General features: G+C 39.7%; 1 protein-coding gene across 2 annotated transcripts; it reads left to right on the forward strand.

The window, feature by feature from the left end:
• Window positions 1-5,218: 5,218 nt before the first annotated feature.
• CSTF2 (cleavage stimulation factor subunit 2) lies at window positions 5,219-35,384 on the forward strand. Of its 2 annotated transcripts, none has more exons than XM_003420020.4 (14): window positions 5,219-5,351; window positions 6,806-6,884; window positions 7,269-7,438; window positions 8,141-8,277; window positions 8,758-8,877; window positions 8,981-9,118; window positions 11,923-12,046; window positions 20,094-20,156; window positions 23,642-23,783; window positions 24,564-24,739; window positions 25,016-25,293; window positions 29,197-29,337; window positions 30,004-30,129; window positions 32,666-35,384. In XM_003420020.4, exons 1-13 carry the CDS (start codon window positions 5,294-5,296, stop codon window positions 30,124-30,126), a joined length of 1,749 nt encoding a protein of 582 aa, XP_003420068.1. In that variant the 5' UTR covers window positions 5,219-5,293; the 3' UTR covers window positions 30,127-30,129; window positions 32,666-35,384. The 2 variants fall into 2 exon arrangements, with proteins under 2 accessions (XP_003420068.1, XP_064134690.1); XM_064278620.1 differs by lacking the exon at window positions 5,219-5,351 and adding an exon at window positions 5,358-5,912.
• The last annotated feature ends 36,705 nt before the right edge of the window (window positions 35,385-72,089 follow it).

Here is a 72,089-nt window from a genome sequence, read left to right on the forward strand (position 1 = left end):
TCACTGGAGAATTCTACCAAACATTCAGAGAGGACCTCACACCAGTACTATTCAAACTATTTCAGAGCATAGAAAAGGAAGGAATACTCCTGAATTCATTCTATTAAGCCACCATACCCCTGACACCAAAGCCAGGCAAAGACACCACAAAAAAAGAAAGAAAATTACAGAACAATATCTCTCATGAATATAAATAAAAAAATTCTACCAATAGAATTCAGCATCATATCAAAAAAATAATACACCACTAAGAAGTGGGATTCATACCAGGTATGCGAGGATGGTTCAACATTAGAAAATGTAATCCATCACATAAATAAAACAAAAGAAACACATGATCATCTCAATCAATGCAGAAAAAGTATTTGATAAAGTACAACACCCGTTCCTGATTAAAAAACTCTCAATAAAATAGGAGTAGAAGGGAAATTCCTCAACATAAGTAAAGACATCTATACAAAACCAACAGTCAACATCATTCTCAATGGGGAGAGGCTGAAATTATTCCCCCTGAGAACAGGAACAAGACAAGGATCCCCTTTATCACCATCCTATTTAACATTGTGCTGGAAGTCCTAGCTAGAACAATAAGGCAAGAAAAACAAATAAAGGGCACCCAAATTGGAAAGAAAGAAATAAAACTCTCCCTATTCGCAGATGATATGATCCTATACATAGAGAACCCCAAAGATTTGACAAGAAAACGTCTGGAACTAATAGAAAGACTCAAAAGACTAGCAGGATACAAGATCAACATACAAAAATCAGTTGGATTCCTATACACCAACAAAGAGAACTTCAAAAAGGAAATCAGGAAAGCAATACCATTTATAATAGCCCCTAAAAAGATAAAATACTTGGGAATAAATCTAACCAGGGATGTAAAAGGCCTATACAAAGAAAACTACAAAACACCATTGCAAGAAACCAAAAGAGACCTACATAAATGGAAAAACATACCATGTTCATGAATAGGAAGACTCAAATGTCAATCTTACCCAAAGCGATCTACAGATATAATGCAATTCTGATCCAAATATCAATAGCATTCTTTAAGGAGATGAAAAAACTAATCGCCAAGTTTATATGGAAAGGAAAGAGGCCCCAGAAGATAATGCATTATTGAAGAAAAGGAACAACGTAGGAGGCGTCGCACTACCTGATTTCAGAACCTACTATACAGCCACGGTAGTCGTAACAGCCTGAGACTCGTCCAACAACAGAAATATACATGAATGGAACAGAATTCACAAGCCAGTTGTAAATCCATCCACCTATGGTCAGCTGATCTTTGATAAAAGGACCAAAGTCTACTAAATGGGGAAAAGACAGTCTATAACAAACGGCGCTGCCAAAACTGGATGCTCATCTGTTAAAAAAAGGAAAACAGGGCCATACCTCACGCCATACACAAAAACTAACCCAAAATGGGCCAAAGACCTAAATATAGAACCTAAAGCAATAAAGATCATGGAAGAAAAAATAGAGACAACACTAAGGGCCCGAATAAACACTAAGGGCCCGAATACATAGCATAAATTCAGTATAAACCATAACTAACAATGCACAAGCAGCACAAGATAATCTAGAAAACTGGGAGCTCTTAAAAATTAAACACTTATGCTCATCAAGAGTAAAAAGAGAACCTTCAAACTAGAAAAAATTTTTTGGCTACGACATATCCAACAAGGGTCTAATCACTAAAATTTATAGAATACTTCGATGCCTCAATAACAAAAAAACAAATAACCCAATTTAAAAAATGGGCAAAGGAGATGAACAGACACTTCACCAAAGAAGACATTCAGCTGGCTAACAGACACATGAGGAAATGCTCATGATCATTAGCCATTACAGAAATGCAAATCAAAACTACAATGAGATACCATCTCACCCCGACATTACTGGCACAAAAAAAAAAAAAACAGAAAATAACAAATGTTGGAGAAGTTGCAGGGAGATTGGAACTCTTACGCACTGCTGGTGGGAATGTAAAATGGTACAACCACTATGGAAAAAGATATGGCGCCACCTTAAAAAGCTAGAAATAGAAATAGTGCAGTCCCACTCCTAGGAATATATCCTACAGCAAGGACCTACACACACACATTCTTCATATAGTCCAGCTTCTCAGAGTATTCGCTCAGCGTACGGATGGAATAAGTATGGTGAAAGGGTACAAGCCTGATACACGCCTTTCCTGATTTTAAACCAATCAGCATCCCCCTGTTCTGTTTGAATGAATACCTCTTGGTCTGTGTACATGTTCCTGCAGTATGATGGATTGCTTTTGTGTGGCCTTTCTTGCCATGGTCTTATAACTCCCACCCAGGTGATTGGGTGGGACTGTGTGATAGGGTAATTGTGGCCCTCCAAAGCAATTGGTCAGTTTTGCCATCCTGCTGGGCTTGAAATGAGCCACTCCAAAGGCAGGAAAGAGGATCCCAGCGCCACCAAGGAAGAACAGCCAGGAGCCAGCTCTGGACCCATGATCCCTGTGCTGAGAAGCTCCCGAAAGCAGGAGCCGAGAGAGAGAGAGAGAGAGAGAGAGAGAGAGAGAGCTATAACCCTGAAGATGGTGAGAAGCGGTGGCAGAAGAGAAGCAGTGGAAGGAGAGATCTCACAGCAGATGTCACCACGGTCTTCCTGACCCACAGAGAGAGAAAGCTGAGTGCCTTTGGGCAGGGGCCTAGCACAGGGAGAGGTGTGCATGTGAACATGGCTGGGAAGAGGCTTTCCTGATGGAAGAACTGTATCCTTGAGTTTTCCTGAGTCTGAATTATAATCTGTTACTTCCTAAATAAACCCCATAATCATGAGTATGGTCTGTGAGTTCTTTGTAGCCATTGCATTGAATTATCAAACCCAGCAGAAAAGTAGAGAGTTTTGTGGGAGGGATGGTTGGTGTCAGAATTGGTAAAGATGGCAGAGAGAGGAGGCATGCCTGACCCCCACCTCATAGGAATCAGCCTTGGACTGTTGATCTTGGTTCTCCTTCCTCCTGGTGAAATTTGAGGAGGTTAGACACTGTCCTCACACTATTTTTACAGTTCCTCATGAGCACAATTAAGTGTTCCGGAACTTCCACTCTCCAAAATGTTATTCATAATTTGTTATGATCCATACAGTCTTTGCATAGTCAATAAAACACAGGTAAAATCTTTGTGGCATTCTCTGCTTTCAGCCAAGATTTATCTGACAGCAGCAATGATATCCCTCATTCTACATCCTCTTCTGAATCCAGCTTGAATTTCTGGCAGTTCCTTGTTGATGTACTGCTGCAACCGTTTTTGAATTACCTTCAGCAAAATTTTACTTGTGTGCAATATTAATGTTATTGTTTGATAATTTCTGCATTTGGTTGGATCACCTTTCTTTGGAATAGCCATAAATATGGATGTCTTCTAGTCAGTTGGCCAGGTATCTGTCTTCCAAATTTCTTGGCATAGACAATGAGCACTCCCAGCATAGCATCTGCTTGCTGAAACATCTCAATTGGTATTAGCTTTTATTATTATTAATTCATTGGTATCACCTGCACAGTTATAAGAAGGCTGAAGTATAAGTTATCTATGCAATGCGAGCAATGCAACAGGATCTTCAGATCCAGGATCCATTTTGGTCTAGTATTGCTGATACTAACAAGGGTATTAAATTTTCAGTGTTTCTCAAGGGGAGAGAGTTGGCATCAGGTAGGGGGAGGGATTCATTGTATAGGGCTGTGCTGGACTTAGAAATACATCTATTATCTCTGGTTCCCTCCCCCCACAAGTAATAGCACTCCCTCAGCCATTACAATAACCAGTCTGATACACTTCCAAGCACCTTCCTCCACAAAAGGGTAGTTCTAGGTTGAAAACTAATGTAAGGGCAATTTTATAAGAAAGCATCATTAAATGTTGCCATAAAGCTACCTCAATAGGTACAATGCGGTCCAAATTACTTGACCCTAACAATCAAGGGCAGTTGATTAAAAATAATTATTCTCAGATTCCTCCCCTAGAATCCCATTCCGTAGGCCTGGGGTGGAGATCCAGGAATTTCCACTCTTCAGCACCCAAGGTGAGCCTTTTGTTCATTCAAGTTTGGGAAACACTAGGTGAGAAAGATACTGAGCCACACACGCATTTATCCAAAGTTCACCACACTGGGACAATGGCTCGCCAAAGCTCTTTGAAATCTTGTTTGGAACTATTTTATAACACAAGGTGTTTTCTTGATCACACAGTAATTGCAAGTGGGAATCTGGAATCATGGGAGAACTCTTCCAAAACTTTTTATTTTGGCTCATATTATTACTTTAAATGACATGCTCCACGGTGTAAAGTAGCTTCATTTATTTTTATCAAATATTCCTCATACTTCAAGCAAGGATCTACACACACACACACACTTCTAATCTATCTGGGATTAATAAAACGTCCTTGTCTCAAATTCTGTAGATATTTTAGCATCTCTGCCTTCTTTTTTCGGACAAAAAGTCCGTCAAAGAGAGTGCTCTTGATTCCTTCCTCCAACCCTGGCAGGCTGTCTTCCTGTGAGGTGGCAACTAGTCCTGCATGCCATATTCCAGGAGCGCAAGCACCAGAATTTGGTACCAATGGTCAATGATGCTGTATGTTGTTTACAATCCCCTGCCTGTCAGTGTTCTCTCCCCTCGCCCCCTACCACCACCAAGCATATAGAGCCCAGGGACTACACGAGAGCAGACACGGGACTGTTCTCCTTTTAACTCTCCAACTCCTCAGCTATCTTGGCAACTTGGCGTTAAGCGCCCCTCCTTCTCTTCGCTGGCAAAAGTCTCTTCCCTAAGCTCACTCTGTACACTCGCAACTTTAGCAAAATGACAGCAGACACGCTTCTGAGGCGGGGCAAGCATTTCCCTCCCTTAATAAGGCGGAACTAAAATGAAAGTGTGCCGGTTGTTGGTAAATGAGCTCCCTGTTACCATGGTAAAAACCGCTGCTGCCATCTTTATTGTGGTCGATGATACCTCGACTTAAGAGATAATGAGTAACAACAAGAATTCTACAGACTAAAACCTTCAAAGTCGCCTGGATCCGCCATCTAGACCAGAACGATATTATCTGGCGGTAGCTAGACGACGAAGGCGTTGTGCCACTCACGGCCCTAACGAGAGCTTGCGGATGACGGAACGACGCCTGGGGACGGGCTCTGCGTCCGCCGGCCCAGGAGCTTCCGGCTCACGCGCCGTACGGAAGCGAGTTCCGCGCTGGGCTCACGCGCCGTACGGAAGTGTGTTTAGCGCACCGGAAGCCGCCTGAAGAGAGCGATGGCGGGTTTGACTGTGAGGGACCCTGCGGTGGATCGTTCACTACGTTCTGTGTTCGGTGAGAGGAATTCGGTGGAGCCCAGCGTCTGGGAAGGGCAGGAAGAGGCAGGGAACGGCGAGGAACGCCCCCTGCAACTCTCCCACCTCATGAACCGGAGCCGGTGATAGGTCGGGCGTCGAGCTCTACCTGCTTATCCTGTGGGCGGTCAATCTGGTAGATTTGTAAGCAAACAGATGCTTCCCGTACCGCGATGTCCCGCAGCCTTTCTGCGATATTGTTGAGGGAGTTAGGCGAGCGTTCAGCTTCTATGCGTTTCTCCTTTCACGAGCTTCAGTTATTATCTGGAAGCGAGAGCGCATGGCGACAGTCCCTCACTGTCCCGTACTACCTGCTCACCCCCTATTCCAGAATGCAAATTAAATGCTGAGGGGGTAGATCCCTATGTCCACTTTCCGCCCTCTGATAAGGATTTTCTTTCTCTGCTTTTTACCGGTAACATTGCAGTTCATCATAGTGGTAGCGGCCACCTGGTGTCCTGAGGTGGATTATAAATAAATGAATGAATGAATGAATAAGACCTCGTCGAAGGAATTCTGAAGAGGATTGAATCTATTCTGAGTAAATTTTTCGGCCGAAATAAGTTGTTTTTCAAAGCATGTGTGGTGATTTTAAAGCACTTTTTGAAAAGGAACTTGACAAAACAATTTAGAATAATTTTTAAATATACTCCACTGCATTCTTGGACTTTCCTAAGTGTGTGTGTGTGTGGAAATGCAGACATTTGAGCTTGTTATAAAAATTATATTTTCAGTAGTTACCAACACCCAAACCCATTGCTGTCAAGTAAATATGGGCTCACAGCGACCCTATAGGACAGAGTAGAACTGCCTCACAGGGTTTCCAAGGAGCAGCTGGTGGATTCAAACTGCTGATCTTTCGGTTAGCAGCTGAGCTCTTAACCACTGCACCACCAGGGCTCCATTTTTCATAGTGAGAAATAACACTTGCAGACTTTCAGGAAAATACCCATGCCTTAGTATTTATTTTCACTGAAGTTAAGGAAAATCTAACACTTGTCATATGAGTCTGAAAACTAACATTTAGGAGTGCCTACACCTTTTTTGGAAACCCCGGTGGCGTAGTGGTTAAGAGCTACGGCTGCTAACCACAGGTCAGCAGTCCAAATCCACAGGCTCTCCTTGGAAGCTCTATGGGGCAGTTCTACTCTGTCCTATAGGGTTGCTGTGAGTTGGAATCGACTCGACAGCAATGGATTTGGTTTGGTACACCTTTTATTGAGTTTCCTCGGTGGTTTACTTCATTTTTGTCAGCAGATAAGATTGGAATCTCGTCTGAAGGAGTTCCGTGGAGCAAGGATTTGAAGAACACTGTATTTTGAGCCAATTGTTACATACCCAGTGATATAAGTAGATAATGTACTGTTTATATTTTCACTAAAGACCTAGGTTACAAACTCAGGATTTTAATATGTCACCTATTTTTTTCCTTAGTGGGGAACATTCCTTATGAAGCTACTGAAGAACAGTTAAAGGACATCTTTTCTGAGGTTGGACCTGTTGTTAGTTTCAGGTGAGGTCCCCTTCTTTTGCCTCTTAGTAGGGGGTTTCTTCTTAAAAATTGCCACAAATTTGGCCATTAGGAATAATGAGAAGTTTTTTTTTTTTTTACTGGTGATGTTTTACATGCATTCTTTTTTTTTTTAGGGCAGCTTTATCGAGGTATAATTCACATACCATACAATTCACATGCATTCTTATCTAAGAGATATATATTTTTTTTTTCATTTAAAAAAATGCTTAAAAAGATTTTAGTGAGGCAAAGTCAGAATTGTAAAGTTTTATCCTATGGTTGGCCAAATTAGAGAGTGGAAATGCTAGCAAGAACCCTGTATTTGTAACATTTGTGTCCGATTATTTGTAACATTTGTGTCCGATACTTGGTTCTGTTCACCAGGTTGGTATATGACAGAGAGACAGGAAAACCAAAAGGTTATGGCTTCTGTGAGTACCAAGACCAGGAGACGGCCCTGAGTGCCATGCGGAACCTGAATGGGCGTGAATTCAGTGGTAGAGCACTTAGAGTAGATAATGCTGCTAGTGAGAAGAACAAAGAAGAGCTGAAGAGTAAGTATAAATTCAGGTTTTATGAAATACAGGTTAGTAAAAATGTAACAGTGAAAAATTTCCATTTAGAGTGTATTCTAGAATATGCTGGAGTAGTTAGCGACACAATTTCTTTATTTGATTGACTTGAGGAGCCTGAGTTATGGAAGTAAATATCTTTGAGAAAGAAGGTAGAGTTGACATTGAGAGTCCTTCAGTTGCCAAGAGGGGAATTGATTTCCAGCTAGAGGTGAAGTTATTCAGGCTCACCAAGCCATCAGTAGGTGCGAATCATGTTGTTAGCATTTGCCACTCATATGACTATATTGTCAGATCTATAACTGGTGGGGTAATAAGGCATTCTTATGTTTTTTACTGTGAAGTAATAGATCCAGAAATCCCATTTTTAAATTAACATCTTTTTTCTGTTTAAACCTTTTGCTAGTGCAGCGTTTTGTCAAAAGTTCATATGCCTAGTTTCCTACCTTAGTTTAACTTTGTCCATCTATGTGATCATGGTCCCCTTTTTCCTCTGAGAACAGAAAATACACTCTGTTACTTGCCTCCACAGAAAGAAAAGATTAGCAAATCACTTATTTCACAGTTCCGGAGAATTTTTAAGTTATCAACTGGTCCTTACGGTAGCCCTGGAAAATAGATACTTGAAGTGATTTAGCCCTTTATCTTATCTCCTTAACTTTCTTGTACTTTATTCCTGACCAGGCCTTGGCACCGGTGCCCCTGTCATTGAGTCACCTTATGGAGAGACCATCAGTCCTGAGGATGCCCCTGAGTCCATTAGCAAAGCAGTTGCCAGCCTTCCACCAGAACAGATGTTTGAGCTGATGAAACAAATGAAGGTAGGATGAGGCATTAGGTTATGACCAAATCATATCACCTCAGATTTTTAAGGAGTGATTGATTGACAGTGGATATGGTTCCCTGAGTTCAAATACGTGTGCCTGTAGACCATCATTTCCTGCACCTTCAATATTCTGTATACACATAGTGTATTTTACATTTTATGCAAAGAGGTTCCCATTTCTGTACACAAGGAAAAACACCTATACAAACAATCTGACTGGGTTTTGTGGCCCATAGAAATCAGATGTAGATGTTAAAATGTGGGGTTTTGTCCCGTAAATGACAGTATTATGGTATTTGAAATGCCTCTTTTCTTGCCTGCCGTGACCGAGATTTTGTGTGCTATGCAACAACCAATGATACCTTAAAGAGCCTTTTGAATATTACATTTCTTGGATGGGAATGGCACTAAATCACTTACCGACCTCTAAGTAGTCAGTATTGGACCTGATGATGAAATCTGCATATCTCCTCAGCTTTGTGTCCAGAATAGTCCCCAGGAAGCACGGAACATGTTGCTTCAGAACCCTCAACTGGCTTATGCCTTACTGCAAGCACAGGTGGTGATGAGAATTGTGGATCCAGAGATTGCTTTGGTGAGTGCTTTTGGAAATGGTAGGGTAAACCTTGGGTGGGGTGGGAACTGTCTGATACCTTTGTTAAATGGACAGCTCATAGATTGGTCTTCTTGCTTTTTAGAAAATTTTGCATCGCCAGACAAATATTCCAACACTGATTGCAGGCAACCCTCAGCCAGTCCATGGCAGTGGGCCTGGCCCAGCATCCAGCGTATCAATGAACCAGCAAAATCCTCAGGCTTCTCAGGCCCAGTCTTTGGTAGGGCTTTATCCCTTAATGTTTCTTTTATCTGTCTTAGAATGTCATTTATTTTTAGGAGTATATATTGGAAGAAGAATAGCCAGGAACCATTCTGCCAGAGATGATAATTTTAATTTCCAAGCATAAAAAACATTTTCCAGGTTGCGGAGTACATGGCATCTGAATGAATATAGATTCAGTTCCAAATTTGTAAAGCAAAGAAAGAGATCTTTCTTGTATGCTCTTTTTTTCAAGCTGTGTGTGTCTGAGAAACCTGGTGGTGTAGCAGTTAAGTGCTAAGCAGTTCGAATCCGCCAGGCGCTACTTGGAAACCCTACAGAGCAGTTCTACTCTGTCCTATAGGGTTGGATGAGTCGGAATCAACTCAACAGCACTGGGTTTGGTTTGGGTTTTGGTGTGTGTGTGTGTGTGCACGTATATGTGTACATCCCTCTCACTGTGGTTGGCACTTCAGTATTCCATATACATTGTCTCACTTAATCCTCAACAGTAATTGTTTGAAGTTGGCATCCTTTATTATTTCCATGCTTATTGATGAAAAAAGTAAAGTTTCTTTTCCAAGCATGTCACAAAACCCTGAAAACATAAAAGAAAATACTGATACATTTGAATATTGAAAAAAATTTTTGTATGGAAAAAAGAAATAAATGACCAAAGATAAATGGCAAATTGTGAAAAAGAATTTGCCACACATATAATGGAAAACAGACTTAATGAAGATCCCTGAATCACATTATTTATAACAGTGAAAGATTAGACACATTCTCAGTGTGTATCAAGGGAAGAAAGGATGAACCGTGGTATGTTTGTCCATTGGAATACTCTATAATACTTAAAATGAAGGAACTACATATATCAACATGAATGACTCTGAAAAACAATTTTATACAGCAGTTAAGATGGACTAGGCTATATAATATCAACACAGGTAACTCAGAAACATAATGGGTACCATTCAGAAGGAAAGATAAGTGAATGTTAGCATTCCAGAATGTGGGATATGTGTGTCAGCATAAATCTTGAAAACATGTTGAGTGAGTTGCAGAAGACTGTTTAGTATGTGATGATTTATATAAAATTTTTAAAACTTTCATTTGGAATTCCTAGTGATTGTCTAGGGAAGAGAGGGAACAGGATGCAGTTGGGGAAGACCATGCAGGAAATTTCAACTTATATATAGTTTATTTCCTAACCTGTATAGTTACTCTGTATATGATTTGTATAACAACGACAAAAAAAAAAAACCCTGTGCCATCGAGTCAGTACCGACTCATAGTATATCTAGGATTTTTTCATAATAAACAAAAAAGGCCTCCTATAAATAGTAAGAAAATAACCAATAACCCAGTAGAAAAATGTGGACAAAGGGCATAAACAGTTCACAAAACTGGAAATACGAATATAAAATACACAAAAAGGTATTCAACCTCAAAATAAGATAAATGCGAATAGGAACTACAGTGAGCTGGCATTTTTCACTTATCAGATTGACAGAGGTAAACAACTTGGATTGTACAAGGGTATAGGACAGGGGTTGACAAACTTACTGTAAGCCACATAGTAAACATTTTTGGCTTTGAGGACCATACTGTCTGTCACAACTCTTCAGCTCTGCCTTTATGGTTCCAAAGCAGCCTTAAATGAAGTGTAAATGAACGAATATGGTTGTGTTCCAATAAAATTTCATTTATAAAACTAGGCAGATTTGGCCCATGGGCTGTACTTTGCCAATCCCTGCTCCGAATAAATAAATACTTTTTTAAAAAATAGACAGGAAGTAAACTAAGGTCGAGAGAGGTTGACTGGTCCAAATTAACAGAATTGTAAGGGACAGATCCAGGATTTGAACTTTGTTCTGTCTGTCCTCACCTGGTTTTCTTATAACTGCCTCACTGTGTAGCTTCCTCTTTTCTGTTTTAGAGTTTTGTTTCTGCTCAGTAGCTCAGAGAGTGTATGTGATTTTTTTTTTAACCTAGCTTTTGTGCTTTGTTGAGCTCTTTCTCTTCCAAGGGGCTGTTCAGTTCTTTGGGGAATACATAGATGGAAAAAAATAGCATTCCCTTTCTTTCAAGGAACTTCAGGAGCCCTGGTGACTCAGTGGTTAAAGCCCTCGGCTGCTAACCGAAAGAGCAACGATTTGAACCCACCTGCTACTCTGCAGGAGAAAGATGTGGCAGTCTGCTTCTGTAAAGATTTACAGCCTTGGAAACCCTGTGGGGCAGTTCTACTCTGTCCTGTAGGGTCACTATGAGTTGGAATCAACTTGATGGCAGTGGGTTTTTGGTTTAAGGAACGCTAATTGTAGCGTTTAAAAAAAAAAAAGTGTTCACATTTCCCCAAAACTAGAATTACGTCTGAGGACGAGTGAGGAAAGATAGGTCAGATAAATTGTTTCATCTTAAAAATATAGACAGCCAGAAGTTGCTTTAAAAATAGTCCCAATCTCCTCTTCTTCAAGGCACTTATTGTTTTTACTTTTATTGCCAGGCCCCAGTCATGAAGTCAGCAATAGGTGCTATATGCTGCCTTGCCACACAGATAAGACTTGGCGTCTTTTCATTAAGAACGTGCTCCATCTTAACCATGTTATATATAATCACATTCATCACGTGTATTGCAGCTTGCGTCTGTGGAATTCAAAGTATGTTTTAAATCTAATGCTACATATGATATACTCTACAAAAAGGATGTTTGGTAGAATATTTGGGGGTGTCAATTTGAAGAGGAATTTTAAGGTCATAGACTTAGTGTATTGAATTCCCATGGAGGCAGATACACACTCTGATTTTTCTCTTGGTCAGGGTGGAATGCATGTCAATGGCGCACCTCCTTTGATGCAAGCTTCTATGCAGGGTGGAGTTCCAACACCAGGGCAGATACCAACTGCTGTAACAGGACCTGGCCCTGGTTCCTTACCTCCTGGAGGTAAACTTCATTTAGAATACTTTGCTAAAGTTTTGTTATAGCAGATGTCATATTATAGCCAAGTTATTATGTGGTAAAGGGATTTCGATACATAATTAACATACTGCTAGAAAGTGTATATCCTAGGTGGAAGAAATAGTTGATTTCTTATATATAAATCCTATCTGATAAGTAAAGCAGAGAAAGGGAAAGTAAAGTGGAAAAGTACAGTAAAACTTCCAAATTAATAAAGGGAAAAATGGAATGAATGGAAACTTAATCAAACCAGCAAAAAAAAAAAAAAAAGAGGAAAGGAAATAATGATGTAAGGTAAGTAAACGTACAGTTAGATGGAAGGAATAAAGGCAAGTATAATTGTCATTCCACTAAATGCAAATGGACTGAATTCTCCCATTAAAGCCCAGAGACTATTAGATTAAATTAAAAAACATACGAGGGTCTTAAAATCCTGTGAGTAGCCACCTAAGACACTCTACTGGTCTCACCCCTTCGGGATCAAGGAAGAATGAAGAAAACTGAAGATACAAGGGAAAGATTAGTCCGAAGAACTAATGGACCACATCTACCACCGCTTCCACCAGACTGAGTCTAGTACAAATAGACAGTGCCCAGCTACCACCACTGACTGCTCTGACAGGGATTACAATAGAGGGTCCCAGATAGAGCTGGAGAAAAATGTAGAACAAAATTCTAACTGAAAAAGAAAGACCAGACTTCCTGGCCTGACAGAGACTGGAGAAACCCTGAGAGTATGGCCCCCAGACACCATATTAGCTCAGTAATGAAGTCATTCCCAAGGTTCACCCTTCAGCCAAAGATTGGACAGGCCCATGAAACAAAACAAGACTAAAGGGCACACCAGCCCAGGGTCAAGGACTAGAAAGCAGGAGTGAACAGGAAAGCTGGTAATAGGGAACCCAGGGTTAAGAAGGGAGAGTGTTGACATGTTGTGGGATTGTTAACCAATGTCATAAAACAATATGTGTACTAACAGTTTAATGAGAAACTAGTTCTGTAAACCTTCATCTGAAGGACAATTTAAAAAACTACATGAATAAGCACAATCAAAAAAAATGAAACACAAAATACATGGTCACATTTATTCTTATATTTAACAGTCACGTTATAGAATTGTGCTTTAGTAAATATAGTCAGACCAAACACAACAAAAGGAAAAAGTATTTTTAAAACTGTATGTGTTCATTGAAAGTGTGTATATAGACAGTTAATACAGTATTGCTGTTACCCTTGTTCAGTAGCCATAACTAAACTATTTCACTCATAACTTTATATTAATAAATTTGTATAACCTGGATTGGATTGATTACACTACTCGGGGGATAATTTGATTGTAAATCCTGTTTTGTAGAGAAACCAGTCTCAGAGCTAAATTGACAAGGAATGGAAGTCGAAATTTTTCAAAAGAAATTTGAGCAAACTCAGGATTTTCATCTATCCAGTTATAAGAAAAAAAAAAACTAATGCCATCGACACCTTTCAGTGAAAGAAATGGATTTTGTCTTTTACACGTTTTTGAGTTATAGGAGTCTAACTAACCTTGAAGTATCATACTTTGTAATGTGATCGTACTACGCATAACAAGTATGCAGTCCATGACATATATGACTCACATGAGTTGAAAACCACCCAAACTGGTCTGTACCCTGTTTGATGAGACACGTGTACTGATCATGCACTTGAATTCTTAGCAATGTCAAATTACCGTAAAGTTTTCCTAGTGTCTGTTCCCAATTTCTGTTCTTACTTCATCACAAACTATTAACATACAGTTCATGGGTCAGCATCGTCTTTGGCATACACTTTGAGTAGCGTTATGTTAAACCATTGCCATTGAGACGATTCCAACTCATAGAGACCCTATAGGACAGAGTAGGACTGCTCCATAGGATTTCCAAGGAGTGGCTGGTGGATTCAAACTGCCAACCTTTTGGCTAGCAGCCATAACTCTTAACCACTACGCTACCAGGGCTCCGTAGCATTGTGCTAGTAGTTAAAAAATAAATAAGGGCATAGAGCAATTAAATAATACAATCAATAAATGTGATTTAACATATAGAGAGAGCCTTACATCTTTTGACGACAGAATATACTTTTTCCCCCAAATGACCATGGACCGTAAAGTAAAACCTTGACAAATTAGAAAAAATGGAGATTTTACAGGCCACACTGTTTGATTATAAGCCAATAAATCAGAAATAAATAATAAAACTGGGGGGAACACTAAAGTAATCCTTGGATTAAAGAGAAAATAATAAGAAATTTATAAAGCATATAAAAAAACCATACTTCATACAAAAAAAAAAGTATGGGAAGTAGTGAAAGCAATACTTGAAGGAAATGAATGTCCTTAAAGTCTATATTATTGAAAAACATAAGAATTCTAAGTACTAGTTTTAAGAAATTAGAAAAATAATTAAAATAAACCAGAAGAAACCAAAAGGAAATCATAAAAGTTGAAAGCAAGTGTAAATGAAGTTAAATAATTAAACTTTCAAATGATGTTTTTTTGTAAATTTGTAGCATTTATACTTCTGAAGTTATTAAAACTTAAAACTCACTTAAGATTTTTGAGGTACCTTGTTCAAAGCTCTGGCAATTGATAAGAAAGAAAACAACCTAGTAGAACAGTGGGCAAAGAAAATGATTAGGCACTTCATACAAGAGCAAATCTAAATGACCAACAAAAACAAATGCATTTCTAGTCAGGGGATTGTAAATTGTATAACAATGAAATTCCAGTTTACTTACACAGATTAGCAGGAATTTAAAAGAGAAATGACACCTGATACTGGTGGGAAGGTGGTTCTCATACATTGCTGGGGGGAATATGAAGTTTTTCAGTCTTTTCAGAAAATAGTCTGTCAGAATATATTAATATTAAAAATTCATGGACACTTTGACCCACCAATTCCACTTAGGGATCTCTAGCCCAGAGAAATAAAGATTTATTATATAATACTGTATAATATAAGCAGTTATGCCCATAATTCTTTCTGCCACTACTTTCCTCAGATCCTAAATCTTTGCGTATATTGTTTTGGTAAGTAGTCTAGGTAAATAATCATAGAACATTATTGCTAGAAGAAAGCTTGAAATCATTTAGGCCAAGCCCAAGCCCAGTGTCATTGAGTTGATTCCGACTCATAGCAACCCTATAGGACAGAGTAGAACTGCCCCATAGAGTTTCCAAAGAGCACCTGGTGGATTTGAACTGCCAACCCTATGGTTAGCAGCCATAGCACTTAACCACTACACCACCAGGGTTTCCATCATTTATACCAGTGGCTCAGTGTGTACCAGACTCAAACTGAAGGGCTATTAAAACACCAATGGCTGGGGTCCCCCACACCTGAGTTTCTAATTCGGTAGGTCTGGTGTGGGGCCTAAGGATTTTTTATTTCTAAGAAATCTGTGGAAAGAGATGATGGAAAAGCTCAATATCATCAGTCAGAACAAGGCCAGAGGCCGACTGTGGAGCAGACCATCAATTGCTCATATGCAAGTTCAAGCTTGAAACTGAAGAAAATCAGAGCAAGTCCACGAGAGCCAAAATATGACCTTGAGTATATCCCACCTGAATTTAGAGACCATCTGAAGAATAGATTTGAAGCATTGAACACTAGTGACCGAAGACCAGATGAGTTGTGGAATGACATCAAGGACATCATTCATGAAGAAAGCAAGAGGCCATTGAAAAGACAGGAAAGAAAGACAAGACCAAAATGGATGTCAGAGGAGACTCTGAAACTTGCTCTTGAGTGTCGAGCAGCTAAAGCAAAAGGAAGAATTGATGAAGTAAAAGAACTGAACAGAAGATTTCAAAGGGTTTCTCGAGGAGACAAAGTATTATAATGACGTGCAAAAAGCTGGAGATGGAAAACCAAAACGGAAGAACACGCTCAGCGTTTCTCAAGCTAAAGGAACTGAAGAAAAAATTCAAGCCTCGAGTTGCAATAGTGAAGGATTCTATGGGGAAATTACTCAATGATGCAGGAAGCATCAAAAGAAGATGGAAGGAATACACAGAGTCATTATACCAAAAAGAATTAGTCGACGTTTAACCATTTCAAGAGGTGGCATATGATCAGGAACCAATGGTACTGAAGGAAGAAGTTCAACTTGCTCTGAAGGCATTGGCAAAAATCAAGGCTCCAGGAATTGATGGAATATCAGTTGAGATGTTTCAACAAACAGATGCAGCGCTGGAGGTGCTCACTTATCTATGCCAAGAGATATGGAAGACAGCTTCCTGGCCAACTGAGTGGAAGAGATCCATATTTATGCCTATTCCCAAGAAAGGTGATCCAACCAAATGTGGAAATGATAGAACAATATCATTAATAACACACGCAAGCAAAATTCTACTGAAGATCATTGGAAAACGGCTGCAGCAGTGTATCGACAGGGAACTACCAGAAATTCAGGGTGGTTTCAGAAGAGGACGTGGAACCAGGGATATCATTGCTGATGTCAGATGGATCCTGTCTGAAAGCAGAGAATACCAGAAGGATGCTTACCTGTGTTTTATTGACTACGCAAAGGCATTCAACTGTGTGGATCATAACAAATTATGGATAACGTTGCGAAGAATGGGAATTCCAGAACACTTAATTGTGCTCATGAGGAACCTTTACATAGATCAAGAGGCAGTTGTTCAGACAGAACAAGGGAATACTGATTGGTTTAAAGTCAGGAAAGGTTTGCAACAGGGATGTTTTCTTTCACCATACCTATTCAATCTGTATGCTGAGCAAATAATCCGAGAAGCTGGACTATATGAAGAACAGGGCATCAGGATTGGAGGAAGACTCATTAACAACCTGCATTATGCAGATGACACAACCTTGCTTGGTGACAGTGAAGAGGACTTGAAGCACTTGCTAATGAAGATCAAAGACCACAGCCTTCAGTATGGATTGCACGTCAACATAAAGAAAACAGAAATCCTCACAACTGGACCAATGAGCAACATCATGATAAACGGAGAAAAGATTGAAGTTGTCAAGGATTTCATTTTACTTGGATCCACAATCAACAGCCATGAAAGCAGCAGTCGAGAAGTCAAAAGACGCATTGCATTGGGCCAATCTGCTGCAAAGGACCTCCTTAAAGTATTGAAGAGCAAAGATGTCACCTTGAAGACTAAGGTGCACCTGACCCAAGCCATGGTATTTTCAGTTGCATCATATGCATGTGAAAGCTGGACAATGAATAAGGAAGACTGAAGAAGAATTGATGCCTTTGAATTGTGGTGCTAGTGAAGAGTATTGAATATACCACGGACTGGCAAAAGAACAAACAAATCTGTCTTGGAAGAAGTATAACCAGAATGCTCCTTAGAAGCAAGGATGGTGAAAGTGCGTCTTACATATTTTGGACATGTTGTCAGGAGGGATCAGTCCCTGGAGAAGGACATCATGCTTGGCAGAGTACAGGGTCAGAGGAAAAGAGGAAGACCCTCAAGGAGGTGGATTGACACAGTGGCTGCAACAATGAGCTCAAGCATAACAACGATTGTAAGGATGGCTCAGGACCGGGCTGTGTTTCGTTCTGTTGTGCATAGGGTCACTATGAGTCAGAACCGACTTGACGGCGCCTAATAAAAAAAATAAATAGCATCAACAAATTCTCAGATGATGCTGCCGCTGGTCAGGGTACAGTCTGAGAACCACTGATTTAGACCAGTCCTTTCACTTTACAGATGAGGAAGCCGAAGGATACGTTAATTTTATCAAATCACTTGTTCAAAATCACAGTTACTTGGTAGCAGAGGCAAGACTAGCTCCCAGTTCTTTAAGTTCTTAATCCATAGGTTTTTGGTGCTTGGCATGTTAAATGGAATAAAGAAATGTAAAGTGTACTTGCTATTTTATGGAAGTATTAATGAACTGGAAACAGTTGACTTGTCTTTTTCCTCACTCACAGCATATATTGCTCCTTTGAGGAAAAGAAAGTTATTGCAATGTGGAAAAGACCAGACAGGGACTTGTACATGATCATTCTTTGTATAAACAGTAAAAAACCAGATTGATTCTGACTCATGGCAACCCTATGGGACAGGGTATAACTGCCCTATAGCATTTCCAAGGAGCAGCTGGTGGATTTGAACTGCTGACCTTTTGGTTAGCAACTATCATGGGTTGAATTGTGTCCACCCAAAAATATGTGTCAATTTGTTAGGCCATGATTCCCAGTATTGTGTGAGAGTCCTCCACTTTGTGATTGTAATTTTATGTTAAAGAGGATTAGGATGGGATTGTAAGCACTTACTCAGGTCACATCCTTGATCCAAAGTAAAGGGAATTTCTCTGAAGTGTGGCCTGTACCACCTTTTATCTTACAAGAGATAAAAGAAAAGGAAAGCAGGCAGAGACAGTGGGGACCTCATACCACCAAGAAAGCAGTGCTGGGAGTAGAACGCATCCTTTGGACCCGGGGTCCCTGCACAGAGAACCTGCTAGTCTGGGGGAAGATTGAGAAGGCCGACAGAGAAAGACTTTCCCTGGAGTTGACACCCTGAATTTGGACTTTAGCCTACTTTACTGTGAAGAAATAAATTTATCTTTGTTAAAGCCATCCACACATGGTATTTCTGCTATAGCAGCACTAGATGACTAAGACAGCAGCCGATCCCTTAACCACTGCACCACCTAATCATTAAAGTAAGCCAGTGATTCTCAACCCTATTAGACCCAGTGTCCCCTTTTTGTAACAGATATTTTGTAATGACTCTTTACTATCCTGCAGTGAAATTCACATATGATACAACCTACTTAAATGTAATTTTAAAAAAATCAGTATAATGCCCTAAGCTGTAATACAGAGAAATAAAAGATTATAATGAAAAATCTGTTTTTTAATGTGCAAGTATACAGACACAACTACACTAGAAAAAATGTATTAGATGCTTGCACCTACATAGCAGTCTCATGAATACAAAAAATATTGATAAATGTAAGTATGTTGTTTTGGCAAATCAGATACCACAAGCACTGCTGACGTTGGTGATGTGCTTTTCTGAAATGGTGAGAACTCTTGGTAAAGTTCTTAACAAAACAAAATTATAGTACCTTTAATTACTCAGTAATTGCATTTCTGGAAAATTCATCTTAAAGAAACCTGTGTTTTCAAGTAAAACAGGTTCTAAGTCCAGATAACTATAAACAGGTTTTCATGTGAATGTTTGGTGAGACATTTGAAAGTTGCACAAGACAGGGTAATTCTTAATTTTGCAGGACTGTCTCATGCATTACAGGACATTTAGTGTCGCTGGTAATGGAGCCCTGGTGGCACGGTAATTAAGCGTTCAGGTACTAGCCAAAAGGTTTGCAGTTTGACTCCACCAGCCGCTCCTTGGGAACCCTATGGAACATTTCTACTCTGCCCTACAAAGTTGCTGCAAGTCAGAATCAACTCAATGGCAGTGGGTTTGAGTGGGTTGGTACTTTCTCAGTAAATGTCAGCCATGCCTTCACAAATCATTGTTACAACCGAAACAGTGTACCCACACATTTACAAAATTCCCTGGGAACAATACTGCTTCCCATGAGAATCCACTGGATAAGGGGCATTGTTTTCTTGTATTACAAAAGAGCTTCCTGCCAAGGTTTTGGTAGACAATAAGCTTAAGTATTCTTATTTAACTCTCTTTTTTGACACCTTAAGCCCAAAGTATTAAAAAAGATACCATCCAGTTGCCATCGAGTCTACCCCAACTCATGGTGACTCCATGTGTGTCAGAGTAGAACTGTTTTTTCAGAAGTAGATCACCAGGCTTTTCTTCCAAGGTGCCTCTGGGTGGACTCGACCTGTCAACATTTGTTAGCAGCCAAGCGTATTAACCATTTGTACCACCCAGAGACAGCATAAAGTATACTAACAGATTCTATCTTCTGTGTAACTACATTGTTTAATGATACATAGTATCTTTCTTTGTAGGTTCTGTCTGTGGGCAGCATGGGGAAATGTGTAAACTCATCCACTGTCCTAATCTATGCTTTTTTTTTCCCTTCCGTTTATCTTCCAGGGGGTATGCAGGCCCAGGTTGGAATACCAGGAAGTGGACCAGTGTCCTTGGAGAGGGGACAAGGTAAAATATTAATGCCCGATTTATGTGGACTGAATTTGGTGCTGTTGTATGTTTCTGCATTGTCCAATATGGAAGCCACTAACCACATGTGGCTATTTAAATATTAAATTAATTAAAGTTAAATAAAATTTAAAATTCAGTTCCACAATCACACTAGCCACTCCAAGTACTCAACAGCCCCATGTAGCTAGTGGATACCCTACTGGAAAGTGCAGATGTAAAACATTTCCATCACAGAAAGTTCTGTTGGATGTGGTGGTCTGTACTTTCTACCTAGTGATTCAGAGCCCAGTTCTATAAGAATCAAGGATGAAGCAAATGGATCCTTTGTTTCTATTTAATTTATATTGCCTTTTCCTGATAGTTGGAGCCCTGGTGGTGCAGTGGTTAAGAGCTCAGCTGCTAACCAAAAGCTCGGCCGTTCGAATCCACCGGCTGCTCCTTGGAAACCCTATCGGGCAGTTCTACTCCGTCCTGTAGGATCGCTATGAGTCAGAATCAACTCGACAGCAGTGGGTTTGGCTTTTTGGTTTCTTGATAGTCTAATAATTCCATTGGCATGTTCTCTCTCCTTCTGAGGATATCTGTTGACTAAGTAAGGAATTCTAATAATGAGTATATGATACGTGACAGGATATATAGGAAGACTAGATTTAAACCCAAGTGAAAAGTGGTAGGAGTCATAGGTCTATGAAGCCTATTTGATAAGTGTATGTTGTACTGTAGCCAGCAGTCATTCTAAAATATCCACCTTATTTTTCCATGTTACAGGAGTTTGAAAGAAAAGAAAATGCAGTGACTCGGTTGAAAACAATGTTAGGAGGGGAGAGGATGAGAAGAGAAGGAATTAATGATAAATTTGAGTGTGTCCTATATGCTACACACTTTAATCTTCATAAACAACTTTGTGAGTTAGGTAGCACCACCTCAGTTTTACAGGTAAAGAGACGGAAGCTCAGAATTTTTAAGTTACTTACTCAAGGGGACAGGTAAATAAATTCTAATGTCTGATTAATGTGGACTGGACTTGGTGTAGAAACCCTGGTGGCGTAGCGGTTCAGAGCTACGGTGCTAACCAAAAAGTTGGCAGTTTGAATCCATCAGGCACTCCTTGGAAACCCTTTGGGGCAGTTCTTCCCTGTCCTATAGGGTCGCCATGAGTAGGAATCAACTCGATGGCAGTGGGTTTTTTTTTTTTTTTTGGTGGAGGGGGAGACTTGGTGTGCTCATCTTCCAACTAGTACGTGGCAGAGCCAGGATTCAGAAGTCTCTGACCCCAAAGCTTATCCACTTTCCGTCACTCCACACTGCCTCTCTTAACTTACAAAAATATTCTTCAGTACCTCCTCCTCTTATTCATTGCATCTCTGTGAGGAGAAAAGACAACAACTTTACACGTTTCTTCTTAGCATATGGCCAATAAGTATAACTCATTTTTAAAAAGCAAAATATTAAGATATAGGTCTGTGCACTATGCTCCTTTTCTATGGCATGTACCCTGGGGTTGGTTGCTGAAGTGACAGAACTAGTAATTGTTTCTGCACGGAAGGCTGACAACAGGACAAGCTCCTGGCCAGATACCTCATCTTTTCTCTAAGCAGCCTATGCTGTTGTATGCTCCACCCCACCCCAGCCACCCTCAGCCACTGTCAAAAGATTGTGTACATACACCCAGAGTATTTTTGCGGTAGTGAGAAGGGATTAGGGTTTCAGTCATCCTTTTCCCTCTCCTCAGCCTAATAGCAGCTTTAGCTTTTTAATACATAACATCCGCAAGACATCTTTCTTTCTGCTAGGGTTACCCTCGACTTTCTGGTCAAACATTAACAAAGGGAAATGACTCACATTGTGAAGGTATATCAAGGGTGTCTTCATGAAGAGACAAAATGAGATGGGTATTTTTTTCTAGATTTTTTTTTCAGTACCCAGCAGAGGAAGTAAGCATCATTTAATTCGTGCCCAGTTTGTCTTAATTTTCCTGTAATCTGTGGGTTGCCATGAGTCATAATCAACTTGACGGCAACTAACAACAACAGTTTTTCTGTTGTACGTTTGTCGTGGTGAAAGGAAACACTGAAATGACTGAGAATATACTTTTTCTTGCTTTCTGCCACCTATATTTAATATGTATGCCTTTGTCATCTTATTAGTCTTTGTTTGCTGTTGTCATAATGTTTATGATTGAAGACCTGTGGCAGAGTATTTCTTGTGGAGTGCTAGTCTCTTTGCTTATCAAAAGTTCACTCACTGCATTTCCCCATTTGATATTTGTTAGCAGAAATTTTTTTGCTTTAAAATACAGCAAAAATAGTACTGCCTCACTTCTGTCTGGGCTTCTCCAGAATAAATCTTGCCTTTCACTTTCAGTGCACTTCCTTTCATATTTTGCTTGCGAAAATACATTTCCACTCTTTGCTTAATAAGGGATTCAAAATCATCCTTTTATGGATTTATTTTTTTAGTGGTGTCATAAGGGGATTTAGGGGAAAACGTAATAGTAGCAGAGATGAAAAATGAAAATGGCTGGTATTTTTGCCCAAATAAATCTCTGGCCCATGAGTTTTACCTTGGGAAGCTATCTTGTCAAAGTGGAACTGTGTTTCAGCAATGCAAAGGAACTAATATAGGAAGATTTCATAACCTTAAGCAAGCTAATGAACTCTTGACTTTTTAACTTACATGTGTAAATCTCCAGTCTCTATATGTGTATGTTTCTGCGTGTGCATGCAAGCTATTTTAAGTGCCTGCTTTTTCTCCTTTTAAACTTACTGCTCACCTAGGAGCCCTACAGCACTCGCCTGTGGGACCCGCCGGGCCTGCATCAATTGAGCGAGTTCAAGGTACCCATCGTATCTGCGGGTTTCCTGTTGCTTGTGGTGTTCAGGGTGGGACGTTGAGACGCGAAGAGCTGTTTGGCAGTCATCCTCACATTCAGAACCCAAAAGAGTAGTGTTTTGTGGGTTTTTGTTTTTTAATTTTTTCCTGTTGGGGCCGCAAGCCTAAGATTGACCTCTTCACACAGGGCAGAGAACATGGATGATATGGGCATCTGTCTGAGGCTGTACTCCCTCCCTACTGGTGTCAGGAGGCTTGGATGGAATAGCAGTCTGTAAGGAGACGGCGGGTTCTTGCAGAGATATGGCAGTGTTCCTTTATGCCAAGACCCTACCTCTTTTGTGACCTTGGCCCTTGAACTAAGATTGATTTTAAGGAAAACCAGGAGCATAAGCCTCTTCAGGTCGCAGTGCTAGTCTTTGATAGGTTGCATGCCAGTTTGCTCTTTATATAATTCCATCCATACCTCTGACATGGTACAGATTCTGCCTACACCCTGCTTCTGTTCTTGAACTGCAAGAAGATTCTGCCGTGGTGAGATTTCACCCACTTTAAGGTGTCTGAATTATGTTGTCAGTGGTATACAGAGTCATTTCTTTTTTCCTTATGTGTCATTCACAGCAGTAACGCCCCGTTTGTTTCCCTGTCAGTGCCGATGCAAGACCCCAGAGCAGCTATGCAGCGTGGACCCTTGCCTGCCAGTGTTCCAACTCCTCGAGGTCTGTTAGGAGATGCTCCAAATGACCCACGTGGAGGCACTTTACTTACTGTAACTGGAGAGGTTGAGCCTAGGTGAGCGATAACATAGAAGGGAAAGATTGGAGAAATTAGAATTTTTCCCTTGGTTTGAGAATAAAGACTTTCAGTACTGGTTGTACCTGTTTGCCTACTTCAAAACATAAATAAATGTTCGTGGCCACTGTCCAAGACTAAGTGCTTCTTCTAGGGTAGAGCTGTGTAGTTCAATATGTCATTTTGATCTAACACCAACTACTGTATCCTCAGAAATCAGAAATTCCAGCACAGATATCTGAACAGAGAAAACTTATATTGTTCAATGGTAGTAGTAATACTAATAACAGTAATCATAATTGGCAGCATTAATGGCCTCTGACTCTAGGTACTTAGATCATCTCATTAAATCACACAACAAACCTGTGAGATAGGTATTATTATTAGTCCTATCTTACAGATAAAGAAACTGAGGCATAGGGAAGTTAAGTAGATGTGCCCAAGATCACACAGCTAACAAGTGATAGAGCCTAGATTTGAACCCATACAATCTGAATCCAGAACCCATGTTCTTTGTCACGATACTATATTGCCTCATTATATATATATAATGAATATCTGTTAATTCTTCCCTAATTGTGAGTGCCCCAACCAAATATGAAATTATCGTATACATGAATTTATGTCTCTGTAGCTTCAACCTATTTGGTTTTATTATCTTGTTAGCATTGGTACATTGACGTTTGCATCAGTTCTTTGATTTTACTTACTGATCTCCCGGTTTACTCTTTCTTCTTGTATTGTTCTGTTTTTAAATACAACATTTTTCTCCATCTCTAGAGGTTACATGGGACCACCCCATCAGGGTCCACCCATGCACCATGTCCCTGGCCATGACAACCGTGGCCCACCCCCACATGAGATGAGGGGAGGGCCATTAACAGAGCCCAGACCTTTAATGGCAGAGCCGAGAGGACCCATGATCGATCAGAGGGGTCCACCCTTAGATGGCAGAGGTAAGAGGAGTCCTTGTCACAAGGCTAACTGGTAGTTGTGTACTAGTAATGACCCTGGCTGTCTTAGACTCTAACCTGAGATAAAGAATGCTGAGGAAATGGGGTTGGCAAGCATTTTTAAGGTTTAGCTGCATATCTGAGAAACTGGGGAGGAGAGAGCAGTCTCAGTTGGGAGGCGATATAAATAAAGGCGTAGATTTCTATTTTTCTTCGATTGTTGGTTCTTGCAGTAAAGGAGAATAGCTATACAATAGTTTCTTACAACTTTCTCTACAGGTGGAAGAGATCCCCGAGGAATGGATGCGCGAGGGATGGAGGCACGAGCCATGGAGGCAAGAGGATTGGAGGCCCGTGCGATGGAGGCCCGTGCGATGGAGGCCCGTGCGATGGAGGCCCGCGCGATGGAGGCCCGTGCGATGGAAGTCAGAGGAATGGAAGCCAGAGGCTTGGATACAAGGGGCCCAGTCCCTGGCCCTAGAGGCCCTATGCCCGGTGGAATCCAGGGTCCTGGACCAATTAGCATGGGGGCCGTTGGTCCCCAGGGATCTAGGCAGGTATGTATAGTACTCACTTTTAGCTTCTATATGAAATCTTGATCTATTCAGGAACTGATTATTTAGCCTGATTATTACTGCTTTCTGATTTGGGCTATTTCTCAGTTTGTTACAGAGAGAAGGCTAGAATTTCCCTTTCTTAATTTCTCTGTCACTTAGCATGCTGATTTTCTGGCCACCAAGACTGTAGTCTAAAAGCAACTTTGTCCCACAATTTCGGTAGCTATTCCACTCAGAGCAGAGCCCCTGAAATTTTAGGGATTCGACAGTGCTCTTCATTGGGGACACAAATCAACATCATGTACAGGATTTTTCTGAGGTGTACTTGCCTGGACCTCACCTAAGACCTCACTCTGAGAATCTCTATCAGTAGTTTCTGGGCATAGATGGTTTGAAGAACCTCCCCAAATGATGCTAATGTACAACCCTAATTAAGACCCATGGATTAGAGCATGTGAAGAGCTGTAAGTGTCATTTAGATAATTTTAGGTTTGTAGAAACCTATATTAATTTACCCTCATCATATAGCGTAAGTGAGCAGTGGAGTATGAAATGCAATTTACTAATGGTCACCTTAAAACAATGGAATTGAGTTCTTGTCTCTTCTTTCTCTTCTTTATTTGGCCCTCTCCCACCATGTGAATGTGGTGGTCTGTCCTGTGATTGCGTGTTATCATCTCCTCCTTCTTCCCCCAGTTGGTTATGGGGAGGTGGTATGTGTGTATCTTTCCTGAGTTTTTATATGCTAGCTCTTTCATTCCCTCTAGCCCCTCCACTGTCCTTTTTCTTATATGTGCCTTCCTCTGTGTACTTCTCTCTTTCCCTCTCCCCTATATTTTTGTGTCTTCTTCCTATGTGTGTGTGTGTGTGTGAGAGAGAGAGATTGATTTTGCATATCAGAGCTGGAATGGAACATGTCCAATTTGCTCATTTTATGGGTTTGGAAACTGAGGCATAAGAACTCAGATGACTTGGCCAAGTTCACGCAACTGAACAGTGGCTAAGCAAAGGAATAGAACCCATTATTTTTTCCATCGTACTGCTCTGTCCTGTTATTTGCACCTGTGTGTATGTGAATGTGTGTCTTCCTCCCCCTTTTTAATATGAAATATGAATATGTTTTTTCCAGTAATGTGAGGAATATGTTTCTCTATTGTTTTTCAAGTTATGCTTTTAAAAAACTTTGTTTGTAGGCCTTGATTTTTATTGTGCCCTCTATGATCAGTATGCAGCCTCTGGTGGCACAGTGGTTAAAGAACTCAGCTGCTAACCTAAGGGTCAGCAGGTCAAATCCACCAGCCATTCCTTGGAAACCCTATGGGGCAGTTTTAGTCTATCCTGTAGGGTCACCATGAGTTGGAATCAATTTGTTAGCATTTTTTTTCTTTTATGATCAATAACCTTATAATAGAAATGGTTCTTTATGTCTTCATTCAGTCTTAAAGAAATATTTACTGAGCAACCACTGTGTACCAAAACATGGATCTAGGTACTGGGCATATAGCAATATGAACAAAATAAAGTCCCTTCCCTCATGGAGCTTACATTCCAGTTGGGGAGACAGACAACAGTTACATAATGGGTAGATGTATCATTGCTTATGTAATTCTGTTGATAACACTGGGGAGAAAAAACATTGAAAATAATGCTTGGAAGAGAATTTCTGGATAATGATTTGTTCTTTTATCTCTGCTAGTGCTTGAACTAATTACTCTGTAATATTAGGTATATATAGTTTTCATTAGTAGATTCTATAAAGCCAGTTTGATCTGAGGTGAGGAAAATTACAGATTCTCTCTTCAAACCTTTAAAAAAGTTTTTTGAATTGTTAATATATTCAGCTATATAAATACATAAAAAAAAATACATAGTCACATATAAAAGATAGACATTAAGAATCTTGCTTCCTCCCTGTACCTGTTTTCCCTGTGCCCTCTGCCAACTCCTAGAGATAATCACTTTTATTAGATTTTTATGTATCTTTCCAGCAGATGGAAGCCCTGGTGATGTAGTGGTTAAGTGCTACGGCTGCTAACCAAAGGGTCGGCAGTTTGAATCTGCCAGGCGCTCCTTGGAAACTCTATGGGGCAGTTCTACTCTGTCCTATAGGGTCGCTATGAGTCGGAATCGACTCGACGGCGCTGGGTTTGGTTTGGTTGTTTTTGGTTTCCAGCAGATGTGAGTATATATTCTTATTCCCCCCTTCACTGTTCTGTGCCTTGGTTTTTTATGTGACTATATATCCTTAATTCATAATTTTAAATCAGATTTTAAAATTAACTCCAGTCTACCCCATTGGAATCTTGTGAGTAAAAGGCTTATTATTTGGATGGTTACATAATGTACTATCTAAACAAGGATACATTTGAAAGTGAAAGAGGGTACTGTTAATGATTAATCCGGGGCAAGGGCATACACTGGGACTGTCTTAGGCAAACCAGGGTGCGTGGTCATCCTTAGTGTTACTGTTCTGCCAGAACAGGCGCCTCTGGAAACTTGAAGTGGCTGTTATTGAATGGCTAGATCACATCACATTACAGCACCTCAAATTAGCACTGACTAAAGCTGCAAAAAGGTTACGCTCATAGGTGTTTCAGATCTGTGACTAACCGTTAAAGCTCATACCAGTCTCTGGATTCAGCAGTGGTAAAGCACAGAAAGAGTGATATCCTAGCAATCTGTATAAAGCTACACTAGTGCTTCAGTTCTCCAATTTCCTTGGGAAATTAATTAATGCAGGTAAGTGAAAGTTCCAGATAATAGAAATATTCTACCAAGTTTTTAAACTAGTTTAATGAAAAATAACTTATAAAGTGTCTTGTATGCTTCCTTCCAATCTTAAACAGGATACAGAAAATAATTTTAATCTTTGTTGACTACTAAAGGTCATTAAATGTATCCATTACTGTATATGCTATAATATACCTCAGTAAGCATACTAAGCATCACTATCTCCTTTTTTGGTTTCCGGTCTCCTTCACTGTCAGGCTGTCACCCAGCTCTCCAAATTGCTGTCATGATACCTGCTCCTAACACTTGTTTATCCTGCATTTGTTTTATGCTTTGCTGTTTCTAATCTGCTGGGGAAGCAGGTACCAAGTCTGTTAACAGTGTGTATTTAATAAGAGTACGTAAGCTCTGGGTGAATGCCTGAGTGTGAACATAGCTCTAGTGTAGGGCCCTTTTAGCAGTTATTCTAGGTGCTTGGAAGCCTTTTACTTGCATTCTGGTAGTCTTCCAAAGGGCTGGACTCACTGAAAATCTTAAATTTGGAGAAGTATAATGTAACTGTACTTTCTTCTTTTAATTCAGGTCAGTCATTTTTCTTGGTCTGTATTTAGTGAACACATCTGTAGCATATTCTCTATGAAAAGCTAGAAAAAGCAAATGTTGGGCTAACAGCACTCTTTTCCCCAGAGGCCTTCCCATCTCCTTTTTGCCTCTGGCATTATGATGGTCTCTGCCTTACTTGTGGGATAGGGCCTTTTGGACAGATTACCTCTGTCTGATTGAACTAGGGGTAGATGTTATCCCTGTGAATGTAGTTTCCCCTGCGGACCAGCAGACGTTATCTCTTAGAATCTAGTGGCTTTCATTTGTGTTTCCACTGAGTGCTGGTTTCCAGGGTGGCTGAATTTTGCTTGATTTGACGATACCCAGTTGTATCATATTTGTTAATAATGCTGAAGCCGTTGTAAGAGGTGTGTCTAACTTGCTCATTAATCTCCGGCTAACCTCTGCCTTCTGCCATTGTTAATAGTAAGAAGATGATCTTCAGGGTCATTAATTTTTTTTTTCATATCCATATGCAGATCTTATTTTGCACGTTGCTAATACTGGATTCTGGTTACTCATACATGAGAAGTTCAGAAAATCTCTCCTCATCTCTCTTTATGCACCTAGGTCCCAGTCATGCAGGGAGCGGGCATGCAAGGGGCAGGCATGCAAGGGGCAGGCATGCAAGGGGCAGGCATGCAGAGTGGAGGCCAGCCTGGTGGCTTTAGTCCTGGGCAGAACCAAGTCACTCCACAGGATCATGAGAAGGTAAGCAACACTGTTTAGTCTTTGTGATTCCTCTTTTCACAGTTGCCATGTAGAGGTCCTGGGTCCTCAGAGTCTCTTTGGAGGTGATGTTTACTTCCATGTAGAACTCTTTTATCATCTTGTTACCTGAAAGTTTGTGGGCCTGCTCCTACAGTTCTTCAGTGGACATAAATGGCAGCTTATCTTACATTTCACACTCATCCGCCAATAGACTTTATTTTGTGCGTAGGCCAGATCGACCTGACAAACCAAATCTCTTCCTCTCTAAAAAAAGAAATAATAATAGATTCCCTACTAGTGTATCTTTCTGTTTTTGTATTCAACTTCGTGGGGAGGTCATGTCTGATGGAAAAACTTACTAAAAGGAAACTTTCAAAACGGGATTAAAGTTGCTCTCTGGGGGCTTACCATATTAGTCTGCAGGACCTTTGGATTCACGAAGATTCATGTCTGTTTGACATCGTCTAATCTTAGGTATTTTCATTTGTATGTGTTCTTCTCATTGCATCTTTTCTCACCAGCTTCTTTTCGGCTGCTGTTTCTTGTGTCTGAAATACTTCCATTCCCCATTCAGCTCCATATCCCACCACGGTGGCCTTTTGGGCAGAAGCTGATGTTTTTGAAGCTATCATTATTAAAACTCATTGCCTGTTTTCTTCCGCACAGGCTGCTTTGATTATGCAGGTTCTTCAACTGACCGCAGACCAGATCGCCATGCTGCCTCCTGAACAAAGGCAGAGTATCCTGATCTTAAAAGAACAGATACAGAAGTCTACTGGAGCGCCTTGAAAGGTGAGCAAACGGAACCCCACCGGAGTGGGCCACACTCCTTGTGCCTTACGGGTATATACTTTCAGCCTTAACCAACAAGACTGTTCTTGCTAAGGCCCTCAGGCCTCTTACCTAGACTCTTCCCCTTGGGTAGGTCAGCCCCTACAGGGATAGGGTAAAACCATAGACCATTTTCTCAGTTGTTGAAATCAGTGTAATTTCATTTTAACTTTTCTTTCCAAATGACAAAAGTAAGATGTGAGCAGCTCAACAAAATTACTCAAATACAGAAATGTAGAAAGTTAAAAATAAAAACCCCTGCTTTCTCAGTCTCATTCCTCAGACATTACTTCTAAATATACTTTGGTTTGTATCCTTCCAGAATTAGTTGTATTATTTTATTATAAGCTGTCCTATCAAAATGTAGAAAATACAAAGAATTTCGATAAATTGTGTCAATATTTCGGTTTCCAGTGTTTGTTTTATATTGAATATTCTGACGTTAAACTATTACAGCACATAATGTACGGTAGCAAGTGTACCGTTATCCTCAGTTTCTGCACGCTTTAGAGATTGCTGCCCTTACCTTTCTTGTTCATCGGTCAGGTAAAAAACTATCCAGAGAACCTGCCTCACAAATAATCATGTGACCTAACTTGATTATAGGTATTGGTATTTCTTTTTTAATTTTTTCCCCTAACATCCTATCTTTGTATTTCAAACAATTCCATTTTCTAGACACAGTTTCAAATTCACATTGTTCCAGTATCAACTGGAATAATCACCTTTTGAGTTTCTACTTTCTTCCCACCCACATTATAATGCCCACCCGTATGTTATCATATGATAGTGAACTCACATACACAAATTAGCAGCCTCAATAAATTGTATTTCAGAATATTATTGCAGGGAATGAGGAGTTAATGCTTAACGGGTACAGAGTTTCTGTTTGGAGTGATGGAAACGTGTTATCTGAAATATTTACACTTTTTACTGAAAATCTTTGTATTTTCTGCATTTTGATGGGATAGATTACAATAAAATAATTCAACTAATTCTGGAAGGATACACACCAAATGGTGGTGATGGTTATAAGACATTGTGAATATAATTAATGCCACCGAAATGTACATTTAAAATGGTTAAAATGGCAATTTATGTTATATGTATTTTACAGCAATAAAAATGTATTTGTAAATGTCTTTTGTAAATGCATCATATCTAAATTCACACCGAAAATGACCGAACTATAACGGGAAGCTGGCGTAGATGGGTGGCTATCTAGGCTTTTGGTGTGACCACTACTCTAACGTTTTATTCCAGACACCCCAGGTGTTAAGTTTTCTTCACTAAAAGCATAAACTAGGTATTATATTTAGAGGAATAGATAAGCTGTTCCCCTCATTTATTTTTTCCAATTTATTTATGCCAGAGAAGGCATCCCTATGATGTGAGAAAATTACTGTTTTTGGATAGTGGAGGTAGAATATTTCTGAAGGTTCTTTCATTATGTATTCTTGCCTATAAAATACCTCATTTTGGAGTCTTGCACGTTAACCACAGGACAAGGTTTTTTGTTTTTTACTTTTTATTTTGAAATAATTATAGATTAACAGGAAGATACAAAAATAGCATAGTCTCCTGTACTGTTTACGCAATGCTGACATCTTGAATTGCTGTATACAATATCAAAATCAGGAAATTGATATTTTTGCATTACTGTTAACTAGACTACAGACCTTATTCAGTTTCCACCATTTTTTAAAAATCTACATTTGTGTATGTGTGTGTGTTTGTGTGTAGATTTTTGCAACTTTATATGGGCAGGGTTTTGATGTATATTTGCTGGTACTTTGCATATTGTGGCCAAAACGTTGGCTCTCCCTCTAGCCTGTTGTGGTCCATCCTGCCATCACTGATAGGCTTAGATATCATTACTATTACCGCATTTAGACGCAAATAACCCATGCCTTCTGCGTTTGTTTGCCACCTGCTCTCCCCCCACCGCAAGATATTTTTGTCAGTGCTTATGCTGATTTTTTTACGGCAACATGTAAAGAAAATTGGCATAGCAACACTTGTGAAACTACCTCGACAGGGGAGGGAGCAGCTGGCAAATAAATTTAGAAGGCGCACATTATTTGCGTAAAAATACGTAGATCAGTGGTTCTCAACCAGAGGCAGTTTTGCCCCCTAAGGGACATTTGGCAGTGTCTGAGGACGTTTTTGGTTGTCACAAATAGAGGGTGGGGCGCATTACTGACATTCAGTGGGTAGAGATACACTGCTACACATCCTGTAATGCAAGGGCATTCCACACGACAAAGATATGTCTAGCCCAGAATGTCAGTGGTGCTGAGTTGAGAAACCCTACTGTAAGGGATGATTGCTTTTGGAAGGCAGGAGGCAGACACCTTAGAAATCTGCCCCTGGTGATTTGTAGTGATCTTATATATATCCTCCCTCCACAGCCTTTTTATTTTATTTTTTTCCTGATGTAGAGGGAAGAGAACTTTGTCTCTACTTCTAATGGTTTTCTCTTGACTTTATCTTACAGGTTTTCAAAATACCTGGCAACAAATCTGGAAAATAGTTCCATAACTCTGTTGAAATGCTGAAAAGATGACTTCTATATCCTAACCCTTGAACGACTCAGATTGGTGCCAGGTGGAGGACTCCCATCACCTTATCTCAGAACAAAATCACTTCATTTCTGTTGTCTTAGTTTGTATATTTTCTGTGACTTGAAATAAACTTTGAACACAATTTTAGTATACTGCAAATTGATATATATGACCTTTTTGCTTTTAAAAAGCTGTGAAGAACAAGGGAGAAACCTTAGAATTGTTTCCTACCCTTAACCACAGTATTGTGCTTTAATGTTACATTGCCATAGCTCTGCTTCTGCTTTTAAGTTAGCCGTTTGTTCTTATGATGAAAGTATTTGAGAATTTCTCAGAAGCAGTGTTTTCTGGAACTTAGTTTTTGTTTAGTTTGCTTTCAGTGGGAATGATAAGGCTTTGTCCTTTGAGAACTTTCTAGAATTTCCTTATGAGTCTACTGGGATAAAATAGCAAGTTCTTAGAGATGTGAAATGGTCAAAGGCCAACCAAACAAAGAGCCTAGCAGAGCAGTGTGTTTAGAAAAATCCAAATATCAAAATGCATTTTGATGTCAATAGTAGATCTGTTCACACATATAGTTCAGACTTAAGGCAAAGACATGTTAGCACTGGTTATAAGAGACTGTTGACATTTACTCGTCTGTTCTAAAACTCAAGAAAAGCCACTAATTTTTCCCATGTTTAAGGTGAAATAAAAACTGAACAGAAATAAATTAACAAAGTACATTTCATCCTATCTTCTAGGTAGTCACTAGCCTACAATTTACCCTATAACTGTATGTATTCTGGTAAAACATAGCAAACCCTAAAATGTCTATATTTTTCTCATTTATTTTAAGAGGACCAAATGTAGAGCACAAGCTGTCAGATTACCCTTTAGGTCTGCCCCTGCCTACTTCCTTGTAGACAGGCATGAGCATAAGCAGTGCCACTGGCTCTAACCTATGGGTCTTCCAGCCTAGTGTTTTCTCTGTCATAGTGGCATTAAGGGGAAACATGCTTTCTCTCCATCAGGCCACCTTCAAGAGGCTGAGAGTTGCCTTAATAATTAGTCAAGTTCTCCTGGAACTACTCTTGAGCCTGTATTCGCAGAATCCTACCCCTGGGTTAGGATTGTGGTCAGGTAAGCCTGACGTAGGCTTAGAGAATGTAATAGCATATTGCTTACATGCAAAGCAAAAGAATAGAAAGATAATCAACTTCATGAGAGACACTGAAATTGAGGAGTTTTCTACTCTGATATAGACACTGACAACAAAAATTTTCTGGATGTGGTATTTCATATTACAACCTAAAAAGCCAAACTTGCTTAAAACAGCAGAGGAGCTTTCTGAGTATCCTGATGATCCCCAAGTCAGGATGTTGATTATGAGTAGGATTTTTTATTACCATTGCCTTTTCAGCCTAATTCCATCAATATTCAGACCTTGATATGCTGATCTTGGCAGCACTCGTATCTGGAAGTGTAGTGTATCTGGACTTCAAGAGTGAAACTTTCCTCAATAGGAATTCATAAGTTTCAAGGGAACATTAAGATTCCAAATCAAGGTCATTGAAGATCCAGGGACAATTAGATTAGCAGTTGTCTGATAGGAACCATAGCTTCAAGGTTTCATTGTGCATTTTCCTAAAGCCTTATTAGACTTCATATAGATAGCTAAAATCTGGGTGAACAAATTGGCAGCAGCAATGATAGCCCAATCCTTCCCAAGGGAAACACTCATCAGTATTTTCTCCTGATGTCCAGTTAATAAAGTAAATACACTCAGCTACCATGAGTTGATGACCTACCTTTATTGTGTTTGGACTAGTGACTGGAAAAAATAATAATCCTTCAAGCCATATAGGTTTCTGAATAATTAAAAACAATCACTTCTTCATTCTTGGTCACTTAAGGGTAGAGAGATAGTGCCATAATCCTAATTCAGTAGAAACATTCTTAGAAATCTATGAGTTGGATTGTCTGGGCACAATGATGTGTGGCATTTCCAACTTTTAGGGGCCCAGTCTTCTTTCCTCTTAGTGATTCACTGTGACTATTAACATCCCAGGGCAGGTGCAGTCACTGCAGGCCAAGGGCAGATAGATGGTCGAAATAAAAAGCATTTTAATGAGAGAAAGAAAAGTCGTTCTGCTTATGTCACTGGGTGAATAAGTCCTTTGTGAATAGGTAACTAGAAGCCCTACCAAAAAAAAAAGTGTATTAAAATTCTAAACGCTTTACCTTTTAAAAAAACTAAACAATAAATGCCCTTAATAAAAATAGCTGTAACAGCCCCTGTTGACTAAATAAGCCATCCTAAGATGGGGTTCAAGTTTTTTGCAGTTATTTCCAGCAGAACAATACAAACTAATAAGGACATAAACACATGAAATGTACTTTCAAGATTTTCTTCCCCAAATGGAGAGCCCAGAAAAAGTAACAAAAGACTCATTGAGCGGTTAAGAAAATCCTTCACTTTTTGATGAGCAAAAATATTAAAGCCTAAATTGCTGTTCACACTGGGTAAAACCATGTTTAAAATGACAGTAAGAATGTACATCGTTGGTGTTATATGGGGATGGGGTTCTCGGTAATTTTATGTTCATTGTTTTGTTATTTATGTTTATTATGTTTTGTCATTAATTATTCAATAAATTTTTATTTAAAATCACCCTACTTAGAAATCTTCTGTGAGGGTGGGAAGGGAGATTATGAACCCAAGTCCAGGAGATAGGAACACTTGGAATCAGCAAAATCATCTGGGGTTAAATTGTGTAAATGGCAACCACCAAAGCTCTCCTATCAGACTTTGTTGCAGTCGTGATTCTCAGGAAGGATTTATGGTTATTTTCCAAAGAAAGGATCCATGGGCTTTGCAATTATTGTGCCTTCTGAACTTCTTAGGTTGGTGGAGCTCGTGTATGACAAAAGTTGAATGCAATCAAGAGGGAATGCCAGGGACTTAAGTCTCAGAGACACATTATTATCTTTAAGTGGCTGCCCAAACCTGACCAAATAACTTGTTGAGGTTACAAAGGAGAGACAAAATGCAGATTACCATCCCTATTCCGTAATTCAGAAATTTTAGTGGTTGAAATAGAACTGTCCTTTCCTAGAATCTGGACTAGAGTATTGATGGCATTTGTGCAGACTCTTTGCCAAAGTCCAAGGACCACAGGAAAACTGCCACAGACATGCAGGAGTAGAACAGTAAGGGCTAGAATTCAGCAAATGCTGCTGAATGTTAGTGAAAATGGAGAAACTGGGCTGATTGGGTGTGATACAAATCAGCCCAACCTCCGCTAGGCCTCTACTGCCAACAACCTTGAATAAAAATTTAGGTGTTGACTCCCTCCCATGTTCTTCATAGTATTTTTCTAACCTTTTCTGCTCACAACCCTTATCACATTTGTCACCCTCAGCACTCAGCCTTACCTGCCTTGTTGAGAATATGGAGACTTGAGAAATGTAGTATGGTGTAGTGGTTAAGTGCTAGACTCTGGGTCCAGTCTGTCTGGATTCCAATCCCAGCTCTGGCATTTATCCCAACTACATGATTTTAAGCAAGTTTCTTAACCTCTCTGTGTTTCAGTTTTCCCATCCATGAAATGGGGATAAAAATAGTACCAACCTCTTAAGGTTATTTTGGGGATTAAATAAATAACATGTAAAGCAATTAGAAAAATGCCTGGCTCCTAGGAAGTACATACGTGTTAGCTACCCTTAAAGCCATGCTCTGTGATGTGAGCGTATCTCTACCTCAAAATTTCTCACACAGAAAAGGTGGTGTTATTTCTTGCCCAGGCTAATCTTTCCAACTATGCTTTGGGTCTGACCCTCATTTTTCTTATCTTTCTTTTTCCACTTTTTTTTTTAACTGAAATATAAGTCACACACCATAGCATTCACCTTAAAGTATACCAGTTGCCATCAAGTTGATTCCAACTCATGTGACTCCATGTGTGTCAGAGTAGAGCTTGGTGCTCCATAGGGTTTTCAATGGCTGATTTTTTGGAAATAGATTACCAGACCTTTCTTCTGAGGCACCTCTTGGTGGATTCCAACCACCAAACTTTTGTTTAGCAGCCAAGCGTGTTAACTATTTGCACCACACAGGGACTACTTAAAGTGTACAATTAGTACTCTTTAGTATAGCCACAAAGCTGGGCAACCATCATCACTAATTCCAGAAATTTTCATTATCTCAAAAAGAAATCCTGTTCCTATTAGCGTTCACCCCCCATTTGTTCCCAACCGCCTCCCCCAACCATAGGCAATCACTACTCTACTCTTTGTCTACTCTGAACATTTCGTTTAAATGGAATCATACAGTATTTGGACTTCTGTGACTGGCTTCTTTCACTCATCACAATGTCGTCAAGGTCCACCCCTGTTATAGCATATATCAGAACTTCATTTCTCTTTATGACTGCATGATACTCCATGCCGTATGTATACCACATTTTGTTTATTCATTCATTAGCCGATAGGCATTTGGGTTGTTCCCACCTTCAGACTATTACGAATAATGCTGCTATTAACACTGGTGTACAAGTATCTGTTTGAGTCCCTGTTTTCTATTATTTTGGGTATATAACTAGGAGTGGAATTGTTAGGTCTTATGGTAACTATGTTTAACATTTTGAGGAACTGCTAAAGACTTTTCCAAAGTACCTACACTATTCCACATTCCCACAAGCAATGTGGTACATCTTCAATTTCCCCACATCCTCCCCAGCCCTTGTTATTGTTGATAACAGTATTGTGGCCATCCTAGTCGTCTCCTCTCTTTTTTATCTTTATTTTATTCCTATCTACTGGATCCTACTCTGTCTTTAAATACACTTAAATCATCCTTAAACTAAGCATTTCCTGGACCCTGCCACTCCTCCAACACTGTTGACCACGTTTCCCTTGGCTTCTATGACTACTCCTTCAAGTTCTTCTCCATCTTGCCTTGTTTATCTTTCTCCCTTCACACATAATGTAGGCATTCCTGTCTTCTGCCACTCCCTCTCTCCTGGCAATTTCATCCACTCTCACAACTTCAACTATGTTCAATGCAAGTAATATGATAATTAACATAATCTCTTTCGCTTATATACTGCTTTACAGTTTACAGAGCATGTTTAATATATCATCTTGCTTTATCTTCACAACAACCCTGCAAGTGAGTAGAGCAGGCATTTACTAATATAATCCCCATTTTAAAGATGAGGAATCTGAAGCTCAGAGGATTTTCTAGCTCAAGGTCCCAGAACTGGAAAGTGTCAGAACTGGCATTCGAACCCAGGATCATCTGAATGGGAGTCACTAAGTGTTCTCTCCACTGCCTTCATGAAGCCTTTCTGGATCACCCCACGTGACTATAGACTTATCTTCCCTCAGATGTCCATGTACCTGTTTCACAGAGTGTATCATATTCTGCTTTGAGCTGATCGTGTATATCTTTCTTTAAAATGTGTGCACCTTGAGAACAGGAACCATATCCTACTTTTCTTTCAACCTCCATAGCTTCTAAAATAGTGAGTTCTGGGCTTATAGAAGGTAACAAATAATGTTTCTGGAACCGAATTGATCTTCCCCTGCCAACTTCTCCTGGGAGTTTATCTAACACAATCAGCTTAATTCCCTTCCCATTGGAATGCCTGGTTTCATAGCACCAAGTTTTCCTATTCTCTAACATGTTTCAAAACTCACCCAGAAAGACTTGAGGGCCAGTCATCAGTTAACCAGATAATATAATCCAAACCATTTTTACTTTCAGTAGAGGCAATTAAGGCCAAAAGATATGTTTGAATTGCTACAGTTCTCGTTCTCTCTCTCTCTCTCTCTGTAGTATAGATCGGAACTGAGTCTCTTTGCCTCTGTTTGAATAGGGGCTTGCTGGGGCAGCAAATATCTTCTCGTCAATTACAAGATCTTCTCCCTTATTGTGCTAAAATTCTGGATGAAATCTCCTTGATTTTAAGCAGGAATCCAAGAATGGTGCAAATAATATCTGCCACAGAGATCTTTTCCCAAAACTGTTCAACAGGCTCTAATACATTTTCACAATCTGCAAACTCAACTAACTAAAAGAGGACATGCTTACCTTGAGTGAGCAGTAGCTACTGAAGAAAACTCATTGTCCAACACAGGTCTCCCAAAGGAGGTTTTCTGTTTCAGACCTGTCAGGATGGGAGTGACCTTGTCAAAGTTTAATGCTTCATGACCAGCCTGGAGTCAGAGAAATAAGAAGTTAGAAAAAGCAGATCCTGATAGTTGTCTCTTCCTTCAGTCACATTCTGTGTGTGTGTGTGTGTGTGTGTGTGTGGTAAAAATATACATAACAAAGCATAAGCCTATTCAACAACTTCTATATGTATAATTCAGTAACATAGAGTACATTCTTCAAGTTGTGCAACCATTCTCTCTATCCTTTTCCAAATTGTTCCACCACCATTGACATAAGCTCAATGCTCTTCAAACAAAAGCTTCCCTTTCCCCCTCCTTCCCACCTCTAGTAACCATTAATAATCTTTAATTTCTATGCACTTGCTTATTTCCAATACATGACATCATACAGTATTTGTCCTTTTGTGACTGACTTATTTCATGCAGCAAGATGTTTTCAAGGTTCATGCATGTAGTGGCATGCATTAAGGTTTCATTTATCTTTATGGGTGAGTAGTATTTCATTGTGTGTATATACCACATTTGGCTTGTCCATTTGTCGATGGACGTTTTGGTTGTTTCCACATTTTGGTTATTATGAAAAGTGTTACAATGAACATTGGTTGGTGCACAGGTTTCTGTTTTTGTTCCAACCTTCAATTCATCTGGGTGTATACCTAGGATTGAAATTGCTGGATCATGTGGTAGTTCTATGTTCAACTTTTTGAGGAACCACCAAACTGTTTTCCACAATGGTTATACCATTTCACATTCCCACCAGCAATGAATGAGGCTTCCAGTTTCTCTCCACAGCCTCGCCAACACCTATCATTTCCTGTTTTTTGTTTGTTTTTATCATTGCCATTCTAGTAGGGGTCGGGCGGTATCACATTATAGTTTTTATTTGGATTTCTCTAATGGCTAATGATATTTAGCATATTTTCATGTGTTTGTTGGCCATTTGAATATTCTCTTTGGTAAAAAAAAATTTTTTTTTCCTTTGGCAAAATGTCTAAGTCCTTTGCTCACTTTTTGATTGGGTTGTTTGTCTTTTTGTTGTTAAGTTGTAGACTTTTTTTTTAAAATATATTTCAGATATTAGACCTTTATTAGCTATGTAATTCCCGAAAATTTTCTCCCTATTTGTAGCTTGTCTTTTCATTTTGTTAATAAAGTCCTTTGATGAACAAAATTACTTAACTTTTGTAAAGTCCCATTTATCTGTTTTGTCTTTTGTGGCTCATGTTTTTGTTGTCATATCTGATAATCCATCTGCAGTGTAGTGAATTACTATTATATGGCCCTTCTAACCATGGTCTTTTGACTCCCATAAAATGGTTGGGCAGGCTATGCAAATAAAGTGCTTGTGGCCCACGAAGGGGATTGAACAGCTTGCTAATAATGCTAATAAGGTGCATGGAATCCTTGTGGAGTGGGGCTATGCAAATGAAATACATGAAACCCTTATAGGGTGTGGGTCAGTTTTGCCATCCTGCTGGGCTTAAAGGGAGCCAATCCAAAAGACTGGAGGGGGACCTCACTACCATCAAGAAGAAGAGCCAGGAGCAGAGTGCATCTTTGGACCCAGGGTCTCTGTACTGACAGCCTCCTAAACCCAGGAGACAGATCTGTAACACTGGAGAAGGCACAAGATGGCGAGAGGTGGGAGCAAGTGCAGCAGAGAAACAGCAGCAGCAGAACCAGGAGACCAGCGTGAGATGGTGGTGGGCTTCCTCACCCACGGCTACAGTGGGCTTACCGGTCCATAGAGCAAGAGAACCGAGCACCTTCATGCAAGAGGCTTCTTGGCAGAGTGGGGTGCCTCTGGGCACTTGCTGGTGGAGCTAAAAAGCTGTAACACTTGCCTGAGCAGGGCAGAGGCCAGGCCAAGAGCATAGGATCCAGGCTAAGAGCAAGGGACCAGTGGCAGCAGCCAAGAAGAAGCTGTCCTGATCAAAGAACTGTATCCTGAGTTGTTCCTATTACTTCCAACTTGATCCTGATCCTGAATTGTAACCTGTTAAAACCAAAACTCATTGCCATCAAGTCAATTCCAACTCACAGTGGCCCTATAGAACAGAGTAGAACTGCCTCACAGGGTTTCCAACACTGTAAATCTTTACGGAAGCAGACTGCGACATCTTTCTCCCATGGACCATCTGGTGGTTTTGAACAGCTGACGTTTCTGTTAGCAGCCAAGTGCATTAACCACCATGCAAACCTATTACTTCCCTATTAAACACCATGAGTATGATCTGTGAATTCTGTGTGCCCGTTGCAACGAACTATCAAACTCAGCACGGAAGTAGAGAGCACCGTGGGAGAGAGAGCTGGTATCAGAATTGGTAAAAAAAAAAAAAAAAAAAAAGGTTGGAAAGTGAAGGTATATGTCTGACCTCCACCTCATAGGAATCACCAGCTTTGGTCTGATGCTGACGATAAATCTCTCTCCTCTTTCTGAAGTTAGATGAGGAGGTCTGATGCCACACCATTTTTATACCATTGTTAAAAATAGGGCCCTTCAGTTTCCTGAATAAACTGAACGCTTTCAAGACCAGCATAGCAGGGGCAGGGGTTTGGGGACCATGGTTTCAGGGGACATCTAAGTCAATTGGCATAAAAAAATCTATTAAGAAAACATTCTGCATCCCACTTTGGAAAGTGGCGTCTGGGGTCTTAAACTCTAGCAAGTGGACATCTAAGATGCATCAATTGCTCTCAACCCACCTGGAGAAAAGGAGAATGAAGACCACCAAAGACACAAGGTAATTATGAGCCCAAGAGACAGAAAGGGCCACATAAACCAGAGACTACATCAGCCTGAGACCAGAAGAACTAGATGGTGCCTGGCTACAACCGGTGACTGCCCTGACAGGGAACACAACAGAGAACCCCTGAGGGAGCAGGAGAGCAGTGGGATGCAGACCCCAAATTGTTGTAAAAAGACCAGACTTAATGGTCCGACTGACACTAGAAGGACCCTGGAGGTCATGGTCCCCAGACCTTCTGTTAGCCCAAGATTGGAACCACTCCCAAAGCCAACTCTTCAGACAGGGATTGGATTGGACTATGGGATACTAAATGATACTGGTGAGGAGTGAGCTTCTTGGATCAAGCAGACACATGAGACTATGCGGGCACCTCCTGTCTGGAGACGAGATGAGAGGGCAGAGGGGGTCAGAAGCTGGCCAAATGGACACGAAAACAGAGAGTGGAGTTAGGGAGTGGGCTGTCTCATTAGGGAAAGAGCAACTAGGAGTATATAAAGAAAAAATTTTTCAAGGCGTATATAAATTTTTGTATGAGAGACTGACTTGATTTGTAAACTTTCACTTAAAGCACAATAAAAATTAAATATATATATATATATATATATATATATATGTGGCCCTTCAGCCACATCCCTATATTTTCTTCTAAGGGTTTTATGGTTTTAGTTTTCACATTTAGGTATTGATTCATTTTGAATTGGTTTTTGTGTATGGTGTGAGGCATGGATACTGAATCATTCTTCTGCATGTGGAAATCCACTTTTCCCAGAACTATTTATTAAAGATACTCTTCCTTCCCCATTGAATGGCTTTAGCCACCATGTTGTAAATCAGTTGACCACAGATGTATGGATTTATTACTGGACTCTCACTTCTATTCCCTTGGTCTATATGTTTATTATATGCCAGTGCCAAGCTGTTTTAATTACTGTACCTTTATATTATGTTCTGTGAGTTCATAATAATCGATATAAGTCTGATCCCAAAAATGCAAAGACAATTTACATCCCCATTTCCCACTTTTCCATCTCTGACACCAGCCACCCACGTTGTGTTTTCTCTCTCAATGACCCTAACCACCCAGAGTTAGAGCTTTACAAAATGACTGCATGCACAGCCCCCTTCTGTCCACCAGTCTAAAGCTGAGTTCTCACAATTTAGACACTCTTCTAATCAACTGCCAAATAGGCAGGCACAAGGTCCTACTGGCTTTCACTGCCCCAATGGGTTTGATAATTCACTAGAATGACTCACAGAACTCATGGAAAGGGCTATACTCACTATAACCTTCTTAATTTAACCACAAAAGGATATATATGAAGAGATGCATAGGCAAGGCCTAGGAGCAGTTTTTAGCATGGAACTTCATCTCCCCAGAGACATGCCAGTCCTCCCACAAGCATCATAAATTTGGAAGCTCAAAAGAAAGCTCCAAAGTTCAGAGTCCTTCACAATAGTCATTGGGGCCTCAATGTATATGCATGACTACGGCCTTAGTGCATAGTTATGATCAACTCACTTGCACATTTTTAAGTGTTGTCTAGCTGTTTCAGAAAAACAAAGACACCTTGACTGCTGGCAAATTCCAAGGGTTATTTTTTTATATAAGTTTTTATTGTGCTTTAAGTGAAGGTTTACAAATCAAGTCAGTCTCTCACACAAAAACCCATATACACCTTGCTACACACTCCCAATTACTCTCCTCCTAATGAGACAGCCCGCTCTCTCTTTTTGTGTCCATTTTGCCAGCTTCTAACCCCGTCCACCCTCTCATCTCCCCTCCAGCCAGGAGATGCCAACATAGTCTCAAGTGTCCACCTGATCCAAGAAGCTCACTCCTCACCAGCATCCCTCTCCAACCCATTGTCCACCCCAATCCATGTCTGAAGAGTTGGCTTTGGGAATGGTTCCTGTCCTGGGCCAACAGAAGGTCTGGGGCCATGACCACTGGGGTCCTTCTAGTCTCAGTCAGACCATTAAGTCTGGTCTTATGAGAATTTGGGGTCTGCATCCCATTGCTCTCCTGCTCCCTCAGGGGTTCTCTGTTGTGTTCCCTGTCAGGGAAGTCATTGGTTGTAGCCAGGCTTTTGCTGTTATTGATTTCTACTTTTATGGCCTTATGGTCAGAGAAGATGCTTTTTAATATTTCAATGTTTTGGATTCTGCTAAGGCTTGCTTTGTGACCTAATATGTGGTCTATTCTAGAGAATGTTCCATGTGCACTAGAAAAGAAAGTATAGTTGGTTGCTGTTCGGTGGAGTGTTCTGTATATGTCTACGAGGTCAAGTTGGTTGATTGTGGCATTTAGATCTTCCATGTCTTTATTCAGCTTCTTTCTGGATGTCCTGTCCTTTACCAAAAGTGGTGTGTTAAAGTCTCCTACTATTATTGTGGAGTTGTATATCTCACTTTTCAATGCTGATAGTTTGTTTTATGTATCTTGCAGCCCTGTCATTGGGTGCATAAATATTTAATATGGTTACATCTTCTAGGTGTATTGTCCCTTTAATCATTACACAGTGTCCTTCCTTATCCTTTCTGATGGATTTAACTTCAAAGTCTGTTTTGTCAGAAATTAATATTGTCACTCCTACTCTTTTTTGATTGTTGTTTGCTTGATATATTTTGTCCATCCTTTGAGCTTTAGTTTGTTTGTGTCTCTAAGTCTAAGGTGTGTCACTTGTAGGCAGCATATAGGCGGATCTTGTTTTTTAATCCATTCTGCCACTCTCTGTCTCTTTATTGGTGCATTTAGTCCATTTACATTCGGGGTAATTATGCATAGGTATGCATTTAGTGCTATCATTTTGATGTCTTTTTGTGTGTGTTGTTGACAGTTTCTTTTTCCCACTTAATTTTATGTGCTGAGATTTTCTTAATGTATTGTCCTTTCCTCATATTTGTTGTTGTTTTGTTTCTGCCGAGTCTATATTTTTCCCTTGTATTTTATTTTGATGAGTAGGATAGTTTTTCTCCTTTGTGGTTGCCTTATTATTTACCCCTATTTTTCTAAATTTAAAACTAACTTTCATTTCTTTATATCGCCATATCTTCCTCTCCATATGGAAGGTGTATGATTACATTTTTTAAAGCCCCTCTTTATTGTTTTAATGTTGTCTTCTTTTATATAATAACATCGCTGTTACCCTGTTTGGGGTTTGTTTTTTTTTTTTCTTGCTTTGTTTTTTTGGATTTCCCTGTCTGGGTTGACTTCTGGTTGCTCTGCCCAGTGCTCTAGTCTTGGGTTGATACCTGATATTATTGGTTTTCTAACCAAAGAACTTCCTTTAGGATTTCTTGTAGTTTTGGTTTGGTTTTTATGAATTCCCTCAACTTGTGTTTATCTGGAAATGCCTTAATTTCACCTTGATATTTAAGAGGCAGTTTTGATGGATATATGATTCTTGGCGGGCCATTTTTTCCTTCAATTTTTTAAATATGTCATCCCATTGCCTTCTTGCCTGCATGGTTTCTGCCGAGTAGTCCGAGCTTATTCTTATTGGCTCTCCTTTGTAGGTGACTTTTCGTTTATCCCTCGCTGCTCTTATAATTGTCTCTTTATCTTTGGCTTTGGCAAGTTTATTATAACATGTCTTGGTGCCTTTCTTTTAACATCTACCTTACGTGGAGTTCGATGAGCATCTTGGATAGATATCTTGTCATCTTTCACAATATCAGGGAAGTTTTTTGCCAACAAATTTTCGACAATTTCTCTGTTTTTTCTGTTATTCCTCCCTGTTCTGGTACTCCAATCACTCGTAGGTTATTTCCCTTGATAGAGTCCCACATGATTCTTAAGGTTTCTTCATTTTTTGAAATTCTTTTATCTGACTTTTCTTCAAATATATTAGTGTCAAGTGATTTATCTTCGAGTTCAGAAATTCTAGCTTCTACTTGCTCAGTTCTGCTCCTCTGACTTTCTACTGAGTTGTATAATTCTGTAATTTTATTGTTAATCTTCTGAATTTCTGATTTCTGTCTGTCTATGGATTTTTCCAGCTTATTAAACTTTTCATTATGTTCCTGAATAATCTTTCTAATTTCTTCAGTTGCTTTATCTGTGTGTTCCTTGGCTTGTTCTGCATATTGCCTCATTTCCTTCCTGATGTCTTGAAGGGTTCTGTGTATTAAACTTTTGTATTCTGCATCTGGTAATTCTGAGAAGGCACTTTCATCTAGAAGATCCCTGGATTCTTTGTTTTGAGAGCCTGTCATGGTGATTATGGTCTGTTTCTTTATGTGACTTGATATTGATTGTTGTCTCCAAGCCATCTATATGTTATTTTATTAGTTTATGCTTGCTTACTGTGTCATAGCTGCTTGCTTTGTTTTGTTTTGGTATACCCCTATGGGTTGCTTGAGTGAGCTAGCTTGATTATTTTTGCCTTTGGAGCGCTGATGTCCTGTCCCCAGCTGGCTAGAGCTGTTATCAGGTATATCAGTCTAGGAGTCCATTCAGTTTTCTTGTATGAATTCAGCTCAGGTTTCCAGGTAGCTGATCATCAAGTGTGTGGTATAGGCTCTGTTCCACAGTCTTAGAGGGGCAGGGGTAATTGGTGTATATACCAGTATCTGATTGCAGCAGGGCGTCACACTCTGAACAAAGCAGGGGCTGAGAACCGACTCCCAAGTGTCTCTGAGGAAAACATGCCTCTGTTCCCTAGAGCATGCTGGTGGGTGGGTTCTGCAGAGGGACCATGGGCACCCAAAGTTTTTGTTGTAATGACTGGGAGGTACCAGTTAACTTTGGACCCCTGTTGCAGGTGGTTGGCTGACCTGAGTGGAGCTACCAGTCCTTAGATCCCTGATGTGGGTAGGTGAGGACCTTTTTTAATAGGCAAAGCAATGTCAAACGTCAAACACCCACCTCTCCACTGCACAGCTGAAATGGTTGGAGTTTGCCAACAAGGGCCTATTCTCCCGAAATAGGCCCACACAGGTCCACGTAGAAGGGAAAGGTGCTCAAGGTCCATGGACAGTTTATGGCTGGACAGGAGCTGCTTCTGTCCTGAGCTCCCCCGGTTAACGGAGCTAGCAAAATATCTTTTTCCCCCAATTGCAAATTTTTTACTTCCCCAAGGCCAGGAGGATGGCTGTAGGTGCTCACCAGGGTCTATCTCAGGCCTAGGGATTCAGCTGCTGAAGCCGGCTTGCGGGGGGTGCTGTAAAATATAAGCAAGTACTTAGCTTTTGCCAAGGGCGCCCTTCTCCTCAGGTTCCGGGGGTGTAAGTGGGCTGTGTGGCTGGCTGCGTCTCCCTGAGAAAACTGCTGCCGAAAGCTAGGACCAGCCCGCTGCCGCCGCTGCCGCTCAGGGAGTGGTGCCTGAGGGCTCCCCGCGATTCAGGGCCGGTAACTCCTCTCCGCTTCTGAATGGCCTCTTCTTCCCCCTGCCCTTCAGTTCATTGTCTAAGCTTGCCTTTGATGCTCAGGGCTCCCAGCTTGTCACAAATATACTCGTTTCACTTCTTTTTTCGGGTCTTTGTTGTAAAGAGTGCTCGAGGGAAGCATCTGACTATTCCGCCATCTTGGCTCAACCTCCTCCAAGGGTTATTTTTAAGAACTAGAGAAAAAGGCCAAATCAAGTTTTTTGTCCCACATTTTGAAATCAGGAAATGAGGGTCTTCCTACTTTATTCTTCTTCTTCAAGATTGCTTTAACTATTTGGGGTCCTTTGCCATTCCATATTGGCACAGTGGTTAAGCGTTCGGCTGCTGACCAAAAGGTGAGCAGTTTGAATCTACCAGCCACTCCTTGGAAACTCTATGCGGCAATTCTGCTCTGTCCTACAGGGTCGCTATGACTTGGAACCAACTTGACAGCAATGGTTTTGGGTTTTTGGTACCATTCCATATGAATATGAAGATTGACTTTTGTATGTCTGTGAAAGGGGCTGTTGGAATTTTAATGAGGATTGTATTGAATTTATAGATTGTGTTGGGTAGAATTGGCATCTTAACTATGTTAAGCCCTCCAATCCACAAACACAGAATGTCCTTCCATTTATTTAGTTTTTCTTTAGTTTACTTTAGTAATATTTTAGTTATCTGTGTACAAGTCTTTCACATTCCTGGGGAAATTTATTCCTAGTTTTAAAATAAAAATCATATTAAGCCAATAATAGACATTGATTGAAGTTTATTTAATATACAATTTGCAAATTGGGGTAACACATTTCAACTAGGGAGTCAAAAATGTTCCAAAGAAGAGAGAACTTAGAAAGATTCTTTTACCCCTGCTTATCACTAGCAAAAAAAAATTTGTGGTCAGTAGGATTCCATACAGCATTGCCTTGAAGAACAATTAAAATAATTACTGATTTACCCTAAAACATACCTCTAGTCTGACCTTTGCAGTTTCTCTTTTTTGAAACTGACTACACATAGATAATTCTTCAAGAGAGCACAATGCCTCAGACTAAGAGGTTTTTATTAGTTTTTTGACTTAAAGCTGACTTTAGGGAACCAGTTTCCTAGAAATGATGAGTCATGTCCTTTCTTGTACAATTGTTCGAACGTGATACATTGGAACTCTGTGGAATGAAGTTTCTTATGTAGTTTCAGGCAAATAACTTCCTTGGGCATCCCTGGAGAGGAAAGGAGGGGGGATGGGGCTTGTGAAACTGAGAGCGGCCATTATGCAATTTGATGCTATTTTTTATTTGGAAAAAATATACATGCCTGAATTCAGAAGGCATGAAAAAACATATTTAAGAAATGGCCAATAACAATGTAGAAAAAAAAAATTTGACCTCAGAAGCAATCAGAGAAAGGGATATTAAAACAATATGGCACTTTTAGCCTCTCAAATTTGGAAAATAATTTTAAACAGTAATGTCCAGCATTAACTGGGATACAGGGAAATGGGCACTTTCACACGCAAAGCTGCTGGAAGTGCAAAGTGGTACCATCTTCCGAGACAGCAATTTGGCAATACATCTCAACAGCTTTGAAAGCATTCCTTCTCTTTGATCCAGGAATCTCACCTCTAGCAAATGGATCATGAGGAAATAATTCAAGTTGTACACAAACAGTTACATACCAGTATAGTAATGAACACATTATTTACTTTGAAAAATGACAAACTAGTATACCCTGCAGTCATTTTAATATAAATGTTTCCGAAGAATATTTGACAACAGAGGAAAAAATCCATCCACGACACACGTTAAGGAAAAAAAAATTATTGCCTCTAGGTGACGAAGAGTCCCTAAGTGGCGCAAACAGTTCAGCACTCTACTACTAGCCAAAAATTGGTGGTTCAAACTCACCCAGAGGACTGGTGATCTGCTTCCGAAAGGTCACAGCCTTAACAACCCTATGGAACAGTTCTATTCTGTACACATGGAGTTGCCATGAGGTGGAATCGACTGCATGGCAACTAACAACAACAACAACAACAGGTGGTAGAACAGTGTGGTTTTTATTTTCTTCTAAATATTTTTCCATGTTTTCTAAGCTTTATACAATGGACATGTGTTATTTTAATAATTTTATAAGGGAAGATGTTATGAATTGACTTGTATACCCCAAAATATGTATTGGAATCCTGACTTCTATACCTATGGGCCCCACACATCTGTCAGTTTGTTAAACTGTGGGGGCATGTGTGTTGCTGGCATGCTGGAAGTTATGCCACCAGTATTCAAATACCAGCAGGGTCACCTAAGGTGGACAGGTTTCAGCTGAGCTTCCAAACTAAGAAAGAGTAGAAAAAAGGACCTGGCGGTCTATTTCTGAAAAGAATTAGCCAGTGAAAACCTTATGAATAGTAGCGGAACATTGTCTCGTATAATGCCAGAAGATGAGCCTCTCAGGTTGCAAGACACTCAAAATACAACTCAAAGTAGAGTCGACTTTAATGATGTGGATGGAGTCCAGCTTTCGGGACCTTCATTTGCTGATGTGACACGACTTAAAATGAGAAAAAAAACGCTGCAATCGTCCGTTAATAATCGGAATGTGGAATGTATGAAATATGGATCTAGGAAAATTAGAAATCATCAAAAATGAAATGGAATGCATGAAGATAGGTATCCTAGGCATTAGTGAACTGAAATGGACTGGTATCGGCCATTTTGAATAGGACAATCATATGGTCTACTATGCCGAGAATGACAAATTGAAGAGGAATAGCATCACATTCATTGTCAAAAAGAACATTCTAAGATCTATCCTGAAGCACAAAGCTGTCAGAGATAGGATAATATCCATATCCATACACCTACAAAGAAGACCAGTTAATGTGATTATTATTCAAATTTACACACCAACTGCTAATGCCAAAGATGAAAAAACTGAAGATTTTTACCAACTTCTGCTCATTGGAACGCAAAAGTTGGAAACAAAGAAAGATCTGTAGTTGGAAAATATGGCCTTGGTGACAGAAATGATGTCAGAGATTGCATGATAGAATTTTGCCAGACCAACGACTTCTTCGTTGCAAGTACCTTTTTTCACCAAGATAAACAGCAACTATACACGTGGACCTCACCAGATGGAATACACAGGAGTCACATCGACTACATCTGTGGAAAAGCTTAATCTTATCAGTCAGAACATGGCCAGGGACTGACTGTGGAACAGACCATATTCAAGTTCAAGCTGAAGAAAATTAGAACAATCCACAAGAACCAAAGTATGACCTTGAGTATATCCCACCTGAATTTATGGACCATCTCAAGAATAGATTTGTAGTGTTGAACACTAAAGACCGAAGACCAGATGAGTTGTGGAATGACATCAAGGACATCATACATGAAGAAAGCAGGAGGTCATTAAAAAGACAGGAAAAAGGAAAAGACCAAAATGGATATCAGAAGAGACTCTGAAACTTGCCCTTGAACATTAAGTAGCTAATGCAAAAGGAAGAAATGACGAAGTAGAAGAACTGAACAGAAGATTTCAGAGGGCGGCTCTAGAAGAAAAATTATGACAATAACATGTGCAAAGACCTGGAGGTAGAAAATGAAAAAGGAAGAACATGCTTGGTATTTCTCAAGCTGAAAGAACTAAAGAAAAATTCAAGCCTCGAGTTGCAGTACTGAAGGATTCTACGGGGAAAATATTCAACGATGCAGGAAGCATTGAAAGAGGATGGAAGGAATACACAGAGTCACTATACCAAAATGAAATGATCAACATTCAACCATTTCAGGAGGTAGCATATGATCAAGAACCGATGGTTCTGAAGGAAGAAGTCCAAGCTACACTGAAGACATTGGCAAAAAACAAGGCTCCAGGAATTGACAGAATACCAATTGAGATGTTTCAATAAACAGATGCACCACTGGAAGTGCTCACTCGTCTATGCCAAGAAATTTAGAAGACAGCTATCTGGCCAGCCAACTGGAATAGATCCATATTTATGCCTATTCCCAAGAAAGGTGATCCAACAGAATGTGGAAATTATTGAACAATATCATTACTATCACGCACAAGTAAAATTTTGCTGAAGATCATTCAAAAACGGTTGCAGTAGTACGTCAACGGGGAACTGCCAGAAATTCAAGCCAGATTCAGAAGAGGATGTGAAACGAGGGGTATCATTGCTGCTATCAGATGGATCCTGGCTAAAGGCAGAGAATACTAGAAGGATGTTTACCTATGTTTTATTGACTATGCAAAGGCGTTCGACTGTATGGATCATAACAAGTTATGGATAACATGGCAAAGAATGGGAATTCCAGAACACTTAGTTGTGCTCATGAGGAACCTGTACATAGGCCTAGAGGCAGTCCTTTGAACAGAACAAAGGGATACTGCATGGTTTAAAGTCAGCAAAGGTGTGCATCAGGCTTGTATCCTGTCACCATACTTATTCAGCCTGTATGCTGAGCAAATAATCCGAGGAGCTGGACTATATGAAGAAAAACTGGGCATCAGGGTTGGAGGAAGACTCATCAACAACCTTTGATATGCAGATGACACAACCTTGATTGTGGGAGGTGAAGATGACTTGAAGCATTTACGGATGAAGATCAAAGACCACAGCCTTCAGTATGGATTACACCTCAACCTAAAGAAAACCAAAATCCTCACAACTGGATCAATAAACAACATAACAATATAAGGAGAAAATATTGATGTTGTCGAGGATTTCTTTTTGCTTGGATCTATAATCAATGCCCATGGAAGCAGCAGTCAAAAAATCAAACAATGCATTTCATTGGGCAAATCTGCTGCAAAAGACCTCTTCAAAGTGTTAAAAAGCAAAGATGTTACTTTAAGGACCAAGGTATACCTGACCCAATCGCCCCTTATGCATGTGAAAGCTGAAAAATTAATAAGGAAGACTGAAGAAGAATTGATGCCTTTGAATTACCATGTTGGCAAAGAATATTGAATATCCTGTGGACTGCCAAAAGAATAAACAGATCTGTCTTGGAAGAAGTACAGCCACAATGCTCCTTAGAAGCAAATATGGTGAGACTTTGTCTCATATACTTTAGACATGTTATCAGGAAGGATCAGTCCCTGGAGAAGGACATCATGCTTGATGAAGCAGAGGGTCAGCAGAAAAGAGGAAGACCCTCAACAAGATGGACTGATACAGTGGCTGCACCAGTGGGCTCAAGCATAACAATTGATAATGAGGATGGCGCAGGACTGGGCAGTGTTTAATTCTGTTGTACATAGGGTCGCTATGAGTCGGAACCAACTAGACGGTACCTAACAACAATGATACCTATGGATGTAATCCAGTTTGAGAATAGACTTTTCTTTTTTATGTTAATGAAGTCACATCAGTGTAAGGTGTAGCCTAAACCTAATCACTTCTGAGTTATAAGGAGCAGCACAGACAAAGCACAAGGAAGCACAAACGGGGAAGGTAGATGCTATGTGATGATCACGAAGGAACTGAGAGCCAGAAGCTCAAAGAGACAAAAATCTTCCCCCAGAGCTGATAGAGAGTGAGCCTTCTCCTAGAGCCAGTGCCCTGATTTTGGGATTTCTAGCCTCCAGAACTGTGATAAAATAAATTTCTCTTCTTTAAAGTCACCCATTTGTGGTATTTGTGTTATAGCAACACTAGATAACTAAAAAAGACAGGGGAATATGGACAGAGTATATTTTTTCCTAATATTTATACTGAAACAAACCAGTTCATTTAAACAGATGGTAAAACTGACATTCTCACCTTTGGTATTAAGTGGCCAATCAAAGCAATCCCTGAGTTTTAAGTATACCTCCAAATAGGCCAGGTATAACTTATCTCAGATTAGAAATGGGTAATAGAAGCTGAATTGCAAGGTAAAATAGGGTGTTAACCTTCTTAGGTAGTAGGGAGCTGACCAAGCTTTATAGCCCTCTGTCTTTAAGATTCTCTTGTCTACTGGTCAAATATAACAGGTCTCCCGTTACCTCTTACAATTTCCTCTGACTTTAGATATGAAAGGTACTATTCATATGCCAGGTATGTCCTTTTAAAATGATTTTTTTGAATAGGTAATACACATTCATGGTACAAAATTCAAAAGTACAAAATGGTATATAGTGAAAAGTAAATCTCCCTTCCATCCCTGTTCTCTAGTTCCCCAGAGATCCCCTCCCTAGAGGCAATCAATGTTTTTAGCTGGTGAATCCTTCTGGAGAATATGCATTTAACTGGTCATTTTAATACAAATAGTAGCAGACTATACACACTGCCTGAACCTAGTTTTTTTCCGTGTAATATCTTGCACACTGGTCCATATTAGTACCTATATAGCTGCCTCATTCTTTTAAACGGCTGCAGAGTATTCCATTGTATGAAAGTTCCATAATTTAACTTGTATACTATTGATGAACACTTGGTTCCAGTCTTTTGTTCTATCAAGCAATGCTGCAATAAATAACATCATATATGTAATTCAACACATATGCAAGTATATTTGTACAATAAACTCCTAGAAGTAGAATTTTAAAATTTGATAGATACTGCCAAATTGCCTTTTACAAACAATTGTATATATAGGTTTACACTCTCACCAGCAATGCATGAGAGCATTTTCCTACATTCTTGCCAAGACAGTATGTTAGCAAACTTTTTGATCTTTGCTAATCTGTTAGGTTAAAGAAAAAGTATGTTACTGTAGTTTTATTTTTCATTTCTTCCATTATGAATAACATTAAGCACCATTTAATATATTTAAGATTAAGATGTATTTCCCTTTCTGTGATCATTCTGTTCATATCTTTTTTTTTAAATCAGGTTGTTAGGATTTTTCTTATTAATTTGTAGAAGTTATTTGCATATTAGGAAATTAGTGTACAGTCTGTGAGTTATAAATACTTTTCCTACTAACTAATTTGTCTTTTGGCTTTATTTATGATGAGTTTTTTTCCCACTCAAAATTTTATGTATATGTATGTGTGTGTATTCAAATATATTCGATATATGTGTATGTGTATATTCAAATTTATCAATCTTTTCTGGCTTCAGGGCTGTTTCTCCCATTTATAAAGGTCTTCCCCACTAAAAAAACAAAACAAAACAAAAACCATTGCCATTGAGTCAATTCCTACTCATAGTGACCCTACAGGACAGAGTAGAACTGCCCCATAAAGTTTCCAAGGAGTGCCTGGTAGATTCGCAGTGCTAACCTTTTGGTTAGCAGCCATAGCGCTTAACCACTATGATTGCAGATGGTGACTATTTTGTTCTTTTTCTTTTCTGCATTTTCTAATATTGCTGGGTGGAAACCCCAGGTTCTGCTCAGTGTGACTTGTCTCAGCCAATAAACAAGAGACCAAAGTGGGAGAGTAGAAAGACACCTTTATTTCATTGTGCAAGGAAAGAAAACAGTCAGGGCTGCTGCCACCAAGACTGCTCAGCGAGGACGAGGGCGAAGGTTACTTTTAAGGGGTTTACAAGTAGGAAGTTCATACAAGTTACATCAGCAACATTCTTAATCATACTGAGTGGGTGCAATGGGGTTTAAATATAACTTCATGCACCGCATGCTCAGAAAATGGCAGTTAAATGCCACCCAAAGGCAGGAAAGTTACTATGTATGAGGTACGTAATGAGCTAAAAGGTTATCCTGAATGTCAATATGGCACCTAAACCGGTTTCCACAGATTTCTTCTACTTTTTCTGTCTCTTTACCTAAAGAGAGGGGAACCAGAATTTTAATGTAAAATTATAAGGCATGCCAAGCAAGCTGCTTGAGGCAGTAGAATTTTCCACAGCCTGGGGGCCTCTGTCTTACTAATATTGCAATTAAAAGCATGTAATAAATGTGTAATAAAAGCAATGAAAAATTTAGCCACTTATATTTAAGATGTACTTAAAAACTGAATAAACCTTAGACCTTAGGTAAGACTAGTGATACTGTCAGAGCAAAATTTTTTAACTAGGTAAAAATTTGAGAGGTGAGAACTTCTGAGAACAGAAATTCAATCTGATTTTCTGGGGCAGCTAGGCAGCATAGATCAAGATCAGCCTGACTCAGCAGTAGAAGCTGCTAGAAAAAGAGATGGGGAGTCAGTGTTTCAAAAGAGCTGCTTAGCCCAGAAACAGGCTTGACTAGGTACAGGCTGGATAGAATAGGCTAAACTCGATGGTAGTTAGCTTCTACTTCTCTCCTCAACTCTGTACAACTGGTCTCTGAGTTGCCTTTATGTACTAGGAACTGCAGGCTATGGAGTGTGACAATCTCCCAGTAGTGGCAGTGGCGGCAGCGGCCAGGCGGTTTTTGTTGCACTTCAACTGAGTGATCAGCCTTACAATGTGTGCCTGTTAATGACTTGCTAAAAGGAAGAGTATGGGTTAGAGTTAACAATTTGTTGGCCTTTTTCTAATATTCTTTAAGGCACAAAAAGTATTTTCCCGTGCAACCTAAATCCAGGACAATATGACATCAGTTTAATAAGCTAGGTCAAGATCTGACTAGCATCCACAATGTCAGGCAGGGCTGTGAAGAAGAGCTGCCCTACTGTTTTCCATTTCTGGCTTTTCCACATGACCTGTCTTGTCTCCCTCTGCTGAGTCACACTCTGTTTTTGATAGAGACATCCTGTTCCATTTATGAGTAAATTTTCTCTGCCCATTTCAGAGATCCTGTATTTCTACTTTGGTTCCCACAGCTTGCTTATTTGAGTCACAGAGGTTTCTTAAAGTTAAAATTGGCAAGTGAACTGAACATATAAGATTATAACTTTACAGCTCCATATTCTGTGAGGGCTATCTATAGGGAATGAGTTCTTTTTAGAGCACATCTTTTTCCCTCTTTGAAGCACATTGAAATATCTCAATTTGTGTTCATTTCCCAACATCAGCGCTAACTGAAGATATAATTGAACTGCTGCTATCATTAATGCCTCATTGACTATGGATTTAACTCTCTTCCCCTGTTACTTACTTGCTCTGCCTCATAGTGAGTCAAATTGCTCTCTGTATTTCCCTAGGGTGAGCATGAATTTAAGAAATATCTTTTGGAATGATTAAATAAATTATGGCACATCAATGCAATGGACTGTTATGCTCTTAAGAGGACGAAAGGTATGTGTAGTGGTGTAATGGTGGTAAATGTTTAACAACCAGCTTTCAGAGAAGGGGGTTCTAATTTGCAGCATTTGCCCATTTCATATTATAAATACTCCCACCATGGCAGATTTCTAGATACCAACTTGATGTCATTGAATGCCACTGAACACAGAGTTGGAAAGACATGCACACAACTGGCTATTACAAGCCCATATGAGCCGATTCCAGCATAGCACTGATTATGCATGAACATGGAAAGATATCTGAGATACATGAAGTGTAAGAAGCAATTACCATACAAATATCTATACTGTGATACATTTTTGTTGTTCAAACAAAAAAAACTATGTGTCCTACTGTATGCGTTTGTCAAAACTCATAGAACTATATACCAAAAAGAGCAAATTTTACTGTATGGATATTAAAAAAGTGAATAAGACTAGTACCTACCCGCAAAACAAAAACAAAGTCTATGTGTCTGTGAGCATATGTAAGTTGCCTGTATATACCAACCAACCAGTTTCTGTGAAGTGGCTTCCGACTCATGGCGACCCCATGTGTGCAGAGTAGAATAGCGCCTAATAGGGTTTTCAAGGCTGTGACCTTTCAGGGGGCAGATCACCGGGACTTTCTTCAGAGGTGCCTCTAGGTGAGTTCGAACCGCCAAACTTTAGGTTAGTAGTAGAGCATTAACTGTGCCACCCAGGGACTCCTGTGTATTAATAGTGGTTATCCCTAAGGAGCCGGATGGGAGGAATACTTTCATACTTTACTTCTACACTTCCATATTGGTTCATCTAATTCAAAGCAACATTATTTAAAACTAAATTAAAAAAATAAGACTTTAAAATAAAATGAACTATCTAGAGGACATCAGCATGATTCATGTTTCTGCTGCTGACTTTTTGGTCATAAAGTAATCTAGCTCTTAATTAGTAATCACTTTTATTGCATCATTCTCTTAATAAAAAGCTATTTTTAAAACAAATTAACACTTCCTCTGCAGTTATGGTTTCCAAAGAAGGATCAAGGACTAACATTTAAAATGGAAAACAGCGGGGTGATATAAGCCATGAACAGAACATTCAAATTCATTGTGATCTCAACATGAAACCTTTGATTTTAGAGAGAAAAGAAAGAGCTTAAAGGGAAAGGCTGTCTATAAACATGAACACTGAGTGGGTCTTTGTGGAAAGCTAACAAAAAAGGCACTGTCAAGATGAAAGTGATTTAACCAAATTCTTTACCCGATACTGAATAACAGGCTAGAGTTAGCAGTCAAAATTCCTTTTCCTTGTGCTTTCTAACCTGCTGGTGCCCAGGCTCATCAGCCTAAAAATAGCCATCCTCACCTCCATGCTTCCTCCTAGTCACCTCCACACCAATGTGCCTTACCCCATCCCACCCTCCCCCTCATTCTTCTGTTCTTAATCTGTTACTTCCTTAGCCCTTTCTATTGTGTCACCCTGACTTGACTCCACCTTTCTACAGGCCTTGAGTTCTGCAGTGTCACCCATGCCCAGAGACTCCCCTAAGTATCCCTCTTGTTTGGTAAAACCCAAACCAAACTCATTGCTGTCAAGTCGATTCCAACTCATAGCAACCCTATAGGATAGAGTAGAACTGGCCCACACAGTTTCCAAGGCTATAATATTTATGGAAGCTGTCGCGGATTGAATGTGTCCCCCAAAAATATCTGTCATCTTGGCTGGGTCATGATTCCCTGTATTGTATGATTGTCTACCATTTAATCATCTGACGTGATTTCCCTATGTGTTGTAAATCCTATCACTATGATGTAATAAGATGGATTAGCGGCAGTTACATTGATGAGACCTACAAGATTAGACAGTGTCTTAAGCCAATCTCTTTTGAGATATAAAAGAGAGAAGTAAACAGGGAGACAGGGGGACCTCATACCACCAAGAAAGAAGCACCGGGAGCAGAGCGTGTCCTTTGGACCCAGGGTTCCTGTACAGAGAAGCTCCTGGTCCAGGGGGAGATTGATGACGACCTTCCTCCAGAGCTGACAAAGAGAGAAAGCCTTGCCCTGGAGCTGACGCCCTGAGTTTGGACTTCTAGCCTACTAGACTGTGAGAGAATAAATTTCTCTTCATTAAATCCATTCACTTGTGGTATTTCTGTTATAGCAGCTCTAGATGACCAAGACAGAAGCAGACTGCCACACCTTTCTCCTGCGGAGCAGCTGGTGGGTTCAAACCGCTGACCTTTGGGTTAGCAGCTGAGTGCTTTAACCACTGCACCACAAGGGCTCCCATCTTGTTTGATAGAAAGGTTTTTTTTCCCTTTTTTCGTCACTAACTGAACACATTTAATTTGTAACTGAATCCATTACTGATAGAGAGGTATTTTTCAGTGACATTAGGTATTTTTCAGTGATTTTCCAGGTAGTTTTCAAGTTGTTTTGTCTTTCTGTTTGTTGTTGTTTTGGGTTTTTTTTTCCAGTTTTTTGTTTTGTTTTTACCAAACTGTTTCTTAAAATTTTAAGCAGCAGTCCATAAGACAGATAAAAGCTGCTCTAGTTGGAGGCAGGATATGGCAGGAATAAGAACACTGCCCAATTAGCCTTCCTCTCACACCCTGTCAGAGCACCTGAGTTTCTGTGGAAACAGTTTGAAAACCACTGTTTAGTAGTTTTCTTTAGTGTATGTTCTCCTTATTAGGTCTGGATAGTATGTCCTAGATGGAGTTGTCGTCAGATTTAATAAATAAAAATACAGAATACCAATCTAAATTTGAACTTCAGCTAAAAAATGAATAATTTTTTAAATGATTTTTATTGAGCTTTAAGTGAAAGTTTACAAATCAAGTCAGTCTGTCACATATAAGCTTATATACACGTTACTCCATACTCCCACTTACTCTCCCCCTCATGAGTCAGCCCTTCCAGTCTCTCCTTTTGTGACGATTTTGCCAGTTTCTAACCCTCTCTACCCTCCTATCTCCCCTCCAGACAGGAGATGCCAATACAGTCTCAAGTGTCCACCTGATACAAGTAGCTCACTCTTCATCAGCATCTCTCTCCAACCCATTGTCCAGTCCCTTCCATGTCTGATGAGTTGTCTTCGGGAATGGTTTCTGTCCTGGGCCAACAGAAAGTTTGGGGACCATGACCGCCGGGATTCTTCTAGTCTCAGTCAGACCATTAAGTCTGGTCTTTTTATGAGAATTTGGGGTCTGCATCCCACTGATCTCCTGCTCCCTCAGGGGTTCTCTGTTGTGCTCCCTGTCAGGGCAGTCATCGGTTGTAGCCGGGCACCATCTAGTTCTTCGGGTCTCAGGATGATGTAGTCACTGGTCCACGTGGCCGTTTCTGTCTCTTGGGCTCGTAATTGCCTTGTGTCCTTGGTGTTCTTCATTCTCCTTTGATCCAGGTAGGTTGAGACCAATTGATGCATCTTAGATTGCCGCTTGTTAGCATTTAAGACCCCAGACACCACACTTCAAAGTGGGATGCAGAATGTTTTCATAATAGAATTTATTTTGCCAATTGACTTAGAAGTCCCCTGAAGCCATAGTCCCCAAACCCCGCCCTTGCTTCGCTGACCTTCTAAGCATTCAGTTTATTCAGGAAACTTCTTTGCTTTTGGTCCAGTCCAGTTGAGCTGACCTTCCCTGTATTGAGTGTTGTCCTTCCCTTCACCTAAAGTAGTTCTTATCTACTAACTAATCAGTAAATAACCCTCTCCCACCCTCCCTCCCTTCCCCCTTTCGTAACCACAAAAGAATATGTTCTCTATTGAAACTATTCCTCAAGATCTTATAAGAGTGGTCTTATACAATATTTGTCCATTTGCATCTCAGTAATTTCATTCAGCATAATGCCTTCCAGGTTCCTCCATGTTATGAAATGTTTCACAGATTCTTCACTGTTCTTTATCGATGCATAGTATTCCATTGTGTGAATATACCATAATTTATTTATCCATTCATCCGTTGATGGACGCCTTGGTTGCTTCCAGCTTTTTGCTATTGTAAACAGAGCTGCAACAAACATGGGTGTGCATATATCTGTTCGTGTAAAGGCTCTTATTTCTCCAGGATATATTCCAAGGACTGGGATTGCTGGGTTGTATGGTAGTTCTATTTCTAACTTTCTAAGGAAACGCCAGATAGATTTCCAAAGTGGTTGTACCATTTTACACTCCCACCAGCAGTGTATAAGAATTCCAATCTCTCCACAGCCTCTCCAACATTTATTATTTTGTGTTTTTTGGGTTAATGCCAGCCTTGCTGGAGTGAGATGGAATCTCATCGTAGTTTTAATTTGCATTTCTCTAATGGCTAATGATCGAGAACATTTTCTCATGTATCTGTTAGCCACCTGAATATCTTCTTTAGTGAAGTGTCTGTTCATATCCTTTGCCCAGTTTTTAATTGGGTTATTTGTCTTTTTATGGTTAAGTTTTAATAGAATCATATAGATTTTAGAGATCAGGCGCTAGTTGGAGATGTCATAGCTGAAAATTCTTTCCCAATCTATAGGTGATCTTTTTACTCTTTTGGCGAAGTCTTTAGATGTGCATAGGTGTTTGATTTTTAGGAGCTCCCAGTTATCTGGTTTCTCTTTGTCATTTTTAGTAATGTTTTGTATTCTGTTTATGCCTTGTATTAGGGCTCCTAGGGTTGTCCCTATTTTTTCTTCCATGATCTTTATCGTTTTAGTCTTTATGTTTAGGTCTTTGATCCACTTGGAGTTAGTTTTTGTGCTTGGTGTGAGATATGGGTCCTGTTTCATTTTTTTGCAAATGGATATCCAGTTATGCCAGCACCATTTGTTAAAAAGACTATCTTTTCCCCAATTAACTGACACTGGGCCTTTGTCAAATATCAGCTGCTCATATGTGGATGGATTTATATCTGGGTTCTCAATTCTGTTCCATTGGTCTATGTGCCTGTTGTACCAGTACCAGACTTTTTTGACTACTGTGGCTGTATAATAGGTTCTGAAATCAGGTAGAGTGAGGCCTCCCACTTTCTTCTTCTTTTTCAGTAATGCTTTACTTGAATAATTTTTTTTAGAATAAGTGTATGTCCCATGCAATATTTAGAACATACTTACACCAAAAAAAAAAATATTTGTTGTTTATCTAAAATTCAAATTTAACTGGGCACCCTGTATTTTCTTCTGGTAACCTAGCCCTAGAGGGAATCAGGGCATTTGGTCATAAAGGATCCAGGGTCAGAATTAAGAAGAGAACAGAGATTGCCCACATCACAACTGTGATACTTACCCCAAGGTTTTTTTTCTTTTATTTTTTCCAATGATATTTTACTGTGTTTGCAGTAAAAGTTTACACAGGAAATTAGGTTCTCATTTAACAATTTCTACACAAACTATTCAGTGATATTGGTTACATTTTTGACAACGTCATTCTCATTCATTCCGTTCTGGTTTTACCATTTCTAGTACTCTAGTTTCCCTGCCCCTTTACCGTCTCAGCTTTAGAGCAATTTTTTTCTAAAGCAAAAAGAAAGTTTTATTTGGCTTATGTTCAAAGAGGCAAACATGGGATGCAGAAAAGCATGCTGCTAGAGCCATATCTGCCCAAGTCCAAGAAAATATTACAAAATAAGCAAGAATGGAAAAATGGACAAGCATGCTGCTAGAGCTATGTCTGCCCGAGTCCAAGAAACATTACAGAATCATCAGTATATATTAACATTACAAATGGATAAAACCATTGAAAGCTTCACCTTTTCACAAATTGTCTAGAAGCTGCTAAATCTCCATAATCCTACATTTTGAATTGTCTTTCTTAACAATCATTGGTACAGATTTCAGTAACGAAAGTCAGGAGGGTCCTCATTGGTCCAACAAATCTTACTATTCACTAAATGCTAATAAGAAAAATAAACAGTGTGTCATGGATTGAATTGTGTCTCCCAAAAATGTGTGTGTCAATATGGCTGGGACATGATTCCCAGCATTGTGTGATTGTCCACCATTTTGTCATCTCATGTGATTTTCCTATGTGTTGTAAATCCTGCCTCTATGATGTTAATAATGAGTGGAAATGGGACTGTGTCCTGAGCTGGTTTCTTTTGGGATATAAAAAAAGAAGTGAGCAGAGAGACAGGAGGACCGCATACCACCAAGAAAGCAGTGCCAGGAGCAGAGCACGTCCTTTGGACCCAGGTTCCTGTGTGGGGAAACTCCTAGTCCAGGGTAAGATTGATGAGAAGGACCTTCCTCCAGAGCCAACAGAGAAAGAAACACTTCCCCTGGAGCTGGTGCCCTGAATTTGGACTTTTAGCCTACTTTACTGTGAGGAAATAAATTTCTCTTTGTTAAAGCTATCCACCTGAAGTATTTCTGTTATAGCAGCACCAGGAACTAAGACAGAGTGAAGAGTATGTGGGTCTTTTGTACTGTGTTTTATGATTTGTTTATATGAAAGAGTCCCTAAAAGATGTTTTTCAAGATTAACCTAGCTATTGTCTTTATACTTCAGGGCCCAGTTGATGTGTCTTTGTGAGTCCAGCTCCAGATAGGTCACATTTTGGACAGGGAATAATGGCTTCAATATTATCTCCTAAATCATTCCCTCCTTTTGATCGGAGATTGGAGATAACCCATCAATGATCAATAGCTGGACTTAGTTAGGCTCCTACATTGTGGCCATGGTAGGCTCTTTAAACTCATGGTGTGGTTTTCCACCGGATACCATCTGGTTCTTCACCAGGATCTTAAGTAAGAGTGACATTCTCATCAATCACATTGCCGAAGTGAGCAGACCTAATGAACATCAACATCTTAGCCTGAGGCTTTTCTTTTGCCTTTTAAGTGTATAAGACAATAGAAGATAAGTTTTATTATGCCTAGTACTATCATAATGCACACTAAGAGTATTACTGTTCCTTGCAGTAGTGATCTATTCCATGTACTTATTCCTGATGGCAACCAACCAAATAAATCTGGTGTTTGTAAGGATGTTACAGTGTGTAACCAAGTAGCTTGCTGTCTAATTCTATGTATATCCTGTTCAACTTCTCCTGTGTTATTTATCCAAATGCAACAAGAGGTATTTGCTACAGTACAGATTATACTTTCTTGGATTAATAAAAAATCTAAGGCTATTCTGTTATCTCATGTCACCTTGGCTTAATGAGGTCAGAGATCGCTGTTCGGTTTCCATCCCATTTGCAACTTAGTCTGCTATTTGTCCCATAGTGATTGGTAAATTTCTTAAAGATTTCTTCAATTCAGCTATACCATAAGTAGAAATTAAAGCTACCAACCTTACCTTAAGTTTTGAACCAATGAGTTTTGCTTTAGAGTAATTTTTTACCATTTGGTCTCCTATAGATGATTTTTAAAAGGAGCTCATTACTCATGGGTGTTATTCTTTATTTTATGAGCCAATCTGTTATTTAGCTAAAAGGTGACCTCAAGGGATAATTTCAGTTTAAGGTTTAAAGCGTATGTCAGGGCAATAGTCTCAGGGAACCCTCTAGTCTCAACCAGTAAGTCTGGACTTTTTAAGGATTTGAGTTCTGTTCCATTCTATAAGGATCCATTTATTGTGGCCCTGATCAGAAAGGTCAATAGTGGTAGCTGGGTACCATCTAGTTCTTTTGGTCTCAGGGTTGTTGAGGCTGTGGTTCATGTAGACTATTAGTCCTGTAGACTACTTTCTTCTCTGAGTCTTCGGTTTCCTTCTTTCTCTTTCATTCCAGAGAAGCAGAGACCAATAGTTGTATCTTAGATGGTTGCTCACAAGCTTTTAAGACCCCAGACACTACTCACCACATTGAGATATAGAACATAAATTTTATGAACTATATTATGCCAATTAACAGAGTTGTCCCTTCGAGACTATGGTCCTAAGCCTTCAAACCCAGAAAAACAATCTTGTGAGATATTTGGTTATGTCTAAATATTCATACCTGAGTCCCATATGTGGTTTAATATATATGCGGATATACACACATGCACACACATACCTGTATATACATATGCACATAGATACTTCTATCTGTGCACATATGTACCCACATATTCATACTCATATAATTGTATGCCTATATACATATTTGTATAACCACACTCATAATTTTTGGTTGCTGTTGGTGTTCTTGAAAAATTATATCTCTAGTATCCTTTACCAAAAACATTTTTTCCTCTTGTGCACTTCTTAGTGACATCATTTACCTTGGTCAAGCTGTGTGCACTTCACCCACATTCAATGCTACCTTTTCCATCACCAACAATAACAAGTGTCTACTACCTCAAATGTGCTTCCCCCACCCCCACCCCTGCATCCCTGGTAACTACCAATGAGTATTGGACTCTATATATATATCTTCTTGTCTTCTTATAAAAGTGCAATCGTACAATATTTGTCCTTTTGTAACTGACTTATTTCACTCAGTGCATGTCCTCCAAAGTCATCCATGTTATGTTTTGAGGACTCTTCATTATTCTTCATGGCTGCATAGTGTTCCATTGTATGTGTACCACATTTTGTTTATCCATTTATCTGCTGATGGGTATTTAGATTGTTTCCATCTTTTTGCTATTGTGAATAGTGCTGTAATGAACATAGGTGTGCATATGTGTATTTTTGTCACGCTATTAGATCTCTAGGGTATATACCTAGAAGTGGGATTGCTGGATCATAAGGTCTTTCTATTTCTAGCTTTTTGAGGAAGTGCCCTACCATTTTCCATAGTGGTTGTGCCATTTTATAATCCCACCAACAGTGGATAAGTCTTCGAATATCCCCACAACCTCACCAACATTTGTTATTTCCTATTTTTGTTGTTGTTGTTTTTTTTAATCAGTGGTATTTTTGCAGGGATGAGATGGTATCTCACTGTACTTTTGATTTGCATCTCTCTAATGGCTTAATTTTTTTTTAATGGCTAATAATCATGAGCATCTTTTCATGTGTTTGTTTGCAGCTCGAATGTCATCTCTGGTGAAGTGGCTGTTAATGTCCTTTACACAATTTTTAATTGGATTGCTCACTCCAAGGATTTCTTTAGTATAGTAGTACCTGGCTTTCTCATATGGCAGGACGGCATATATACAAACAGGAAAGCATTCATCCCCAACCAAGCAGCCTAGAGAAAGAAAAAAACAAGCAAGGAGTAAAATGGAATTTGGCTATAGGAGAAGTAAATAAAGAATAATAAACATTGGCACCATTTTGGCTATTTTGTTTACCTGTTTTCATTTCAAACAAATACAATCCCACCAGTATCTAACTTACTTCTTCAGAGTGGGTTAGCACTTTAAGACATGCATTAGATGCTAATGAATAGAGTAGGGGTCAGCAAACCACAGCCCTTGGCCAAATTAGGCTTGTCACCTGTTTTTGTATAGCCTGTAAGCTAAGAATGGCTTTTATATATTTGTTTTTGCATTTTTAAACGGTTGAAACAAATCACAAAAAAACAATACTTTGTGGCACAGGAAAATTACATAAAATTCAAATTTCAACGTCCATAAAGTTTTATTAGAATTTAGCCACGCCCATTGTCCAAGAGTAAACCTTACAGGGCAGTTCTACTCTGTACTACAGGGTCTCTGTGAGTCAGAGTCGACTCAACAGCAGTGGGTTTGATTGTCGAAGAGTAATAACCCACACTCTGTTATAATAAAAGCAAGGACATTTATTGAAGGTTTGAAAACTGTCTGGACCAAGGAAAACATCTGAGCTTACAGAGTGGAACAGGTGCTTCCAAAACAGCAAAGCTGCCGAGACTTTTTAAAGGGTGAGAACAAAGAACTTAAGATGAACTATTTTGATTGGCCATTTCAGAAGAAATTGATTACAGTGCATATTAGCAAAACAATGGGTTCATAGGGGTGGTTAATGACTGATTATAGACCAGATCAGTTTCAGCTTGGTGTCCTTTGCAATGTAAAGGTCGGGTACCTGGTTAAGGAGAAGTGAGTTAAAGCCTAAGAGATTACAGAATAGATTTTCCGAGAGCAGAATAGTAAGATAACTGTCTTAAAGCAAAACTAATTTTTTTTTTGAGCACAAAGAGTTTTGGCAACTGAGCAGTTACCTCTGGGGAACATTCTGCTGACATTCCTTTTGGCTTAAACCCAAACCAAACCCATCGTCATGGAGTTGATTCTGACTCAGCAACCGTGTAACAACAAAGTAGAACTGCCGCATAGGGTTTCCAAGGCTGTAAATCCTTATGGGAGCTGATTGCCACATCTTTCTCCTGAGGAGGGGCTGCCAACCTTCCGGTTATCAGCTGAGTGCTTTAACCACTGTGCTACCTTTTGGCTTAGTCATAGGAAAAAAATCCTTAGTGATTGGTTTGGATCTGTGTAAAAGATTAACAGCCTGCTAGCCAGAAGCAGAAGTTAGGATGTGGTATGAGACCAAACTCTGGATTAACCGTTTTATTTTGGTCAAGTTTCTACAATTTTGGGGGGTCCACAACACCACTCATTTTTGTATTGTCTATGGCTCTTTATGTGCTATAACAGCAGAGTTAAGTAGTTTTGGCAGAGACCATATTGCCCACAAAGCCTAAAATATGTACTATCTGGCCCATTACAGAAAACATTTGCCAACACCTGGAGTTAAAGCACTTAAACTAGTGCACTTAAAAGAGGGAAATGAGTGAATAAATGGAGTTCCGAAGAAACTGAGAATAATTTTAACATCCATAACAATACCCATCTGAAAAGGACTAAGCCATTCCATTCCAGATGGGCCTGCCTCTTTAATTATATCCTGACACACATTTTTCTGTTTTTTTTTTTTTTTTTTTAGATTGTGAGTCTTTTTTCAAATTAACCTATCACTGCTTTGGACTTTGCACCAAGGGATTCATTTTAGCCTACTTCACTGAGCTCTAAAGACTGCTTTCATCTATCTCACACTCTGTCTCCACATTGGCAAGGGGGAAAATTTGGAACCCACTGTCCATTGCCTTGGAGACCAACCAACTGGGCTCTAGCCCAAGTTTGGAGGTGCCAGTAGGTAATTCGGTAGGTCACCAGGCCACCAGAAGGCCTCTACTATATATCCCTGGCCCACAGGATAGGTCAGAACTATCTCAGCCCAGATGTAAAGGGCCTTTAGTTTAGGAGATGGCTCGTTCAAATTCCCTAAACCTGAACCACACACCCACCTCTAGCAGCATAGCACAATGATTTAAAGTGTGATACTAGAGTCAAACGAATTAAGCTCAAATTCTAGCTTCACCATTTACTAGCTCTGTAATCTTAGACAGACATGCCATTTAACTTCTCTGAATCTCAACTTCTTCACCTGTAAAATAAGGATAATAGTATTTAGCTCAGAGCAATACAGCAACGTTGTGAGGATTACATGTGATAATGTAAGTGTAAAATGATTAACACAATGCCCAGTGCATATAGTAAGAGTTCAATAAATGCTGGCTGCAGAGTTGAGTCATTAGCATACTGGCTTTACCAATCAATTTCTTCCTGCCTCCTTTGCTCAGACACCCTTTCCAGAGTTGAGTGTATTAGGTTTTCCAGAAATTCTTTGACTCCAATGGAAAAACATCGGTGAAAGCTCATAGATACCTAGTACTTTGAAAGAGGACAGAAGCATTTTTTTTTACTGCGCTTTAATTGAAAGTTTACTTCTCAAGTTAATTTCCCATACAAAAACGTATACGCGTATCGTTATGTTACATTAGTTGCAATCCCCACAATATGACAGCACACTCCCCCTTTCCACCCGGGTACCCTGGGTCCATTCAACCAGTTCCTGTCCCTTTCTGCCTTCTCATCCTGCCTCCAGACAGGAGCCACCCATTTGGTCTTGTGCATCTGACTGAACTAAGAAGCACACTCCTCACATGTATTATTTTTTGTTTTATAGTCCCGTCTAATTTTTGTCTGAAGAGTGGACTTCAGGAACGATTTCAGTTCTGGGTTAAGAGAGCATCCGGGGGCCATCGTTTCAGGGGTCTCTTTAGTCTCTGTCAGACCATTACGTCTGATCTTTTTAAGTGAATTTGAGTTCTGCACCCCACTTTTCTCCTGCTCCATCAGGGACTCTCTGTTTTGTCCCCTGTCAGGGCAGTCGTTGGTGGTAGCCAGGCACCGCCTAGCTCTTCTGGTCTCAGGCTGGTGGAGTGTCTGGTTTATGTGGTCTTTTAGTCTCTTGGGCTAACATTTTCCTTACGTCTTTGGTTTTCTTTGTTCTCCCTTGCTCCAAGCGGGATGGGACCAACTGATGCATCTTACATGGCTGCTTGTAAGCTTTTGAGACCCCAGACACCACTCACCAAAATAGGATGCAGAACATTTTCTTACTAAACTTTGATATGCCAATTGACCTAGATGTTCCCCAAAACTATGGTCTTCAGACCCTAGCCCCAGCTACTCTGTCCCTCAAAGTGTTTGGATGTGTCCAGAAAACTTCTCAGCCTTTGCTTTAGTCCAGTTGTGCTGACTTCCCTTGTATTGTGTGTTACCCTTCCCTTCACCGAAGTTGATCCTTGTCTACTATCTAGTTAGAGAGTTTCCCTTCCCTTTCCCTCCCCACCCTTGTAACCATCAAAGAATGTTTTTTTCTGTGTTTAAACCTTTTCTTGATTTTTTTATAATAGTGGTCTCATACAATATTTGTCCTTTTTGACTAATTTCACTCAGCATGATGCCCTCCAGATTCATCCATGTTGTGAGATGTTTTTCATTGTTATTTATCGTTGCATAGTATTCCATTGTGTGTATATACAATAATTTATTTATCCATTCATCTGTTGATGGGCACCTAGGCTGTTTCTATCTTTTTGCTTTTGTGAACAGTGCTGCAATGAACATCGGTGTGCATATGTCTATTTGTGTGATGGCTCTTCTTTCTCTAAGATATATTTCAAGGCTGAATTGTATGGAACTTCTATTTCTAGCTTTTTAAGGAAGCACCAAATCATTTTCCAAAGTGGTTGTAACATTTAACATTCCCACCAGCAGTGCATAAGTGTTCCAATCTCTCCACAACCTCTCCAATATTTATTATTTTGTGTTTTTTGAATTAGTGCCAGCCTTGTTGGGGGGAGAAGGTATCTCATTGTAGTTTTGATTTGCATTTCCGCATGTCTGTTAGCTGCCTGAATGTATTCTTTGGTGAAGTGTCTGTTCGTATCCTTTACCCAATTTTTAATTGAATTGTTTGTCTTTTTGTTGTTGACGTGTTGCAGTGTCTCATAGATTTTAGAGATTAGACACCTATCACATATGTCATAGTCAAATTTTTTTTCCTAGTTTGTAGGTTCTCTTTTTATTCTTGGTGAAGTCTTTTGAAGAGCATAAGTGTTAGATTTTTTTTTTAGTTTTTTTTAAAAATAATTTTTATTGTGCTTTAAGTGAAAGTTTACAAATCAAGTCAGTCTGTCACATATAAGCTTATATACACCTTACTACATACTCCCATTTACTCCCCCCCTAATGAGTCAGCCCGCTCCCTTCTTCCAGTCTCTCCTTTTGTGACGATTTTGCCAGTTTCTAACCCTCTCTACCCTCCTATCTCCCCTCCAGACAAGAGATGCCAATACAGTCTCAAGTGTCCACCTGATACAAGTAGCTCACTCTTCATCAGCATCTCTCTCCAACCCATTGTCCAGTCCCTTCCATGTCTGATGAGTTGTCTTCGGGAATGGTTCCTGTCCTGGGCCAACAGAAAGTTTGGGGACCATGACCGCCGGGATTCTTCTAGTCTCAGTCAGACCATTTAGTCTGGTCTTTTTATGAGAATTTGGGGTCTGCATCCCACTGATCTCCTGCTCCCTCAGGGGTTCTCTGTTGTGCTCCCTGTCAGGGCAGTCATCGGTTGTAGCCGGGCACCATCTAGTTCTTCAGGTCACAGGATGATGTAGTCACTGGTCCACGTGGCCATTTCTGTCTCTTGGGCTCGTAATTGCCTTGTGTCCTTGGTGTTCTTCATTCTCCTTTGATCCAGGTAGGTTGAGACCAATTGATGCATCTTAGATGGCCGCTTGTTAGCATTTAAGACCCCAGATGCCACACTTCAAAGTGGGATGCAGAATGTTTTCATAATAGAATTTATTTTGCCAATTGACTTAGAAGTCCCCTGAAGCCATAGTCCCCAAACCCCGCCCTTGCTTCGCTGACCTTCTAAGCATTCAGTTTATTCAGGAAACTTCTTTGCTTTTGGTCCAGTCCAGTTGAGCTGACCTTCTCTGTATTGAGTGTTGTCCTTCCCTTCACCTAAAGTAGTTCTTATCTACTAACTAATCAGTAAATGACCCTCTCCCACCCTCCCTCTCTCCCCCTCTCATAACCACAAAAGTATGTGTTCTTCTCAGTTTATACTATTTCTCAAGATCTTATAATAGTGGTTTTATACAATATTTGTCCTTTCGCATCTGAGTAATTTCACTCAGCACAATGCCTTCCAGGTTCCTCCATGTTATGAAATGTTTCACGGATTCTTCACTGTTCTTTATCGATGCGTAGTATTCCATTGTGTGAATATACCATAATTTATTTAACCATTCATCAGTTGATGGACGCCTTGGTTGCTTCCAGCTTTTTGCTATTGTAAACAGAGCTGCAACAAACATGGGTGTGCATATATCTGTTCGTGTAAAGGCTCTTATTTCTCTAGGGTATATTCCAAGGAGTGGGATTTCTGGGTTGTATGGTAGTTCTATTTCTAACTTTTTAAGAAAACTCCAGATAGATTTCCAAAGTGGTTGTACCATTTTACATTCCCACCAGCAGTGTATAAGAGTTCCAATCTCTCCACAGCCTCTCCAATATTTATTCTTTTGTGTTTTTTGGATTAATGCCACCCTTGTTCGAGTGAGATGGAATCTCATCGTAGTTTTAATTTGCATTTCTCTAATGGCTAATGATCGAGAGCATTTTCTCATGTATCTGTTAGCTGCCTGAATATCTTCTTTAGTGAAGTGTCTGTTCATTTTTTGTTGGAGTGAGATGGAATCTCATCGTAGTTTTAATTTGCATTTCTCTAATGGCTAATGATCGAGAGCATTTTCTCATGTATCTGTTGGCTGCCTGAATATCTTCTTTAGTGAAGTGTCTGTTCATATCCTTTGCCCACTTTTTGATTGGGTTGTTTGTCTTTTTGTGATTGAGTTTTAACACAATCATAAAGATTTTAGAGATCAGGCGCTGATGGGAGATGTCATAGCTGAAAATTCTTTGCCAATCTGTAGGTGGTCTTTATACTCTTTTGGTGAAGTCTTTAGATGTGCATAGGTGTTTGATTTTTAGGAGCTCCCAGTTATCTGGTTTCTCTTTGTCATTTTTGGTAATGTTTTGTGCTCTGTTTATGCCTTGTATTAGGGCTCCTAAGGTTGTCCCTATTTTTTCTTCCATGATCTTTATCGTTTTAGTCTTTATGTTTAGGTCTTTGATCCACTTGGAGTTAGTTTTTGTGCTTGGTGTGAGATATGGGTCCTGTTTCATTTTTTTGCAAATGGATATCCAGTTATGCCAGCACCATTTGTTAAAAAGACTATCTTTTCCCCAATTAACTGACACTGGGCCTTTGTCAAATATCAGCTGCTCCTATGTGGATGGATTTATATCTGGGTTCTCAATTCTGTTCCATTGGTCTATGTGCCTGTTGTTGTACCAGTACCAGGCTGTTTTGACTACTGTGGCTGTATAATAGGTTCTAAAATCAGGTAGAGTGAGGCCTCCCACTTTCTTCTTCTTTTTCAGTAATGCTTTACTTATCCGGGGCTTCTTTCCCTTCCATATGAAGTTGGTGATTTGTTTCTCCATCACATTAAAAAATGTCATTGGAATTTGGATCGGAAGTGCATTGTATATATAGATGGCTTTTGGTAGAATAGACATTTTTACTATGTTAAGTCTTCCTATCCATGAGCAAGGTATGTTTTTCTACTTATGTCCTTTTCAGTTTCTTGCACTAGTACTTTGTAGTTTTCTTTGTATAGGTCTTTTATATCTTTGGAAAGATTTATTCCTAAGTATTTTATCTTCATGGGGGC

The sequence above is a fragment of the Loxodonta africana genome, chromosome X (genome assembly GCF_030014295.1).
Source record: "Loxodonta africana isolate mLoxAfr1 chromosome X, mLoxAfr1.hap2, whole genome shotgun sequence".
Classification (NCBI taxonomy): domain Eukaryota; kingdom Metazoa; phylum Chordata; class Mammalia; order Proboscidea; family Elephantidae; genus Loxodonta; species Loxodonta africana.

Bases quoted from the DNA above. Each gene is read 5' to 3' on its own strand.
- CSTF2 (XM_003420020.4), top strand. From the start codon at position 5,294: ATGGCGGGTTTGACTGTGAGGGACCCTGCGGTGGATCGTTCACTACGT. The intron at 25,294-29,196 runs GTATGTATAGTA...TTATGCACCTAG, and splicing joins GTCCCCAGGGATCTAGGCAG to GTCCCAGTCATGCAGGGAGC. The intron at 29,338-30,003 runs GTAAGCAACACT...TCTTCCGCACAG, and splicing joins CTCCACAGGATCATGAGAAG to GCTGCTTTGATTATGCAGGT.